The 63237-nt window shown below is 43.0% G+C and overlaps 1 protein-coding gene across 1 annotated transcript; it reads left to right on the forward strand.

Moving 5' to 3' along the window:
• Positions 1-10568: 10568 nt before the first annotated feature.
• Positions 10569-38292, forward strand: CYTIP (cytohesin 1 interacting protein). The gene is made up of 8 exons (XM_030580602.1): positions 10569-10776; positions 15584-15633; positions 16053-16107; positions 23182-23284; positions 23427-23520; positions 26009-26078; positions 32207-32273; positions 33007-38292. The coding sequence occupies exons 1-8, from the start codon at positions 10606-10608 to the stop codon at positions 33471-33473; spliced, it is 1077 nt and encodes a 358-aa protein (XP_030436462.1). The 5' UTR covers positions 10569-10605; the 3' UTR covers positions 33474-38292.
• Positions 38293-63237: the final 24945 nt, after the last annotated feature.

The following is a 63237-nucleotide window of genomic DNA, read 5'->3' on the forward strand; positions in this document are numbered from 1 at the left end:
CTGTTTAGTAAGGACTCAAGTTTGTGAGAAGAGAAGGCACAGCATATTTTTTTAAGTGCACAAATACTCAGCTCAGTCTGAGTCTGCTCATGCTTCTGGAATCATCTAGTTTACATTGAACTGAATCCAGCATATTAGCATAGTTACGCCCACATTAATATTACATCATCTTACTTGTATAATCCCATTCTGGTAACATTATCCACCCTGACATACATCAGTGGCAGCAACACAACTAAATGATCCTGAAAATCTTAATGTTTGTACGTTTGTGTTGCTTAGTTACTGGGCACTTTGTTGTCTCCTGTTAATACTCAGTTGCCAGAGTTGCAAGTTGACCAAATTTGTGTGTTTATTTTCTGGTGGGAGATCTTATTTTTTTTCTCCAGTGTGTCAGGAGATGAGTCACTTGATTTTAAAAAAGGTAAAATGAAACAAAATCACTTAAGGAACTGAAATGCACAGTTTGTTTGCAGAGATAATCAGCAAAATAATGGCAAATAGGAAAAATATAACAGGGATTGAGTCACAGAGGAACTGTACCTTACTCATCTGGTGTTAGCAAGTAAAGAGATGTCATTGATGAGATAACTATCTAGTTTGTATTAAGAGAAATAGGCTCTTTCTGGTCTATCATAATTTGTTTCCTTTTACTCTAGCTGCATTCATCTAATCAAGTGGTGTGGAGGAGGAAGACTGGAAGATGTGTAAACTGCTCTTAATAAATGTAAGTGGAATGAGTGCTGGTGAAAGGAGCTAGGATGAAGAATTTTATTTACCACAGAATAGGGCCAGCATGGACAGTGGCAATGAAAGCTGTTTCACCCCTTCTTCTCCAATTTTGATCCAGAGAAACTTCTTCCTGTCTCTGAAGTTATTTCAGCTTTTATGCGCACTCTAATACCTGTCACCTCCCTTTTCTGAGGTGAAGGGCCTGAACCTGATGTTTTTGTTTTGATTTTTATGTATAATGTGCACACTTGTCCACTAGAAAAAGGACAGAGACCACCGTGAGTCATTACACATCAGCCATCCAGTTGCATTTATACAGTGTTTTTCACTTGGAATGATCTCGAACACTTTATAGCCTATTGATATACAGTAAAATGCAGCAACCTCTAGGGTTGAACACAGCCACTACCTAATTGTAAATCTGTTTGAAAATATTCCATTGGCACTGCTTTGGGACAACAAATGGGTTTAGACTAAATTAATTTTTTGTATGTGGAAAGTGTCTGCTTTCCATAGAAAAAAAAATAGGTATTTTTGGCTGAAAAATTGAATACCTGAAAAACAAAATATTTAAATTTGGAAATGCAGATGAGGTGGCTCATGGGAGTTTCTTTGGCTGCCTTATGTCCCCCTTCTCTTTTTTGGGCTGGGCTGCATCTTCCACCATGCACCATGATCGGGGTCTCCAAGGTGCATCATTTCCGCTCTCCAAAGGGGAGCTCATAGTGCTTCATGGGAGATGTAGTTTGACCAGCAACCCTGGTATATAAAGGAGAACAGGAATTAAGGCATCTGAACTATAACTCCCACTAGGCCTTGCAACAGCACTTCCAAATTGAAATATTTTGGGTTTCGAAAAAAGTATTTAGGTTTTCAGTTGAATTTTTTGGTGTTTGAATTTCTGCCAAAATTCAAAATCTTCCATTGGAAACAAACCATATTTCTGGCCACCTCAACTTACTAATGTAGACTAATACTACACAAACCTTTAAGAAGAGACATGAAGAAAATGATATCCAATAGGAGCTGCAGGGGGATTTAGACAGGCAAAATTACCCAAACTAAGACTTGATCAGTAGACTAAGGCTAACTTCTCTGCTATTGGGAAAAGAATTTATGGGATGATTAATGCCCACAAGTGATCAGGACTTCAATTTTATTTCTCATTTGAGAGATGGCACTTCCTTCCACACACAGCCTCCATGCACCAATCTGGAATGTTATTTTGGTAATGACTTAGAGGGAAGAGTTCTGTTTCCATCTAGTGAATCAACAACACTGCTTTCTTTATAACCAGGGTTTTCCTTCGGCCCTGTCATTACTAGAATTTTGATCCTGTTTTATCTCCAGTTAACTGATTTCCAGTTAACTAGCTCTATTGTAGACAGTCTACAAACATTAGTTCCACGACATGCAGATTTGTTCTGGGTCCAGGGCCGGTGCAACCATTTAGGCGACCTAGGTGCTCACCTAGGGCGCTGGCATTTAGGGGGGGTGGCATTTTCTTCTGCAGCGACAGTGGCAGACTGATCTTTGGCTCCCCCAGTCACCGCCGGCATTTAGGCGGAGGGAGCTGGGGTAGGGGAGCGCGGGGAGGGCCGCCTGCATCAAGTAAGGGGAGGGCAGGGGAGCGTGGGGAGGGCCACTTGCATCAAGTAAGGGGGGGCAGCATGCAGGGGAACCCCCTGCCCCAGCTCACCCCTGCCTTGCCTCCTCTCCAAGCCACGGCGTCCTCAGGGAGGAGGCGGGACAGGGATGAGCTGCTTCACTTCTCCCACCTTCCAGACTTGCGGCACCAATCAGCTTAGGCGCCACAAGCCTGGAAAGCGGGAGAAGTGAAGCGGCCGCGGCAGGCTCGGGGTGCTTGTGCTCATGTGCGGAGCAGGGGTGAGCTGGGGCACGGGGGGGTGCCTAAGGGTGGAGGGGAGGGAGCTGCCATGGGGGGAGGGTCAGAGCATGGGGGGGCGCAAGGTGGAAGCTTTGCCTAGGGCGTGAAACATCCTTGCACTGTCCCTGTCTGGGTCCTTGGTTCATGTGGCCCTAGCCAAGCACGAGGATGATCCTCAACTAGAAACAAACCTTTGTGGAGTGTTACATTTGCATATAGAATCAAATTAGTTAATTTAATGGTCAAACAATTAATGCAATTAACTAATATAAAATCAAGGGGACTCGTGCAAGAAGAAGGGGATATTCAATAACATCGAAAGGCAGCAAATTCAAAACCAAAATGTAGAAATTCTTTTATGCACAATTAACAATTAGAATCTGGTACTCATTGCCATAGGATGTTGCTGAAGCTTGCGCTTAGCAAGATTCAAAGTGATATTGGACATTTATATGGATAATAAGAATATCCAGAGTTATGTTAGTAAATAAATAAAAAATAAAAGGAATAAAACCCCATATGCTTCAGGTTTTAAACCAATCTTTAACTGTTAGGGATTAAGTGGAGACTCTGCTGGAGGGCAGATTATTCCAAATCTGTCTATAGCATGTTATTTTGCACTTTCCTTTGAAGCATTTGGTGCTGGCCACTGTTAGTGTCAGGATACTGAACTGATACTAGCTGGATCTCAGATCTGAGTCAGTAAGGGAATTCTTATGTTCCTATGAGTTAGACATTAACACAAAATATAGGTTAGACAGGAACTTAGAAATTTCCCAAGTAATGAGTTGTTTTAACTCTGCTTCACTTGTGAAATCTGACTAGGTTGCATAGGAAAACTGTGGCAGAGCCAGGAACAGATCTCAGCTCCTTCTGCATTCAAGTGCTATATCTTAACTACAAAGGTATCCTTTGTCTCCATCTTGTTTTCAGAATCTAGTCAGGGAAAGTTCATGTCTGCGTTAGAATATTCCCAGCTAAATTATGGAATGGGTTTTAAACTGAATGAAATATTTATACTCTAATCAGGATTTGTTAGTTAGATCAGTTTGTTGCCATTCATGAACCTATAGTTCCACTAGTTTTTGCCTGGTTCTTTTTCGGTGTTTTTCCATTTACTGTTTGTATTAAGATAACATATAGGAGCCCTGTCACGGATAGGACCCTATTGTGTTAGGTGCTGTACAAACACAGAACAAAAAGAGAGTCCCTGCCCTAAAGATGTTAGTCCAGAGAACTGTAGAATCCAGCACTACTGAGAGAACAGCGTTCATTCAGATCCATCCTATCATTGATTTTTGTTGTTCCACGGGCAAGGACTGAGCACTAAAAGAACTGATTTGTTAGACTGCTAGAATCTCTTTAATCTGAAACTATTAATACCATGCTAAGACCTATAGAAGACACCTGGAATGCCAGCACCAGCATTTTCTTTGGAAGATCCTCAATATAAAGTAGCACTAATGTCAGTTTCCTCACAGAGGCCAACCTCTTCAGTGTTGAAGCCTTGATTATCCAGCACCAGCTGGGGTGTAGTGGGCACCGTGTGCGTATGCCTGATGTACGCCCAACTCACCAAAGGAGAAAAGAAACAGGGAGGCCAAAAGAAAAGCTTTAAAGACACCCTCAAGATAAACATCAAGAGATGTGGCATTGACACCACACACTGGGAGACAGCTGCCCAGGACAGAGATAACTGGCGAAGACTTGTCAGAGAAGAAATGTCTGCTTTTGTGGAAAATCGCCTCAAATGGTCTTGCTCTGGTCACAGAAAAATGTCAGAAAAGAAAGGACAGATTACTGTCATGCAACAATCATGGCCCAACCTGGCCTTCCAACACCACCTGCAATGTCTGCCAACAAGCTTGTGGCTCAAGGATCGGACTCCTCAGTCATCAAAGGACCCATGAAAAATAAAACTGTGAAAGAGATCATCCTCGACCTCGAGGGATCGCCGATGATGTGAAGAGCAGTTTTATCATATGTTGGGTATTCAGTCAGTCTACTTCTTGGGAACTCATATACTGGGCAGTTAAAATTGTAGTTCAGGTCGGTTCTTTTCTTTATCATCCCTACTGGTCTGATTTGCCAGAACGTTTACATTTTGGTCTTGCTAAGCAGACTACAGCATGCAATGGTTCTAATGTTCACCCTCTGGGGATATTGATGGAACTAGGCGACTGATTTGTAAATTCTCAGTTTTCTGCATTCCATGGGGCTTGTTTGCAGAGAAAATTTAGTGGCATGAAAAAAGCCTGATGGCAATGATTTGGACTACAAGAAATGAAAATACAAACTGTTGTTTTTTTTCTGGCATAGTTACATCCTTTAATTGCGGAGGGGATGTATTACATTCTTTAAGATTTGTCTGGATCTTCTGCAACTGGAAGATAATTTAGGTGGAATAAATTCTTTGTAGATGTGAAACATTGCCCCCAAGTTTGAGATGGCTGCACAATTTTTAGGGGCGTTTCTTCCAATTAAAATCCAGTGTTTGCTTTTCTTTTTATTCACCGTAGCATATTCAGATAGCTAACCCTAATCTGTAATCCCTGGCAATACTCCTGGGAAAGTGGAGAGATGGTCATGAAGGTTTCATTCCTACAAACACTTGCACACACATTTAACTTCACTATGATAGTAGTCCCATTGATTCAAGAGTTGCAAGGGTGGGGCCTAAGGTATACCAGGATGTAGTTATTGTGACTGATGGCTGAATCCCCTCTATTTAAATCTAGAAGGGAACAGCAATGGTCCTGAATGGAAAAATTGTAGCCTGGTTTTCTTCTGTATTGTTTGTAGCTGTAGTGTATCAAGGGTAAACCCAGGTAAGTGGAGTTTACCCACTTCTCATTTGGTGAATGTGGTGTTTAGGTTAGGTTAATTTACTGGCTGCTTCTTTTACCACAACACTACTGAGTAGTAGGTATTTTGGTAGAGCCTGGAAGCTCTAAACAAAATTAGGGTACCATTGTTCTAGTCACTGTGCAAGTAAGAAACAGTCCATGTCCCAAAGACCTGTCAATCTAAATATATGAGCCAGACAATGGATGGGAGAATGAAGTAGTTATTATCTGGGTCTGGTTCTTTTAGAGCCAGGAGTCAGTATGGCCCATTATGGAGATAAGGGTTAGCTACAAAGCTCAATCCAATCTGGATCCAGCTCGTAACTCCACCAAAGTTCTATGTTCTGCTCTGGGCTATGATTTGGGCCCATCTCTATCCACATTATACACAAAGGGAAAAGAATCCATCTGTGCCAAGTACAGGAAAATAACTGCATCAATGCCAAGGTTAGAACATCATGAAGAAACTTAAATCTGCCGGTAGGGTTTCTGTGACACATAGTCATCCTTTGGTAATGCTGCAAAAGCAGGAACTTGTAAAAGACAGGGAAGAAATGGCTGAAACAAATGAGCTGTATCGTGTACCTGGGGAATATCTAATTTGCTTTACAGATTTTTCTGAATTAAAACTGCAAACTTAGGCAAAATTTTGTGAAACTGGTTAAAAAACAAAACAACCTCCCACACGTAATTGGTGGGATTTCACCACTGTGCAGATCCAGCATCTGGGCTTGTGCAGGAAACGTAAGGCCTGGGAAAGTCTGTGGAAAAATTTAGTGACTGTAAAAGACATTGGATTTGGATGATGGAGTTCAACCCCCAATTCATGGGCAGTTCATGGTACTACAGTACCGTTATTCCATGGTCACTGTTTTCACCTAGGGGTTGGAACATCAGGGCCTGTGTGGAGAATCTGGGTCAAGAGCAAATTCATTATCATTATTTTTGTTTATTTTGGCAGTGCTAGAGACCAGCCAAGATCCAGACTTCGCTGTACTAGGCTCCATATAAACACAGAGTAGCAGATGGACACAGAACGGGGGAAGGGGTGTATAACACAAGCAGAGTGAACAATATGATGGCAGCAAATGTCACGATAATGCCACCATTTAAAAACAAATTTGGGATAGTGTTTGGAGCCAGCATAAAGACCTCTTCCATGGCACGTAAGCATCTGCTTTGCAGCTGCTATGCAGACCCTGCATTAGGACTTTATGTGGTGTGGAAAGTCTTGTGTAGGCTATCGGTGCTTAGGAAATTTCACCCTTTTGTGAGGATTCTGGCACCTTTCTCCGAAGCATCAAGAAGTGGTCACTTGTAGCCCATTGGTAATTTTGCCAGTCTGGAAATTCCTATCGGTCTTAAATCTGATTTTACATTTTTGTGACTTTTTTGATTTTGGTGATTTGACCACCTGCTTTTCAAAAACTTCTTGTGCTGAAACTTGTCTTCGCTGGTGTTTGTTTTGAACAGCACCAGTATACAAGCACCACAGGAAAGGATTTGTGAATGTGAAGGACTTTAGAATAATGTCTGGGAAATGGCTGGATGAGGCTTCAAATCTCTTCAGTATGTAAAATGAATGCTAGGTAGTTCAGGTCATACTTCAAGCCTTTCGAGGTTTCCTTCCTAGCACAAAAGATTGTGTGCTTTACATTGCTGCAAACTTTTAAAACAGTACAGTAATTGTCCAAAAGCATATAACACACTTGTAACCTGCCATGTTTTGTATTACTATTGCAGAACACTGTGGGTTTGTCCTGACGTCACTGGGAATTTTTCTTGAGAAGGAATACAAGATCAGGCCCTATATTATTTTTAAAAAAATAGAATAAGGGAATTCCCTAGCAACTCTAATGGTGATTATGTGAAGTAGATGTTTCCCTGGCTATCCAGTAGAGCAGTGGTTCTCACCTTTTTTCATTTGCAGACCCCTACAAAATTTCAAATGGAGGTGCGGACCCCTTTGAAAATCTATTGTCTGCAGAGTTGAATTCTGTTCAGTCAGTTTTCAGTCTGTCTTTCACGGACCCCTTAAATACAGTCCGTTGACTCCTGGGGGGTCCGCAGACCACAGGTTGGGAACCACTACGTTAGAGTAGCTTGCAGAATTCACATATGTGCTGCAGTGCAAAGAACATCTTGAAGGCGGCTTTACTGCTCTTCACACTCTGGTGCTTGTGGCCCATTGTCAGTTGATTCACAGTTGCACAGGAAACCAAAGCTAAGGCAAATCTCCTTTTGAGCTAGACACTGGAAACAACTGAGTTCAGATCAGATAGGGGGAAAATAGATTTACTACAGCTGGAAAGAGATTAACAGCAGCTAAGAAAATGAATCCTGCTAGCAATTACATTCTACTTGCTTTATATTTTTGAAAGGGGGCCCTCATTCACCGCTTCCCAAATATGTTATTACTGACTTAAAGCTTCTGTTTTGTCTTTCTAATTTTCAGGGTGATAAAGGGATCAGATCTCTGCTTTAAAATGAATATACGGCTGCTCTGTCCTCCACAATGCATCATTTAGAGCCAGTAATCTTTTTGAGAGAATCCACTCTCTCCCCCAGGGCATTTTACTAAAACTGAACAAGTAAAAGGGAACTACAAACCAGATCTAAATCAAATGTTGTATCATATTGTTGTATCACCCTGCATAATATGGATACTAAAAAGGATGCATTGAAAATCCATGTGGCTAGCAGAAGATGAGGAATTAGAATCTGTAACTTCTGCCCTAGTTTGAAGTTTTGGCAGAGTTCTCTAACCCTTCTTGTACTTAGCTCACCACTATCCATATTCTGTGTGATCCATGACCCCGTGATTTTATGTGCTGGAATTTTCTTTTGGTGGTTGAGAATTCAAGACGCATGTAATTTTTTAAAGGTACATAGGAAAGACGTGTTGAGAAAAAATAAGGTAACTTCTGAGATTCTGTGATAGTCTGAAGCCCTAGATCTTCTGTTCAAGATCTCAAGAACCTGGCAGCACTAACCACTATAGATGACAAATCCTGATGACTCTAATGTTCGTTTCACACTCATCCATGAGTCTCAAGTGTTCATCTTCATACATTGAACAAAAATGAAAGTTAATTTCAGAGAACTTCCATCAGACCATTCAGACTCCCCCAGAGGCTGGTTTTGGCCATCAGAAAATGGCATTCTTGGCAGAGCAGCAGTTCTGGGCTGGCAGGCTAGACAGGATTTCTTGCATTAATCAGCTTCAGAACTCTGGTGAAGCATAGGTAATTCCTTGTTTTCTCTCACACATGTTTTCGGCTGTTAGGTTCAAAGGAGGTAAGGCTGGTGGATCTGACAAGCATCTCAGGCTTGTATTATACTTGTATTGACATCTTCACACTCCATCTTTCTGCTTTGTTGATGTCTGAAAGTGGTAATGTCGACTTTTATACAGGAGCTATAAGAAACACAAAGAGCTGATTTTATGTGTGTGTGTGTGGTTTGGAAAGTTCCTTATTCTATCCCCTTTCTCTTCTTGAACTGTTTAACTGTAGCTAATTGGTAGCTGGGCTCTCTCAAATTTGGGTTTATGAAATGTTATTTGCCCCTTTTCTATTTGTGACGTACTTCTGAAATTGTGGTCTATGGACTTCTTTGTTTCCCCATAAATAAAATATTTTGAGAACCAAGCAGTGAAGAGGTTGCGCTAGAAAGTTTTAAAAAAAACCAACCAAACAAAAAACAGAGAGAATAAAAAAACCTAAAACAAAACAACTCCAATCAACTGTGACCCATTCATATGTCCCAGCAGCAAGTGGAAACAATACCAGCAAAAATGTGCAAGGAAAAGGAACCAGTTATAAAATTCCATCTTCAAGCTATGGATATTTACAAAATCAACTGTCTGTGTGGCGGCCTATGTAAAAGTGAATGGTGGTCCCAGTCCTGCTCTGACTTTACAGTAGGTGAGAGATCCTCTCTATCTGGCCACATACAACCTGTATCATGCCCTTTTGTATCACAAGAGAGGTATAAAGGAGTCCGATCAGGGGAGAGAGTCTGAGCCATTGTTTGCAATGTGGTGCTCAATATCTTGTGAGTATGCAGTGTGTGTCATGACAGACTGATGGGTGATATGTGTGGTAGAGCCTCCTCAGAGGTGCTGAAACTAGGGGAGTTGGGGTTGCTGTTACGCCCATGGCTTGAAGTGGTTTCCATAATATACAGGGTTTATGGATTGGTCCAGTGGCACTCAGCACCCCCACTATACAAATTGTTCCAGCACCCTTGCCTCTGGGACCTTGGGGTGCCTTTAGGTAGCACTGTAGCTGATACCCATTTGAGCCTACTTGATGGAGGACCAATTTGGAGGGGACAGTTTTCTGACTTCCTTGTCTGTCTGTGGCTTGCCTGGTGTCACCATCCTTCTCAGGCCCCACCTACCAGCAAACTGACCATCAGGTGTGAAATACCTAACTTTATCCTCATGCCATGGCCCTCTCTGACTGTGAACTGACTGGCATGCTCCTCTTCCCCTCATGGCTCTATCTATGGGTTGCCTGGTATCTCCTTCCTGCTTGCCTGGAATTACATACATTTTTCTTTTTGGAACAGAATTGAAAATTAACAGAAAAATGCAGTTTCTCTTTTAAGAGCACCACTGTGCAGGAATAGTGCTTTCTTGCAGTGAATACTTTATGAGAAGTCCTTTTAATTCTTTCTGATGTCCCTAACTCTTCACTGAAGTCATTATTTGCAAAAACATTAATTTTTTTATGTCAATGATAATTTGAGGGATATGAAGGGACATGGAGCAAATATAAGAATTAATATGGCAAATTCAGGGACATTTTTAAAGCAAGATGGTCTTTTAAACACAAACCATCATAGAACATAAAAACTACATGATGTGAGTTCTGCTTGTATGCAGGAGTGGAAAAACAAGCAGATTTCTTTAATTGCAAAACGCATCTCCTTGCTCTCCCATGAGCTTAAAAAAACCATTCAGTAATGTTGGTGATCTGCGAGAAGTGATTTATGTAACATGCACCTAAACCACAAGTCACATGGGCTCTTTCTGTTTGCTACTTTTGATTGCTTGCAGAGGAGGTTATAGTTTTAGTTTCCTCAGCCAAGCAATGTTTTTAGCAATGCCAGTCTAAGTGCCCTTCGTCCAACATGTCCTTAAGAAAGCTCATTCAGCAAAACCGCAATGCCAATTTTGTGGGCTACTGTGTTAGTCCAAGTTACACACCTTACTTAGAGCCGATGTGCAGTCCCCAGATGGATAATAGAAGAATTCAGAGTCTGGCAAACACAGTGGGGACGTTACCAAGGGGACGCAAACAGGTACGTTTTCAGTTTTTGACATTGTGGAAGGTCCAATTTTTGCAGGACAGATAACTGGTTTTTCTGTGTGGTTTCTTTTTTAATTTCTAAGTGTAAGCTACAAGGTTATCAACGTGATTTTTAATGCTTTGTTGTAGAATGTAGCAGGCCACATTCTACCTTGGTTTAACTTTAATACAGTCAGTGGAATTACACCAGAGGGAATTTGTTTTCTTGGATTGTGTTTAAAACCTTTAAAACAAAACACTAATATGGTAAGTTTCTAGGGCAACTCGGAACATAAAGTTCTTTTGCAGCTAAGTCACTAGCTGTGCTGCATTAGGGTTTGTTCTGTTTACAGCTGCGTTGAGAAAACTCTCTTGATTTCTGCATTTTTCTGATCATTTAATTTACTTTGCTCCGGTATTTGGGCTTTTGGTTCCCTCATGAACTGCCTTCTAAATCTATGATTGAAAGCACCTCTCATTAGTTGTGTCCATCTGGTTTGAAGTATTTTGCTAGAAGTGATTCTGATTTGAATTGTTTCTCAATACAGTATTCTTTTTCTTTCTTTTTCATTCAGAGCATGACAGATTTCTGTTTGCAATTGGCTTCTAAGAAAGCCCATTTCTATTTTTGCTAATGCTGTGAACTGGCAAATAAGCACTTATAGGATATATCTAACAATCTAATGTAAAGCAGTCTAAATTGAAAGTACATAAAACATATTAACACAAATTATCAAAGAATATCTACATACTGATTGCGCACTTAAGCATTCACTTTGTATAACAATATAAGTGCACTTAATCCTTCTCTTTGTACAATCCTGGAGAAGATAAAGCAGAGCCAGAACTAAACAGATTAATGTATTTCTGTGGAATGCCGTTGATGATTCTTTGTTATGTTACAACTGCTTGTGATAGGCAGTTTTCTATGGTTTTCTGTGGTAATCATGACTGATTTAGAGATAACATTTACAGTAATGGTTGTTACGTGCCCATGTTTGTTAAAAATAAATTGCAACACATGTATTTGCTATGAGAACCAACCTATGCAAAGAAGATGGATACTTTAGAGAAGTAGATCAGTTTAAAGTTATGTGCCTATTTAACTCTCACAAACAGCTTGCATGTAACACTTCTCCCCAACCTACCTCTAACACTCCTCCCCAAAAACAAATACATGTTTCTGAAATAAGATTTGGACAGAGATGGTTGTTTTATGATGAGGCACAGTTTTATCCCTCTGAAGTCTGTCATATGTTTTATTATGTTAGCTTGCAGTCCATAGACATTTTTGTGATACAAGCCAGTAGTTCCTCATTTGTAATTTATATTTTGGCAAGAATCTTTGCTTAAAATTAATGTTAGCTTTTTCAGAATCCTTCTGATTTCTTAAATACTTTTCTATTTGGCTGAAATATCAAGTTATGTTTTTCTGGCATCGTGAATGTGTGTATGCTGTTGGACTCCAATATGCATGGAGATAAGAGTATTCCTGTAACGATGATTCGTGTCACACAGACACTCTGATACCTGTTCACACATGGGGATTTAGTCACCTCAATAACTCCCGGTGAAACCTAGATCTGCTTTTAGAAATGCTGAAATTAGCATTAGCAAATCAGCATTTCCTTTGCTATCACAGCACTTCTGGAAGTACCACTGTGTGGATGCAATACTCCTATTGTGGGGTTTTCAAAAGTGCTCTGCATTGGCCTAATCCTACTCCAATTGAAGAAGATGGAAAATGGACTTCAATGGGAGCTGAGCTAGGCCAAAACTGTGGGCTTCTGAATCCCAACCCAGGCGGTTTGTTCTTTTGTTGTATCTCTATTTCTCATTGGTGTCAGCAGAGAAGGTAATAGGCCCATTTGGCTACTCGTGGATGAATGCTCGTAGAGATAAGAGTGGCTTTGTGGTAAAAGCACAAGAGTGGGAGTCAAAAAGATTTGAGTCCTACTGCTGGTTCTTGTGTGATCTTGGTCAATTAATTATCTTTGCCTCAGTTTCCCCATTTGTAAAACAGGGATCATTCTACTTGAGTTTCTCATGGGGTGAGATATGATGGGTGATGTAATATCTTTTACTGGACCAACTTGTGTTGATGAGAGAGGCACACTTTGAGCTTACAAAGAGCTCTTCTTCTTTTCACGGGGTGTCAAGTATTAATGTTTGTAAAATGCTTTCAAGTCCTCTGCTGGAAGGTGCCAGAGAGGTGTAAAAAGAATTTGTGCTATTAAAATACACTGTTGGCACGATAAAAATATTAACTCTGATTAGAACCACCTACACCGAGGAGCAGCCCTACCTATTTTGCTGAACAGGATGGAAAATATTTTTAGCACCTGCCCCCCTTCGAGGAAAAGGAAAATAAGAACTGAGCGGCATAGCAGTTCAGCATGCCCTTGAAGATGACTACCTTGCTCTCCTGCCCCTAGAACCAGCCTTGCCCATGCCCTTTACTGGCCTTGAAGCTCCACATATTTCAGACTGCATTTGGAAGGGTTCCCAAATGTTTTGAAAAACACACTGCATGATTCATGTACATTATATGCCTCCCAACATCACTCCAAATAATGCATTTGTGATACACCTACAGTCCCCTAGTAAGATAGCGTGTCTAGGGCCTGTGGATTCCAGCCATGTGTAGGCTAGGCTGCGCCTGATTGCAGAGAGCAGGTGTTCAGACCTGCACAGCTCAGACTTGGATCAGGTTGTACATTTTCCACAGTGCACAGTAGTGTAGTTTCCACAATATTAGTCTGGGCTTTGGAGCTGTGCTCTGGCTCCGCTTCAGCTCCAGGCAAAAACCTGCAGCTCCACTGCTCTGGAGCTGCTCCGGGCTCCACTCCAAAGCCCTGATATTGGTGAAACATTAAGTGTCATTCCTCCTATCTGAAAAGTTCCACAAAATACTGTCTCTTGGCATTCCTACGTTATGCCAAAATAGGTTCTAGAATCATAGGAAACATTCAGCTACTTGACCAGCACAGGGTTTCTCCTACAGAGTTCAGCCTATTGTCCTTTCCAGTTTAAAATGTCCCAAGCAATTAAACTCCCAGCACTTCAATTGTGGAGTGAAATCCACAGTCGAACCAGTCTCACTCTCAAAAAGATTTTCTTATTATTCAGCTTAAATTTTCCCTCTTCATAGTCTCAGCCCATTACTTCTAATTACAACTGCTTTCATTACCCTAAACAACTCCTTCCATTATATTTACAACCTTCAAACTCTTCAGCAGATATCCTAGTCATCGCTTAACCAAGTTACATACCCCTCCAGGGCTTTGGTTTTGAGGGGCACCTGTTCCTGAGCTTTTGAAAGCTGATCACAAAGGTCCTATGTGGCCATTCCTAGTACAAAAGTGTGCTGTGAGTTACTTCATGTTTCTGTTGGCCAGTGGCAACGCGATATATCAATGGATTTCATTTTTATCCTATTGGCAGCAGGATCATGCCTGACATTTGGCTATAGAGATATTGGAGAGTTTTTCAAATAAGGCTTAATTCATTGCAGTTTTCGAGTGGAGGACTATTGCAGATTTTACAGTGGCATAACACTGGAGTCACATAATGGTATATCATGTCCAAAATGTTTTCACATGGTGGATTCAGAAACTGCAGTATTTCCACTTTGTATTAGAGAGTCTGGAAAGATCATATTAAGTGACTTTCACACCCATTTGGAAATGTTGCTCCTACTTGTGATTTTCTGTATCATAACAATACTGAAACAATGTGTGATGAATGACCTGTAAAAGCACTGAGTGTTACACATGAAATGGTAAGTCAGCCCTAGAAAGCAGATAGGTTTATATACTGACGGTTATTAATTAGAATTAGCCAGCCAGCTTTAAAAAGATGGATATGAAGAGGAATGGAAATTTGTTTGCAATCTTTATATTTAGCTTCTAAAACTGAGGTTCTACAGTTGTCATTTTCATTAAGTTGATCAGATTTACTGTTTTACTTAAAACTTTTATTTCAAATTAAATCCCGTTTGTTTATAGTTTACCTTTCTGTTATTCAGCGTCATCGCTATGGACCTAGAGACAGCTTAACAAAATGAAATCTCTTTTCTCTCTTCTGTCTGACCTGCTCCTACTTACCACTGTGTGTTTATTACTGAGGGATGTAGCATCAGAAGTGCCTTTCTTATTGACTGGTACAGCACTATGCAATCTGCCAAACTTCCCAGAGACATGTCTCTTCCCTCATCATTCCATTTGGAAATGAAACAGAGACTGGGAATGGTATGGAAGATCAGAGAGATTTTGTTTATAGCAGATTTATGGAGAATACTGAACCTTGCTGTTCAATTCATGCATGATGAACAGACCACCTAAGTGCCAACCATTGGATGGTGGTACCAAGGCCTTGAATGGGACCTCTCTATTCTGGTCTTACCTTACCCAGTATAGTTTAGGACTAGACTCATCTCAGGCTTATATTGTTTTTTTTAGGCATTACCTAAGGAACAGCACCCACAAGATGAAAACTGCCGGGGAGAGGTTGCAAAGTGGCTACAAACTCTCCCCTCTACTGAGGGACTTGCATGCAGCCAATGCTATCCCTAAAGTGGCCAGGAATGACTGGAGAGAGTGGATGTGAGATGCCCTGATTCAGCACATCCCCTAAGCATTCTGCACCTGCTTCTACACCAGGGGGAACACCAAGGGAGGCTAGGCAGCAGTAACACCTTCTGTGCTCCTGTAGGGTACAGCGTGTAGTTTTTCTATTAACTTGTTGATTTTTATTCATTGTATACGTAAAGTTAAATGTATGGACATATTGACAATGGCAAACTTTATTTCTGTTTCCAGCTTGCTTTAACCAGATCAAGTTCCTTAGGTGACTCCTCTGGGCCACAAAGGTAAAGAGATTTGCTTTTTATTGTAATACTTGCTCTGATTTATATTGTGCTATAGATGTATGGATAGGAAAAATATAAAACAGAAAATGAAATAGAAGCCATTCCCTGAAGAGCTTACAATCTAACAGCAAGAGCAGGTTCAGCACAGATACCGGGCAGAGAATGGTGGTTCATTCATACACAGTAGCTAGCAAGCAGTGTAGAGCAGGTGGGTTTAAAAAGTAATTTGAATATTGAGAGGAAGGGCTCGTAAGATTTATGACTGTCTATAAACGTGCATGCCATGAATCCAGACTGTTGATAGGGCTGATATGTCACAGTTGGATAAATAGCAGCATTCTGCATTTCTGAGTAATAAATAAACCCTCCAAATGGGGTGCTGTGTTCTTTATATGCAGATTTATGTATTTTTCTTACAGACGGCTTCTTGCTATTGTCAAAGAAGATAATGAAACATTTGGATTTGAAATTGAGGTGAGACTTCAGCACTGTGAATATAGATTATCTATTTAACTGACTATGATAGGTCTGTGTCCATGCTGAATTAAAGTGATGGACCCGCAATGTGATGGATTTCAAAGGGTTTGCAAATAGAAGACACAGACCAAATCTTCTGATCACCAGCCATTACACCTGAACTTCAGAGAGATTCAGATCTGAATCCAGATCCCAAATTTGCAGGTGGCCCTATCTTTATTACGGGCCAAAACAAAACTCTAGATCCAGCTACCCTCAACTTCCATGGCTCTTCCTATTCCATGACATGGTTGTTTTAATCCTCCTTCTGAATCCACAATATGCTTCTTGTTGCCAAAAGCAGGGAGTGTCGTCAGCCGATTAGAATAGAGGGCTAGAAAGCAAGAGGACTCCTGATATCAATTCCCACCCCCATCACTAACTTCTTGAGTAATTTTAGACAAGTCATATAACTTATGTTGGCCTAAGTTTACTATCTGAAAAATAGGTAATGATGGTGCTTACCTGCCTCATAGAGGAGATGTGAGAATTAATAGTTTTAAAGTGCTTTAGATTAATGCTGCTATATAAGTATTCTAGACACTTATGTTACCCAACTCAGGGATCTCTTCTCTATAGCCTCAATGTGTGTATCTAACTTGTATGGGATTTCCTCATGGATATTGAGGGGAAACAGCAAAACATTCTTTATACAGAGCCCACTACAAACTTGGAAGGAGTAAAGAACAAGTATAGAATATAGATATTTGATCCATTATGGGAAAATAACACACACATGCTCTCTTCTGAAAACACTGTACTATCTTTTTAAAATCTCTTTTTAAACTTTAAGTAGATATATTTTTGGAAGTAAGTGTACAGAGGAACTACAGTAAGAATTTTTTAAATAATAATAATGAGCATACTAAGTTCAACTATTTTACTTTTCATGCAATTTACTTAAAAATAACTCTCTGTGTGTGTATTTATATTTGTAATGTATGCATGTGTGTATCTTTCTTTCTTTCTTTCTTTCTCTCTCTCTCTCTCTCTCTCTCTCTCTCTCTCTCTCTCTCTGTTTATATGTATAGAGGGAGACAAAGACACACATACAAGAGTCAATAAAACACATCAATAATAAAAAATAAAATAAATTACTTGTGGTTCAATATAGTTTGAGAGTTTGATCCTGTAGCCTTTAGTCACAGAGGTAATCTGAGATTTACAGGAGCAGGCCTTGCAGATTCTTATATATTTGGGAGATATAAATCTTTGCTAGTCCTCTTTCAGCTGACTACGTTAATACTTTGACCTGGATCACTAGAAAAACAAACTGATGCAGTTTTCAAAGCATTGTCTATACAATAGTATAGAACACCTCCTCATACTGTATTCTAATCTATACTGAACAAATGTGTGTGTGTATTTGTTTATATACTGGTAGTCTTTATCTGCATCCATTTATCATTTTGCATAATTACTGTGGGTGGAATGGTTGTAGCTTTAAAATAGATCACTGATGTTAATGATGTGAGATAAATAAGATAGATATTTAGCAGACTATATAAATAATAAATTAGAAATGTTCTCAAGGAAGCATCAGGCATTTAGGATCTGGTTCCCCATTTGCAATACGTAGGAATGAAACCATCCATTTATTTACAGTGTGTTGTTGTACATCTTTGAAGCATTTCCCATATTTATGCACAGAGAATAAATAATTTTTCAGCCAAATTAGTGTATTAGGAGAAGCATAACTTTTTTCTGAATTAGTTCTGTGACTAATGAGTGTGTAAGTATTCGGGTTAGGAATAGTGGAGAGCTTTTAGAAGTGAAGATAATTGAGTCAATTACTGTGCTTTTGTGTGAATTGACAGGGCAGATTTTCATTATCTGTGGCATTCAGATTAAAAATAACTATTCTTGGCATATCTTCCTGAATGTACATTGTCTGTGAGCCTCTCACTTGCTAGCCTGGTCTATAAAAAGCCAGTATCTGTTTGGTACTGAAATAGGTTGATTTTGCTCCAGATTTTGAAGGTATTTAGGTGTTACTCCACTTGCCATTGTACCACCTAAGTCCCATTTTCAGAATTGATTTAGGCTCTTAGGAAGCCTAAATCCTATTGACTTTCAGTAACACATAGGCTCTTAAAAGCCTAAATCACTTCTGCACACAAGACTTAGGCTCCTAAGCAGCGGCGGTGGAAGCTCCCTACAAGTGAGTGTGGGGGGACCACTAGCACCCAAGCTGTGGCCCTCCCCTATGCTGCCCCTTCCCCCGAGGCCCCACCCCACCCTCGCTCCTATCCATCCCCACACTGTCCCAGCACCCCTGCTCCTATGTTAGCTAGGGTATGTCTGAACTTGAGCTGGAGGTGTAACTTCCAGCTCAGGTAGACAAACCCTTGCTAGAACTAGCTCTGATTAAACTAGCATGCTAAAAATAGAAGTATAGCTGTGGTGGCATGAGCTGCAGGATAGACTAGGCGCACTGAGTACATAACCAGGGTGTCAGATGGGATTGTACTCAGGGTGGCTTGTCCATCCTGCCACCGCAGCTACACTTTCAGTGAGATAGCTTGATTAGAGCTAGCATGCGTTTTTCTTCCTGAACTGGAAATGACATCTCCAGCTACAGTGTGGACATACTCTTAGGCTTTGCAATGCTGACTGGAGCAACACCTAAGCATCTTTTTAAAAAAAAAAAATCTGGCCTGAAGGCTTTACATTGTGTAGATGTGATTATTTCATTATTACAGTATGAGTTTAGGCACCCCCGAATAGGACTGTATGAATCTCTATGCTACCATTTGCAGGTGGTTTATGAGAATTACAGTGAAAGTTTTGCATTTGAAAGTTTCTGCCCATTTGAACAATTCTACCAGTACTTCCCAGTGATGGCCTCAGTCTGTTGTAATCCGATTGTGGCAATCAGTACTGTTGTAATGGGACTATGCATGTGTCTAAAAAGTTACTAATGTACATACATGTGTGTGCAAGATTAAGGCCTAAATAGCTAGATAATATTACTCAGGCTGGTATAAACTTTCAGTCTGGAAGGACAATGTTAAATGGCATATACTGGTGTGATTCTGAATCCTCTGAATATGGGATTTAACTGAAAGCATTAAGTTGTGCCTAATGTTGAAATCACTGAATTGTGTAGTTTCTTTATGAATAATAACTCATGCCAGGTGTGCTCACCATTTGATCCATATTGTGATTAGAAAGATCTGTGAACCTGCTGAGGATTTTAGGGTTGTAACGAAACTCAGAATTGTGTGAGTTTAGGCTGTCTTAGTTTCACTATTAGAGAGACAAGGTGGGTGAGGTAATATCTTTTATTGGACCAACTTCTGTTGATGAGGGAGACAAGCTTTCAAGCCACACAGAGCTCCTCTTCAGGTCTGAGAAAGGTACTCTGAGACTGAGTGCAGTGCTTAATTTGTGCCAAGACTGAGCCCCAGAACCTCTAGACTTGGCAGTTCACAGCCCCAGAACCTCTGGGCTTGCTGCATCAGTTATGAATGTTAAAAAAAAAAAAAATTCTTAAGCCTTAGTACCTAATTTCATTACAAATTAAGCACTGTCTGTGACAGCTAAATGCAAAGTGAAACACATTGTTTAGCATATATGTTAGCACATATTGTAAGGGACCATTCGAGACAAAGTGGCCCGTTAACACCTCTAAGTCATAGGACAAAAAGAGGGGGTTAGTAGGTTACAGATTGTTGTAATAAGCCACAAATCTAGTGCCTCTGTTCAGTCCATGTTTGTTATTGTCTAGCAGGATATGAATTTAAGCTCCCAGACTCATCTTTTGAAAGTGTTGTGCAGGTTTCCTTTGAAAATGAGGACTGATCGCTTTGTTGGGTGTTACATGTTTGTTTTATCATTTTTTGGGTGAGTTCATTTGAGAGCGTATTGATTGTCTGGTTTAACCCACGTTGTTGTTAATGCATTTAGTGCACTGAATGAGGCACACCACATGTTGTGATAGGCATGTATAGGACCCAGGGGTCTTGAAAGTTGTGTTGTGGGGACTGTTGATCATCACAGCAGAGGAGATATGTCTGCAGGTTTTGCATTTGTTCTGGCAGGGTCTGATGCTGCTTTGAATTGGTGTGTCCTGGTCTGTGGGGAAATTGCTTCTGATGATGATCTTGGAGAGGTTGGGGGGCTGTTTGAAGGCCAGAAATAGAAGATCAGGAAATATTTCTTTCAGGATGAGGTCCGCATTGTGTATGGGTTGTAACTGTTTCATGATACCCCGATTGGGTTCCAGCATAGGGTGGCAGGTGACAACTAGGGGTATTTGGTCAGAAAGGGTTTTATTTCTGTAATGAAGCAGGTTCTCTTGCGACATTTGGGTGGCCTGTTCCATGATGTGATCTACTTGTCTGGTGGAGTGTCCTTGTTTGGTGAAGACAGTTTTAAATGTGTTAAGGTATATATCCTGGGCTTTCTCCTCAGAACACAGTTTGTTGTATCTGAGTTCTTGGCTGTAGATAAGATTTCTTGTGTGTTTGAGGTGGTTACTGGATCTACGAAGGTAGGTGTGGTGATCTGTGGGTTTCTTGCATATGGTTGTCTCTAGGATTCCGTTGTTGAGCTGGTTGTGATCCAGAAGTTGATGTTAGTGTGGGAGTGTTCCAGAGAGAGTTTAGTGGATGGATGGTGGTTGTTGAATTTGTGGTGGAAATCTATGAGGGAGTTTAAACAGTCTGTACAAAAGATGAAAATATCAGGTATATCATTGGTTTTGAGCTGTTTGTCCAAAAATTCTTCAAAGTGGCCCATGAAGAGGTTGGCATATTGGGGACCATCCTAGTACCCATGGCTGTTTCCATGTTTTGGACAAAGTGTTTGTTGTTGAATGTAAAATTGTTATGGGTGAGGATGAAATGGTTGAGTTTGCTGATGTCTTTGGGGGTGGATATCTGAGGGTAAATATTATCATGTAAATATTTTGAGGCAGACAATGATGCTGATGTTGTGAGGCATGTTGGTGTATACGGAAGTGACATCCATGGTGGTAAGGATGATGTTCTGAGGGAGGTTGTTAATGTTGCAGAGTTTGTGAAGGAAGTCAGTTGTGCCCTTTGTGTGGTGATTGGTTAGAAAATGGTTTCCTATGAGTCCCGATATTCCTTCAGTAAGAGTGCTGTGGCCAGAGAGGATGAGTCTGCCTGTGTTCCCTTGTTTGCGTATCTTAGGAAGCATGTAGGAGGCCTTTGGAATGAGTTTGTAGAGTTACTCTTGGAATTGTTTGGGGAAGGATTTGATGATATCCTGGGTAAATTGTGGTGTGGGATCTTCTTTGAGATCTTTATAGTAGGTGATGTTGGAGAGTTGTCAGTTGGCCTAATTAACATCTGCCTGCACCCTCTCCCCTGCAGCCACACTCCTGAGACCCCCTGCCCCTCCCCTGTGGCCAGGGCCATGAGACTCTGACCCGCTCAGAGGAATATCGAGCACGCCCCCATCCTTCCCACTCCCCTTGGCCAGAGGAGCCTCGCACAGGCCAGAAGCCGGAGCGCCCTCCCCCTTGGCTGGAGGAGTCCTGGGCCAGCCGAAGCCCTGAGCCTTCCTCCATCCCCACCTGCCTGGAGGTGCCCCAAGCCCCCTCCACCTGCCCAGAGGAGCCCCAGCTCAGCCACAGGGAAATGTCTCATTGTCATTTGAAGAAGCTTTTCAGATGCCCCGTGCAGGTTCTGGGGTGGCTGAGGATGCGGTATTTGCTGCTCAACTTCCTGGGTTCATCAGTTGAGGGAGTCCAGTAAGATTACTGATGAACCCAGGAAGCTGAATAGCACATACCACCTCCTCAGCTGCCTCAGAACCTGTATGGGGCATAATAAAGCAAAAACTTTCCCCCAAAACCCCGCAACTGGGCATCTGACACCCATGGCAGAGCCTCTCCTGGCCTATTATATTCGCCACTCATGACAATGGTGTCTCCTTGTCTACTAGTTTGATCACTCTCTGGTGGTTAGATTTCAGGGACTGTATGGTGGCGGAGAGATCATGGTAGATGTGATGTTTGTTATAGATTTCACAGTCAATTTTCTTCCTGAAGCGGACATGGTAGTTGTGAGTGGTGGTATCGTTGTTTCATTGTTAGTTTTGCACAGCTCCAGTCCTGTATTGTGGTAGGAAGAGGTGGTTAAATATTGATATTACCAGGCAACCAACAGGGCTGGTTATTTCTTAAGTCTTTGCAAGATAACAGAGATTTTGATTAGGTATTTATAGTTACATGACCTGACTGGCTATTTTTCAGAGTACATGTGATACAGATGATGGATTTTGCTTGATTTTTTAAAATAATTTAATAAATATTCATTTCAAAATAAAAAGAGGCAGCTATTTTTTTCTTGGAGCAGGTGTGGACACAATGTGCTCTTTGGGATGCAGAGCTTTTACAGCTTAAAAATGACTTAGGACAAGAGTAGGTTTAATTTTCCTTGCTTCTCAGTTATCTATAATAGCCTGTTGTCCCATCTAATATTACTGATGGTTAAAATGGCATTTGAAATATGGTAGCATAGAGGGGGACAACATTTTTTTAAATCATGTTCCCAGGCTGTGTCAGACTCTACACTGTTAAAACTGGATCCTACAAGATGGTAGCTTGTTGTAGCGTAAGCAAGAGAATAATCTATGTCCACGTTGTCTAGAACCAGAAAATTGTTCTCGCCTACATTTAAAGACAAGTTGTTCTTGTCTATAAATAGGCCTAAACTATTATTTTTACTGTTTAATAGCCATCTTGATTTAAAACTATGTTGTGTAGGAATGGTACATATTGTAAATAAAATAAACAAGGATAATTTATTATTTGTTTTTCTGTTTCCACGCATTTCTCTCCTAAGAAGGAAATATCCTATTCCTATTGTCCCAGGCTTCCTGACTTCTCATTTGTGATAACAACAAAAATAATAAAACATTATGCAATACAAAAAATAAGAAAACTAAAAATAAGATGAACACTTACAGTGCACTGATGGGGCTGTAAGACAATATTTAACTTTTTACATCGATTTTGAGGTTTTAATATTGGTAACACTGTCAATTTGATATTTATAGACACATAGATTACAACACCAAAATGCTTGCTCCCTGCAAATATGCACTTATGTCTGCAGAATACAAGAAGAAAGTCCTGCCCATCTTTCTGGTCTGCAAACAGGTAACTATTCGTGTTTTCCTATGGTTTGTGGCTCTGGTTCCTTTCCCATTTGTTTCTGTATCATTTAGTTTTTGTTTTAGAGACTGTGGAAAGAATGGTGAGTACCTGAGATGTTCATTTTACTTGTGTTTAAATTTACCAGGTGATATTCTAGCCAATATCAATGGAGTGAACACTGAAGGTTTTAGTCACAAGCAAATGGTGGACTTGATAAAATCTTCAGGGAATTATTTAAGGTAATTAAGTGTTTTTTCAAACATTTTTGTTTAATTCCTTCTCACATTGTGAGCCTAAGAAGAAAGGTTTACTTGTTTCCTGATGCTCCATGTGCTGTTTCTGATGCTAAGGCAAAAAGGATTAAATCAAATTCTGCTGATGAAATAAGATCCACAGTTCTGCCTGTAGACAGGAACACAGTAGCAAGTTCAAAATCATAAAGCCACACTACATGACAGTTTAGGACAAGAAATGCAGAGTTACCGTAGCCCATCAAATATGCAGAATGTAATTGCCCAAATTAGAATTGAACCCTGCTCTTCCATAGGGTGACCATATTTCCCTATGGTGAATATAGGACATCTGATAAAATTACTCGTATTCAAGCGAGTTCAGTGGCAGTCAATCAGAACTATGCAGAACAAACATTCAAATTAATATCAAGTTGACTGAGCCCCTATTAAAAAGAAATACTGAGCAGTTGGATTCTTCTTATCTTTAAGACTTTAGGGTTCACACAGGGAGGGGTCACACACACCCACACACACACCCACACACCCCTCTCCTCCCCTCCCCTCCCCTCCCCCCCACATGGGGAGAAGTGATGCACGCACACTCCCATACACCTCTCTTATATGAGGGGGTGACCAACTGACCTGACCCTCCCTGCCTGGCACACTCTGCCCTCCATGTCTGACTGGACCCCTGAGACAGACCTGCCTCTCTTGGTACCTGGCATCACATCTTCCTGAGGCAACACGGGTGGTGGTGGTGGTTTGGGCACTCAAGGTCACATGCCCCTCCCCACCCTTGTTCTGCCAGGGTTCATACCAGAATGTGGCCAGCAGCAGCCTTTTGGCACTGTGCAGGAGGGAAGGGACGAGAGCTGCCTTCTCCCCTGCTGCTGGGACGATCTGGCCTGTCTCTTTGCAGAGCTCATCTCAGTGGCTGGAAATAGCTTGTCCCTTCCTGCTCACACAGTGTAGAAAGGCAGCTAGTGCCTCCAGGCTGCTGCTGGCCACTGACATAACCCAGCAGCCTCCTGTCCCCTGGCTATAGTGTGGGCAGAAAGGGGTTAAGCCCTAGGATGCATTGTGCACCAGGGCCCAGGGAATCTGACTGCAGGGGTTTCAGCAGCTGCGGAGCCTGGCCAGAGAGGTGGGTCAGCAGGGGAAAGTGCCTAGGGGCCAGAGCAGCCCTGGCCCCCTGGGGACAGGACCCAAGGCAGGAGGGTTTTGGACTTTCCTGGGGTGCTGGCCCAACCAGAGACAGTGGGGGAAGGAAGGAGCCTGCCAGCCAGGCTGCTGGTGAGCTGAGCGCTCTGACCAGGGGCTGGTTCTCCTCACAGCGCTTGGAGTGGGACCCCCCCTGCCAGGGGGGATATGGAGGAGCAGAGAGGTTGGGGGGAGAGAGAAGGGGAAAAACAGGGAGAGAACAGTGGGAAGGGGAACATGTAAAGGGTCAATGGGTGGGCAGCACAGGTGAAACATAACCAGGCGCTGCCTGACGCCTACCAGCACCCGCTGGCTGCCACAGCTCACAGCCAGCGCCCGCCAGAAATTGAACAGGGGGCAGGGCCTTGCTGGCCAAGAGCCATCATGCAATGGGGGCTGTGCTGGCAGACCACTGGGGAGCAACCAGCCCCATGTAGTGCAATCACCTCCCCACCAGCCTTGCACACCCACTCCCATCGTCAGCCAAAGAACCCCTCCACTTACCACTGGTGGGCGGGTGGCTGGCAAGCAGGGCTCGGGCCAGCAGCAGGACCTGCCAGTACTGATGAGAGGAGGCATCAATTTGCCTGTTTTTAAGAAAAACTCAGGGCACCTGCAGGAGAGCTTAAATATGGGACAGACCCTTTTAAAAATGGGATATCGTCACTCTACTCTTGCAAGCACTATCGAGCATGAGGCAGGTTCTCGCAGTGGATCAGCACAAAGCTGTTTGTCACAGGCACTTATCGAATGATCCATTGGAAGAATTTCCAGGCCATTACAAGACCCCCTCAATCTCTCACTCACATACTTGGATCTTTGTGGTAAGTAGTGTTAGTTCTCTCACTGCTTGCTGACATAAAACATGTAGGAAGACTAACTGGTCAAGACTGTTGCACTTACCTCCTTGTCCTCATTGACCTTAGGATCCCCTTTTTTATATTTACCGTTCTTTGTCTTGGCCTAATACTCTCTCCTCACCCTCTCCTGCTTCTCCACACTCCTGTGTTTGGAATTTTCCAAAGTGGCTTGATTCCTCTGTAACACAGGAAACACATCACTCCTTAAAATAGCTGATTCAAGAGAGAGAACATATCCTAACTGCATCCCTCTCCCCAGCCCTCCATATTCCACTTGCTTTTTAGATTGTGAGCTCTTTAGGATATTTACTGTGCCTACTGCTCCTCTGTGTGCTATTGCAGTGTGAACATTAACTACTAGTAGTAATGTAATACCCATACATGCTTAAATGGTCTTTGTACATTTCAGTCATGAAAACAATTGTTCTTTACAGATTAGAGACTGTTAATGGAGCCAGGATTGTTAGGAGAATGGAACTTGAAACCAAGCTGCAGTTATTGAAGGTAATTTAATATGTGGTAAATATGTTATGTGTAAAAAGTGCCAGATTGATTACCTGAAGACCGAAGTCATCTATTTATCTGCAGACAAAGAAGGAACAGGCATTGGAAATCCAACCTCTCGCATTGCCCTGCCAATATGCATCAAATCCTCCTGCCTCAAGTGCTGAGAGGCTAGTTCATTTCCTATGTCTTTGACCTTGCTATTTCTACACCAGTGAGGATACCAGGTGTGTTGGCCATCTTTGTGAAGAGGATGCTTCTTCACAAGGGGAACCCCAAAATACCCAAGGCCCTCATTTCATCATCTACTTAATGTCATCTAGTTTGGGACATTGTTCATACGTAGCATGTGTGAGGAGTAGCGTTAAGGAATGTTTGCTGACTCAGGATAGCCCAAAGCTGCTGGATGATATTTTCAAGACTGATTGAGAGGAAGGATTGTACTGCGGTTAGGACACTAGCCTGCCACTTGGGGAATTGGGGTTCAATACTCTGCTTTGCCACAGACATCCTGTGTACCTTGAGCAAGTCACTTAGTCTCTCTGTCTCAGTTGCCTACCCAAAAAACGGGGATAATAGCACTTCCCTACATCACAGGCTTTTGTAAGACACTCAAATACTTCGGTGATAGGGGGCATATAAGCACCTAAAATATCTAAATGATAGAATTACTTCTACTTCTGTAAACCTATAATAATCTCTGCCATGTCAGTGTCAGTAACGGGCAAGAGCTAGGTATTATGACACAAACCTTGATTCATTCTTTATTAACAGAGTTGGTATGATTTTTAATTTGATTTGTATTTAGCAAATACCACCAGCAGTTTTGTACCATGCCATGGAATTCACAGAGTTTAAAACAAAACAAACCACCCCCCCCGCCCATCCTGAACATCTACACTGCCATTAAACAGCCCCACGGCCCATGCCCCGGAAGCCTGAGTCAGCTGACATGGGCCAGCTGCAGGTTTTTAATTTCAGTGTAGACGTACCCTATGTGTACAAGATAAGTCATCAAGTTGATCCAATTAACATACCTGTCTGATGTAGTCAAACCATTCACTAGTGTCCGCATATCTGGAGTTGGTGTCGAAAGCAGAATTTGACCCATCCTGACCCAAGCAGTTGAAAGCAGAATCTGACCCATCCTCTTTACTGTTTTACTTTTCTTTTAAATAATGCTGGGCCTGATTCACCTCTCACTAGTGACACTAATGATTTCAGTGGAGTGTAACTGAGACCACAGTGGTGCCCACTTACTCTCTCATTACAAATGAAGTACTCGGCCTTTAAAGTGTCTCCGTGCTCCAGTTTCTCCTTTATTGTCTTCATTTAGAATATAAAGGCAGGGATTCTCACTCTCCTTTGGGACCTGTGGGTGCTATGTAATGCAGCTACTCTAATAGTAATAGTAATTGGGCCCAGTAAAGTGCGGGGCCCAATTTGAACATTTCTGGCGGGGCGCCAGCAAGGATGAGGATGACTTAAAAAAAATAAAAGCCTTTCATTTCTTAGCAACCGGTTCCCCATAAAAAGTTCTGATTTAAGGGATGTGCCACAGTATGTATTTTTTTTGTACCAATAGGGTTACCATTCGTCTGTATTTTTAAAAATTTCTCCCGGCTGGCAATTTAAGAACCAAAAAGCTGGACATGTCTGGGAAAATACAGATGTATGTTAACTCTATCTAAAGTTCTTTTTTAAAAAGATTGGCCTGAACTAGAAATGAGCTCCGTTTCACGTGTGGGTCCCACCACTCCCTGTGGGTGTGCTAGGGTGACAGGATGTCCCGATTTTATAGGGACAGTCCCGATTTTTGGGTATTTTTCTTATATAGGATCCTATTACCTCCTACCCCTGTCCTAATTTTTCACACTTGCTGTCTGGTCACCCTAGGGTGTGCACATGTGTGGGTCCCAGCTGCTCCCTGCCTCTCTCATTGAAGCAGGTGACCAGGGCTGCTGCCCTGGGAACTGCAGGGCACCAGTGGACATGGGGCTGGCTGGAGATAGGGCAGGGGCTGACTGGAAGTAGGGTCTGGCTGCAGGCAGGGCAAGGGGTGCGGGGCTGGCTGGAGACAGGGGCTGTGGGGTGGGGTGGGCTGGCTTGCTTCAGGCAGGGCCACAGGGGGTTGCGGCATGGGTTGGCAGGGCTGGAGACAGAGAAGTGCGGGAATTGGCTGGCTTCAGGCAAGGGGGTGCGGCAGGGGTTGGCTGGAGACAGGGCAGGGTGTGCGGAGCTGGTGCAAGCAGGGCAGCGGGTGCAGGGCTGGTGCGGGAAGGGCAGGGGATGTGGCAGGGGCTGGCTGCAGGCAGGGACTTTGGGGCTGGCTGGAGATGGGCTCGCTGTGGGCAGGGGGTGCGGGGCTGGCTGCAGGTAGGGGCTGGTGCAGGCAGGGCAGGGGGTTTGGGACTGGTGCGGGCAAGGGTTGCAGCAGGAGCTGGCTGTGGGCAGGGGGTGCAGGTACACGGGATATAGCCCACACTGTAGGGTAAGTGCCCCCTCCTTCTCCCTCTCCCACCAGGGTACCAGCAGCAGCTTGGGGGTATTTAAAGGGCCCAGGACTTCTCTGCTTCCACCGCCCTGGCCCTTTAAATAGCTGTGGGAGCCCTGGGGAAGCGGCAAGGCTCTGGGGGCTATTTAAAGGACTGGGGCCGCAGAGGCAGCTGGAGCCCCCCCACTACTCCAGGGCTCTGGGAGCTATTTAAAGGGGCTGGGGCTCCCCTGCTTCTACCGCCCCAGCCCTTTAAATAGCTGCTGGAGCCCCACTTCTTCCCTCGGGCTCCCACAGATATTTAAAGGGCCGGGGCAGTAGAAGCAAGGGGAGCCCCGGACTTTTTAAATAGCCCCAGAGCTCCGCACCCTACCCTAGGGCTCCAGCACTGGGGCTCTGGTGGCAATTTAAAGGGCCTGAGGCTCCAGTCCCTGCTGGGAGCCCCAGGCCCTTTAAATTGCCCCCTGGGGAAGCTGGGACACCCTGGTACAGCGCACCGGCAGGGCTTGGGCGCGGGGCCCTCCTAGGCACGGGGCCCGATTCAGGGGAATTGGTTGAATTGACCTAAAGCTGGCCCTGTTACCAGGAGCGTCTTTGTATGTTGACTCTGAGGCAAAGCTCCTTCATACGCAGTGCTGCTTTTAAGCAATCTACCATGTTCTGCCCTGTCCCTCAGTGTTAAGAGATTTAGGGAGGTAGGGGAACTACACATGCCCAGCACGTTGCTTACATCACATCGGTCCACCACCTCAGTTTGACCTCCAAATGACCCTGGTGTTGGACTGGCAACTTTGATTAAATCACCTAAGTATGCAAGCAGCCACCACCACCTAATCCAGAAAGAACTAGAAATAAGCCAAGTCATAGAGCCAGACATTTCATTGCTGTGATTAATGAGACCACAACAGTTGATTATTATGTCGGCAGGGTCCGTTACAGAGTCCATTACTGTTAGTTGTACAGGCTGGGATAAACTGCCTGACAATTGATCTCTCTCTCCCTCTCAGATAAAAGCTTTGAAAAGCATCTGAGCCTAAGAAAAACATCATAAAGTTACTGTGCTTTGTGATATACCTATGTACATTTTGATTTGACAAACAGCAGGTGGGACAGAGCTACTTACTTTACAGTGATGGATTTAAAATATCCCCCACCTGTTTCTTAGCAGCTGAACTCTAGCCCTGTTAAGTGGAGTTGTTAAATATGAAATTCATCTCCTTCCTTTCCCCTTCCAGATTCAGAATCTAACCCTATCCCCCTCTTTCTGCCCTTGTTCAGGATTTAATTAAAACCGTTATCTGCTTCCAAAATGGCTAGTCCTCTTGCTGCCGTGCAGACCACACTGTAATGCTCCATGATGGTGCTAATAGGGCCGGTCATTTTGAACATCCTGTGACCTCACAACAGAGACCACAGCATCTCTAAGCTTAAGTCACTGATAAAGCAAAACTGCTGCATCTTTAACTATATGCCCTGTTATCAAGAAGGGGGTTAATTTGCCAACTATAGTTTCCCAGAAGTGCAAAACCACTACCTCACAAAATAGTATTGTGGGGCTGTGGGCCAGGGCCCACTGGTTTCATATTAGTGTGGTTACAATGGTAAGAAACCTATTTTTGTTTATAAAAGATCAGTTCCCAAAATGGCTTCTAAACTGAGACTCTACTAAAGTATGTGATAAATAACCACAAGTACAAAGAGTCATTATAAACCAAATTAGAGAGATAAAGTGGTTGAGGGAGTATCTTTTATTACCTCACCCATCTTGTATCTCTAATATCCTAGGACCAACACGGCTACAACTACACTGCAAACAGAATAAGCACATTTAGAGTTTAAGAATTGTTTTGGTTTTTGACATAACCTGCCAGATTGATACAAATAACCTTTTTACAGAACTAGGGACTGAACATGTAAGTGCGTTGTCATAGAGATGTGTTCTAAACTTTTGGGCCAACAAACTGAAAAGAAGTCTAGCTAGCATCTTGGCAGCAACAGATGGATGCATTTATTTGAGAGTCCAAGTGCTCCCAAATTTCAATTAGGTGCCAGAAACCATAATTAGAGGATAGCTGGGACTCTGATGTGATGATGATGAGAATAAGGAAAATCTTGGATATTCTGAATAATCAATAAAAGGTGTCTTGCTGTCCTCATGAGAATTCACCCAAATTTGGCCAAATTATAGGCCTCTGAAAAGTTCAGTAGTGCTTGTTAGAAGCTTGATGCTAACATTTCCAAACATTTTTTTCTCACAGTTTTTCACTGCAGCAAGAAAGAAAATTTTTAGTTTGTTTTATGTCGACTTGGAACTAATTTTATTTGTTTTGTTTTTTTTTTTGGTTCCAAACCAAACCAAAAATCAGTTATCCACTTACTTCTAGTCATTAAGAAGGGAGGCGGTAGTCTAATGTAACTGCACTTGAAACAACAGTCCACACAAATGTCTGCACACACATGGTATTAGCAAAAATTTGCATTTGTATCCAACATCAAGCTTTTGCCTATGTAAATCAGGAAACGGTGTGTCTAGCTGTCTATTTATAGGTGCACTTTGTTCATTTACATCATTGCAGATGGCCCTATTGCGTCCATCTTAAAGCAAAATGTTACAGGTTTTATAGTTTTAATTAAAATCTGTAACTGCATTTGAGATGTCTAGATAAGCATGCAGCAGGGAGGAAGCAAAAATGTTCAGCAACATCAGGCTAGATCATCCTTTATAGGCATCAGACTGAAAGTGCTGTTGCTAACCATGACATCAGAACATTGCTCATGGCAAAACAAGCAAGAGAAGCACATGTGCCTTTTTTTCAAGAGCTTAGCACCCACGGCTGGGGATAGATTTCCAGAAGAGATCAATTCCCACTTGCATACTTAACAAGGCAACATTTTCAAAAGTGTTGGGCTCCTGATGTGCTGAGCTTTTTTGAAAAATCTGGTCATTCAGTTTGGTTACTAAATGGTAGCTGAGCATTTTTCAATATCCAGACCACAGTGCCCTAACAGTCCATGATGCTGGCATCACAATGGGATGACTGGCAATTTTAATTCAGCAACCAATGCTGGAAATTCTGGAGATCTTCTTATTCCAAATAACTAGATAATCTCTCTCCCAGCCTTTCTTTTGGCAAATGAGTTTCACTAGATACTGTCCTTGCTGGTGATTATTATATAATTATTGTACTACAGTTATGGCTTTTGCTTCAAAGATGCTATGTGCTTCTATTATGGGATGTGCAGATAGTATTAAAATGCTGTTGGTACAGGTAGTTATAGTATCATGCCTCTGAACTTTTGCATTCTCTTCTTTTAGGAGCTGAACCTGGCTTCAAATAGCTAGTGTTATCATATCTATGGGTAATAAGAGAACCCAGAGAATACTCCATAATTGCATGTGTTAGGTGCATCACCAAAAGTCAAACAAAAATTAACAGAATAATTTGTTTCTGGGAGAAACTTACTAATTTTCAAGCAGGCTCTCTTAATACGACTGTTAAGAGAACATACGCTTTATTGAAAGTACCCGCTTCCTAGAACTAAGCTGCAGTTTTTCTGAATACACCATTTCTCTAAACAAGCTTGACATTGTGAAAGTTAGTGCTAATCATCATTTGCAATTTACCTTTCACAGCAAACTTTGCAGGAAAAATGGGTGGAGTTCCGGTCTCTGCAATTACAGGAACAACGCTTGCTGCATGGTAAGTTTTGATTTCCTGTTAGGAAACCACAGTACGTTTCATGACCATCACAGCTTCTTCGGCAGAAATTCTGTGTGCTCAGTCGAAAGCAAGTGTTTGCTGGGTCTGATTTTCATTTGGCTTATTTTTCCCTGTTAATGAGGGTACTGGGTGGAAAAACTGTTTCAGGGATTAATGAATGGGGATGTCTGTCTCCTTGGCTGGTGCAGAACAAAAGGTCATTTGTATGAATTCTAGAAAACAGAAGTTGGCATTGATTACACACTTTTCTCCTCCTTTCCCTTACTGACTGACTCAGGGAATGACCTTCATTCTGTTTATCTAGGGGGAAGCAATAGGTGTATTAGCTGTGTACCTTCCTCTAAAGTATTAGTTATTGGTCACTGCCTAAGGCAGGAGGCTGGACTTGATAGATCAATGTTCTAAACTGGCATGATAAATCCATGGGGCTCTTCCCCATCTCCCTGGCTAGAAAAAAGCTGATACCATGACAGTAAGGAGGAACAGAGAAATCTAGGGGAGACAAAATAAAACTGTTGACATGCCTTGTGCAGCTCTCTTCAACCAGCCAAACATGTAGGCGTGAATTGCCAATAACATATCTCTCTAATGACACTTTGGGAAATTCAGATTGCAATGTTGTAGATTATCCTTGATACACAAACTTCCTGTGCTCTGGTCTTTACCGTAATTTACGTTGTATAATGTCGCTACTTTTATACCTTTTTCCTAGGGGAGGTGACTGACAACAACTTTGACACCCTGGAACTGGAGTCCAATTTATTTGGTAGTTGTGCTTCACCAAGGCCTGCCTTCCCAATTAAACCCCGATTCTCCAGCGAAAGCAGCTGTAAAAGTCGGCTGAGCTCAATGACAGTGGACAGTGAGGATAGCTTCTACCAGACCTGTGTTTTTGAGGATTCTGCTCATGAGACTCTGAGCCAGCAATCGAGCACAGATGACGATTGCTTCTTTTCGAGGGACAATGACACTGAAGTAGGGAAATATTCACTGAGGAGGAACAGAAGCATCAGTCTGGCTAGCAGTGGATCAATGTCGCCCTCATGGGAGGGAGGCAGTTTTTCAAATATTTTTGGAACACTCCCACGGAAAAATAGGAGAGGGAGTGTCCGAAAGCAGCTTTTAAAATTCATTCCAGGTCTTCACCGAGCAGTTGAAGAGGAGGAAAGTCGTGTCTGACATCTTAGGTATCGTCTTCAGTAGCCAGGATGGTGTTAGTATCCATAGGCAGAAACTGCAGCAGTAAAACCACATGGCGTCCAGGATTCATACTGACTCACCCAGCCACACATTTTGCCCCGACATAACCTTATGACAGGACTGACATTATTTAAAGTGCTGATTTTTTTTTGTTATTCTTGAATGCAGCTAGCACACTGTGGACCCAGCTTTGTTAGTATAGAACAGATTTTCAGGGACTAACTTTGGTTTGTGGAAAAGCTTTGCAGCACTCCCCATCAACCCTTGTGTTACCAATGTTGTCCTCTCTGTGTGAGAGTTACAGCTATTTATTTCCTATGTTAGTGAGCCAAATATTATATTCTTCAAAGAACTTTATTAAAGGGCCTGCTGCTGCTGAAATCATTGGCAGAAGTCCCATCGTGAGCAGGATCAGGCCCCACGTATACAAGTGTGCACACCACAGAAGAACAAAACTGTGAAAAGAAGTGCAGTAACTAGAAGTCTGAAGGATTTACTTGTATGTTTGTTAACCTTGTGGCCTGTGCTGTGGCTCAGACTAGGGTATATTTGAGTTTCTGAAGCAGAGACTAGGGACTTTTATTTAAATGCAATTGTCATTCCAGTCAGTAAGCTAGAGACCACATTTCTCCAGTCAGTCACACCCATAGGACAGCATGCATGTGCTGCAGGGCCCTTAGCAGTAACTCCTAGGATATCACTGGGATTTTTCTTGTCTCTCCATACTAATATTTTAACACAAATCATAACCTATGGCCCACACTTCCAGACCTGTCTGGTCCTCATGGTTGAAATCACTGATATATCATGCTAAGTCTTTACCATCACAGGAAATCTGAAATCTAGGGTCACTCACAAACTTACATGATTCCTCAGATAATAACCCAAAGCTTTTGTCATATGGCAGCTCATTCAGTACCATTGTCTGTTTTTACACTAGACTGGCCACAATAGCTGAGTTACTGAGCTTTTTAAACATGGTGTGTGTGTGTGTGTGTGTGTGTGGGTGTGTGTGTGTTTCATTCATCTGGGTGTGGGGGACAAACTGGGACCATTGAACGTAAATGAACTTGGGAGTCAAAACATTTCAGTTTTCTAAAAACTGGTGGAGAAAAGCATAAAGGGTTATTGGCTTAAAAAATGGCTAGGGTATCTGAAATATGAGACAACTGCAGAGCCACACTCCTTGGACTATGATTGAGTATGTTTGGGGGAGGTATTCAACTGAGGTATGTTGTTTGATCTGCAGCTGCAGGGTAGTATAGAAAGAGAGAGGAAGTGGCTTTCTGGTGTTGCTGGTATCGGACTGACATTAGGTTCAGTAACATGAATTGACCTTGTACTTAGCAGCAGTGATGACAAAGATCATTGAAGTGGTGAACACCGAAGAAATACTAGACAGATGTGTACAGATCAAAATAACATCCATTGCAGTAGTTTGGTAACAAACGGTTTGGAATAGATTTCAGTGATTTGGAATGAGATGCCAGAAAAGGAGTCTTCCAGGGTGAACTGATTGAAAACAGAAAGAAAAGGAAAACCGAATGACAGCGCAAGGTTCTGGAAAACTAGTGATATAGTCTGACTGCTTTTGTGTTTTCTCTGCTTCAAGACCCTGCTATGACAGCTCAGGTGGGCCCATTATCCCTGCTTATAGTGACATGTCTCTAACTCCTGTCACTTGTTTCTGAAATTCTAATCAGGCTTATTGAAAACATATTTCCCTGTACTGTGCATATGTCAGGCTCAGTAACAAGTAATGTAAAGGTCATGCTTCTTCACTGTCACCAGTTGAGATTGTTGCAGTCAAAGAAGCATATCAGAATTTCAGCAGTCTTGAGAAAATATTGATCAGCGAACAATGACCTAAATACAGTACATCAAATGAATTCTCCTTCTTCAAGTTTCCATAGAAATAAGTACATCCCTTCCTACGCCATTCTCCTGGGATGTTCTGTAGTTACCAATGGGATTTTGTTTTGTTTCTGAATGGAATGTGAGATTTCAGTCTCACCTTCAAAAACTCCTTACAAATCAGTGTCAGGGAAGTGTGCCTTTTGGGATTCAAACCCCATAAACAAGCTTGCACTCTTAAGGACTTCATGGAACTCTCTATACAGTATTTTGGTATTTTACTGCTGCTGAAACAAAAGGGTCAGCAATTGTCTAGGTTTTTTTAGGACTAAAGATTTCTGTAGTGTATGGATTGAAGATGGAAGGGATAGTTTACCCAAGATTATAGGAAATTATTTAATAAGTTTGGATATAGAATGGGAAGGAAAGGAGACACTTTATGTATATATCAGGCATTATGTGTGCATAACACTTATAATAGATTAAGCACAAATTAAGTCCTCTAAACTGTGGCAAAACTTTTCAAAACATAGCCTAGATGGAAGAAGTGTTAATGTAATTATCTATAAGAATATCTTTTGTTTAATGACTCACTTGGTTTTAACTGACGACAAAAAAAAATAGAGCATTAAGAGGTAGTTTATGCTTCAGACATTTCTCTAACAAGATGTCAGTTGTGTTTAAAACATCAAAGTCAAACCAGCAAGTTTCACCACCACAAACAAACAAAAAGTCAAAGATATATCCTCCATTGTACCCAATATTCCTTTAGTTGATAAATTTGTTTCGAAGGCACATCTTCCAAGGTGATTTAGCCACCTAACGCTTGTTAAACCAACAAGAGCTGTGAACTAACATTTTAAATAGTTTTTATATTTTTTTTCTAAGAGGATTAAAAAGATTGTAGTACAGCAATTCTCCATGTGAAGTTGAGGGAAGGGAAACATTACATGAACATGGGGGAAGCTTCATTGCTCTGTTTATTACGGGAACCACATTTGTTTGTTTATTCAGTTTAACATATATGTTTATTATTATGCTAAAAATTGAACTTGTGCTTTAACCCCCTAAATTCCCATGTCTCTGGTGGTTCAAAGTCTAACTCTTGGTCCAGCTGAGCTCTGAATTTCCTGGCTGGCCCTTAACCTGAGCAAAACCAAAAGCCCTTGATTCAAATAACCCCACACGTGGATCCAATCTAATTTTTGCATCTGAGTCAACACATTTCTGAGTCAACACAGTAAATCCCAGGCAAAAAGTTAAGATACATCACATGTATTTTCAGAAATTGCTTTCTTGTTTTGTTTTTGTTTTTCACCCACAGCTATTTTTAGATGCAATGTCACTAGGTAAAAAATTAGATGCTTAGGTGTCCAAGTGAAAGTGACTACAGGCACAGTGATGCTCTAGTGAAGGCTGGATTGAAAATTATGCCCATAATACCACTCTGAGAACATATAGGGCCTAACACTTCAACCTCAATCCCAAATATTCAGGCAAATGCAAATACTTGGGCCCACATCTTGCACATGCAAATAACTGCAGTTGCACATGGTAGCGCCTTGACATGTAACAATCCGACATATAGGTACAAATAATGAGGCAGAGTTATTTGTGCATGCAAAATTGCACCTGCTAAGTTAGAAGCCATCTCTGAAAATCAGGCCTTTTAAATATAGGACGTTTCTTATTGAAAATCCTGCATTAAAGTAAATATTTTCTTTCTTAGCATGTCTACCGTACATGCTAGGTTAGAATCCTGGCCCTACTGAGGTACATTGATTTCAACAGGGCCAGGATTTCACCCTATTTAGGAACAGGAATTCCATAGCTGTGTTAAAATTTTACTCACAAGTAAAAAATCCATTTCATATTAAAACTGTAGAATATTGTTGCAGGAAAAGGGTCTCTGGTTTGTGCTGAAGTACACACAAATTGGGAGGTAATGAATATGCAACTGATACGTGCAAAGGTGGGCTTTGCATAAAATGGTTTGCATATACATGGATCAGGGGCCCCTTGAACATATCCCATGTAGCTAAATCCTTTCTCCCCTTTAAGGGATTTACCTACATCCTTGGTGGTTATATACCAGAGCAATGAAAATGGCTGGAGTCAGTCTTTTAATTTGGGCTTGATCAGTTTAACAGAACATATGGATCTGAATTTTGTGCTGCACTTTAACAGCAATGAGGAACTAGAGATAGGCCAGAACCACAAATTTCAGATCCAAATATGGATTTCAAGTCCTTTAGTGTTTGAGAGGTTGTTCCACATGGAGCAACCCAACCTTCATCAGACCTCCTTCTCCCCAAGGTATGAGGGTGTTTGGAACTAGGGTTTTGGTCTGAGACCATCTCCACAAGCAACAGATGTTCTCAGACTTTCCTGTTGGACCTGAAGGTGAAAGTTTGTACCCTTGCACCGTCAATAATGTGAGTAGCTAAAGGCTGACTCTGTGCACTTGGTAAGAACCCCCTCATAAGTCAATGTGATGAGATATTGGTTAAGTACCAAGTTATTAATCAACCGGCCAGGGAATTTAGCTGGTCAGGTGAGGATGGTTAAAAGAGAGACAGGAGGGAGAGGGGCAGGCAGGGCAAAGGAGACAATTATCTTAGAGAGGTGAGATGTCTCCCTCTCTTCTGCACTTTGCCTTGGGATTAGGTAAAGACCTGAGGAAAAGTCGTATGCTGTAGGGAACAAATGTTTATAAAGCACTTGGCGTTGAACTTGCTACTAGTGTGTATGAGGACTATTTGCATTAAGGATCCAGGATAAGGGAACCCTGCCCTGTGACAATAAACAGACATTTTATTTGTGTTGAGTCAAATGCAACGTCAAAGTCTAAACTGTAGCTCTTTGTATTGAAAGAACATAGACTAGATAGTAAACTCATGGAAATTGTTTAAAATAAATATATTTTTGTTTCTCTTCTTCAGAATTCTTTTATAAATAATATTTTGAATGAAAATATATCTCTGACTGTATTTACAAAGACCAGAATGGTTTGGACTTGGGGGGAGAGGCAAAGGAGAGGCTTGGTGTTTTGCTTAAACATTATGTCAGCATGATGTTAAACTTTTTAAAAATATTCTATAGACATAAACATTAAAGTCCAGATCCTCAGCTGCTGTAAACTGGCATATCTCCATGGCCCCATAGTATTTATGTGCATTTGAATGTCAACTAAGCAAGGTTAATTGCACATGTCTTTTAGATGCAACAGAGGAGATATTATTGTGCAGGCTTAACTATTGTCTACCTTTTATGTAGCCAACCCAAGCCTTATTGAGGAAATCCAATATGCTGAAGAAAGAGAAAATTCTGTTACAAACACCCAAGCATATAGTGAGCAAACTTTGGTCATTATTTTCACCACAATCTGACACTTACACCAAGCTCTTCAGGGCCACAAGATGTGCAGCTGATCAAAAACAGGATGTGGGTGATAGAGATTCATGTGAGGCTGCCTACATGTGTTTGCTGGAGCTCAAAGATGGCTTGACAATTATGAGAAAAAAGAGTCTCTATGTAACCTAAATATCATCTAAAACAAAGAAACTAAGAATGTTTTCTAACTACATTTCTCCATGTAGAATGTGTTTTAGACCATGTCTTGCACCTGCAAAGGTTTACAAACTGAAATGGCTCTTTGCACTGAATAGCAGGGGTTAGGTGCATGAAGATGATGACCTGGGAACATGGCCAGGGGTGCGCACACTCATGAACAAAGAAAGGAGCAGCCCATGATCACTACTGCCTTGTACTCTGCAGTACTTGCCACACAGCAACTGGCTATTGCTCAGTTGCTCAGGATTCAGCCCCATACATGTATAAGTGCAGCCTCCATACATGGGCTGTGAGCTCTTTATGAGGCTGTCCCTATTTATGGGAAACCCTGTATTGCTATTTATTGTTTATTCCCACACAAACATAAATGTACATGGCATCTGGAAGGAGTTTGTAGCCTATATTATGTAAGTGATGTGCCAGTAGAATACATTATTGAAATTATGATAAGCAGAACACGTCTGTAATGGACTATTCCCCAGGACACTGGGAAAGGCAATCTCCTGTTGAGCCACTTGGGATTCCCCAGCAATCTGAGTTAGATTGGGCATCGTTCTGTGGGGAGCGTGTACAATGTACCTTCCTCTCTCCTGCACAGTGCCAGTCCTTGCACTCCAGGCTTGTACCTCCTGTAGCACCAGTTTTCCCACAGGGACAGGACAGGGAGGAGTCAGGGCAGAGCTATGGCCTGCTCCCCTTTGCAGCAGCTAGCAGAGTTGTCCTTGTACAGTGTGGCCTCCCAGAAAACCTCATGTCCTGTACAATCCCCACATCTCATCTATTGAAAATATGGCTGTTAAAATTGCTCTCCTACCCCACTGACGTGGCCACATCACCCCACACTTTGAATCGCTACTTGGAATCCCACCCCATCCCTCTTGACCCTCTACTTCAAGGGCTTGCATAGTTCCTCCTCTCTACCTCTCTGGTCTTTCTCCTTGACTCCCCCCACTCCTTTTGCTCCACTAGCGATGCTATCCTTAACATCCAAATCATCTGTTCCCCCTGCAAGTCTCTCCATGCTGACCCCTATGCATGGAATTCCCTTCTTGACCTAGCTCGCAATGGTACCATCCTTTCCTCACTGACCGTTAGAAACAAACATGGTTTTATTTGTAAACTGAGCTCATTTTATAAGAAGTCACTCAGAGACAATAAGCAGAGAGCCTCTCAGTGTCATCACTTTTCAGAGTGCAACCATACTTTAAGCTGAGGTCACTCCAGAGATAGAAGTTAAAGATCCTGTGGTGTGTGTTTTAAAAGAGGAGGGGATTACACAAGTAAATTTACAAACATTCCCTTCTTCCTAATGTGTCTGACTAATCTGTAAATAAATGATTGCTGAGAGAGCAATGGTTGCTTTGTTGACCTACAAGGTAACTATATTACCAGAGTGAGTTTAAGTGATCTGACATATCTTGAATATGAAAGAATCTATATGGGCATTCTGTTCTCTACTCTGGGTGGTGTCACATCAGTGTGGGTAAGGTCCAGTCCAGGGAATTTTTCAAGGTTAATTAGTGTTCTGCAAGAAATGTTGCAACTTCTACATGTGCAGCTCTGTTACTTGGTAATGACAATCGCTGATGACTTGCATTTATAGTATACACAGCAGTGACTTTCATTCACTAGGATCCTAAAGCATTTAAGAATATGATCGATATACCATACATCATATAGGAAGCACATCAGCCACGACTGAAGTACAGTCACCTCGGGGTGCGATACAGACATTGTCAACAGCACCTAGCAACATCAGAGTAGGATAGGAAGTGAAACCTGCCTGATTTATTCTATTTAAACTGAGGAGAAAAAGGTAGAAAGTATAATAATCACCCAAACTGGTATTAGCTTGGGGCACTAGAGCTAACTGGCAAAAAGTATCATGAGATCATTGTGGTGAAACTCTTGGGTTTAAGTTTTATTTGGAAAAAAACCAAAACCCTCCAGCAGCACTGTGCCCCCTAATACTATTCATATGGACTCGCAGAACAGAATGCCACTGTACCCTTACTACTTGCAACATGTTGGATGTTCCTTGAAGCTCTCCTGCCCAAGTCCTAAGCAGGCATAACCCTCCTCAGTTATATGAGATTTCGCATAATCACTGTCCAAGGCTGTATGGCCACACATTCACATGGGGTACAGTAACATAGCATACTAACTTTAGTTTAGGAAGCTGTAATTTGGGTAACTTGGTTCTGAGTTTATTTGTAATGCATTTTAGACAATTCCTGTTTAGCATTTCAGTATCATTTGCCCTAGTGTTTGAAAAGAACAGCTTGTTAGAAAACATAGTGGAGAAATAGCACATTTGAATTTGCCAGAACACACAAAAAACAGCGGTTATCCATCTGTTCAAAACCAGCTTTCACCTATGGCTGTAGTTTGGACAAACTAGCTTAGCAGATACCATGTAAGAATTACGGCATATGAAAGACAAAATGCTATAGAGCACTAAAAATAGTGTTAGTAGTTTCAAAGTAGAGAGCTAGGTAGGAGAAGTCCAGCAATGATTTATGAAAACTTCTTAAAACAGCTTGTAATAATGACAACACCTCAAAAGCAGTTTTCCAGTTTAGAAACACAAAGCGGTAGGGACATCAACCAAAAACTACACTGTTCCATTGTTTTCTCCCACCAGTAAGACTTTCTCACCATGGACTCTATATTCTGTCCCAGCACTGCTACTAAGGGTACGTCTATACTACCCGCCAGATCGGCAGGTAGTGTTTGATGTATTGGGGATCGATTTATCGCTTTTTGTCTGGATGCGATAAATTGATCCGCTAATCGATGCCCGTACTCCACCTTGGCAGGAGGAGTAAGTGAAGTTGACGGGGGAGCCGCGGCAGTCGACTCGCTGCCGTGAGGATGGCCAGATAAGTTGAACTAAGATACTTCGACTTCAGCTACATGAATAGTGTAGCTGAAGTTGTGTATCTTAGTTCGAAACCCCTCCCGCTAGTGTATCACAGGCCTAAATGCTCCATCACAAATGCAAAAAAGGGATAAGCATGCCAGTGTGTCAGGGATGTGAATACCGAGCTGAAGTGGTTGATGCTGTAAAAAGGGGATATTCATCCAGCAAATGAACCCCCAGACTGAAAACTTTCTTCATGTTAAGCATTAAAGGCTAGGGTGAAGCTTTTAACTTCTTGAATCACAAGAGAAAACCATTGAGCATGCCATAGAAACAGCTTGTATGAACTGCCCTATAATTCACTGCCAGGGATTTAAGCTGGTTGGTTAATGTTTTGTGGCAAGCGGGTTGGCTATAGATTTGTAGAACACATAGCCCTGAGTGATTCTTTACTTGGCTTTTGGGGTAAGAATTAAGACCATGCAATTCAGAGGGTCAGCAGGAGGCTGTCATTGTATGAAAGGCACACTGTGTCTCTTCAGAAAAGGAGACATTAACTGGTTATAGGTTTTAATAGCTCGCTTGATTTCCTAAGAGTTAAGGGATTACTTTATACTCTGCTTATCCTCTGCAGATAAAGAGGGCAACTTGAGGTTCCTAAAGAAGGAAATAACAGCTGCTGTTCTGAAAGAATGAAATTCCCTATAAAACAGAAAACTTGTTTGTTTTATTTGCTCGTTGTTACTATGCCTGACCCTATAAGAGGCCCTCAGCTAAGCCATCATTTACTTTACTTTGTGAACCTGGTGTAAAACTGATACAGAATCATAGGCTATGGCCTCTGATTTCAGTTATTTGGTGGCAACTAGGCTGAAGAAGGCTGACTTACCAGAGGTGTCAGGAATAGACAGTTCTTAAAGCTTTTGGGCTTGATTGTAGAGCAAAACATTAGGCTTTGCCTTTTTCTCAGACTAGAATAGGATCAGCACCTATATTTAAAGGACACAGAGGGCAAAGTTTATTTTTTAGGAACAGTATCCCACAATGTTTCCTTCTTGGTGCAAAAGCAAACATTTTGTATGGGTATCACAGTGGCAGGGCTTTGCTGAAGTGCATTCTGTAGTGACAAGAGAAGCAGGATGTTAGCTTCTGCTAACATCCAAAACCCATTGAAGTCAATGGGAGTCTTTAAATTGTGTGTAATGGACATCAATCGATTTACAGGACAAAGCCTAGAGTAAGAGCACCTTCTGATGCCTTCCAAGCCCATGTGATCCATTATAAGATTGGTCCCCAGGTTTTTTTCCACTCAGCAATAGCCTCTTTCTCTCCAGCTAGCATGGATGTTCCTCATGACCCTCATAGTCCCCTCAGATCCTGTTGGGCTCTTTCAATCTTCTGTCTCCATCACTGAAGTTTGTCCAAAGCTCTCTAATGGACTCAGGCTTCTGATGGGGACATTTGAGGATGCAAACAGAAAATGATTCTGGCTCCATGTACATGATGATCTAAAAAAAAATGTATTTCTCTTCCCACAATTAGGACCCAATCCTATGAGGTGCTGAAGAATTTGAGTATATTTCTTTCTAGATTTCTTGTTGCTACTTCATATCATTTTTCCACTGGTTGTGCTGCTGTTATTTTACAGTGAACATTTAAATGCATCCCTCTCATGGATTGCTGTATCTTTTCTACCTTAATGCTTTCACTTCTGTTTTTTTATTTTTGGCTTTAATAACAGACATTTCCTTCCTCGTATTGATGTTTTACAAGTACCACACCCAGTCATCTACCACTTGGCAGGGGACTGTCTTCAGTCAATGGGGGGTGTGTGTGTGTCTATGTATGTATGTAGGTATATATCTATATATACAAATTCACAAGCATTAGATATAGTAATTCTCATGTAGAGATTATTTTGGAATTCACCATAATCACCGCTCACAAATTAGTGGATTACAGTGCTTTAATATGCCTGCAACACTTACTCTAATTCTGCATTTTCTAGGAATAAAACCAGTTATTGCTGCAACATAAAATGTTGCAACCACACTGGCCAGCAACCTGCTTGAATTGTATCTTCACAATAATAGTCGGAAAAGAAGAGAAATTGTTTCCAGTGTAGTTGTGCGATGAATCATTCATTCAAAATGTTCACCCACCATCAAGGAGAATGCAGAAAACATTCTGGTGTGCACTTTGAAAGAATTTGGGGTAAGTATAATTTGAAATGGCCCAAGAAACCACCTCAAAATGACACAGTAATGAATCACATGGAGCAGTGACCATTCTAACGTGCACATGTCCTTTCACTTCTGATAGGCGCTTTAGTCTTTCTGTGATCATGCTGTGTGCATAGCAGGGAGCAGCCAGCATGGTCCACCTAAGCCCACAAAATGGAGCTGAAGAAATCCCAAGGTGCACATGGCACATTAACAAAATTCAGACCCATAGTTCACCATCAATGAAGTGGCATGGTGAAATTCCAATGCAGAATGGGCTCATACACTTATACCACCATGTCTTCTAGCCCCGAGTAAAATGACCAGAACCCCACTCAAACAAGCTCTCAGATTCACAGAGATAATCAGCAGGTCTTTTGACAAAGAACAAGATGTGATCTATGCTTTGGAAAGGAATATATCTATCTGGTAAGAAATGACTAGTTTTCCAGCTTTGTAGCAAGTGTTTTTCCCACTAGTCAACAAGTGATAGAAAAGTTAAGGACATCCTTTCCCATGTTGGCATTCCAGAAGAAATAGTCACTGACGATGGGCCACTAATTTGCCAGCTCTGAATTCTAAGCATTTGGGATACACTAAAATTTCATGTCTATTACTTTCAGCCCCCACCGTCTGTCACAGGATGGACTACATGGATTGCTAAGCATTATCAGTAACCGAATGCTACCATTCCAGCTCTGCTTGTTAGAAAGCACCCACCATGTGTGTCACCACAGTATGCCCATTTCTGCTGATTGTGGGTTGTAAGTTCAGAACAACCATACCAGTAAATCTTTGCCCTAAGTGACCCTGCCTAAAAAAGGCTGAGATATGCCAAACCTACGAAGTCTCAGGTGTCCTTCTTAGACCATCAGGCTGAAGCTGGGGGCTTACTCTAGGTGAAACCAGGTGACCCAGTCTTGATAAACATATAGAGTCAGACTTACAAAGGTGTGTAGGTGTCTAAAGATGTAGACAGGCACCTCGTGGTGCTCACAGAAGTGCCTAAGCAGGTTAGGTGCCCAGCTCCCACTGACTTTCAATGGGTGTTAGGTGCCTAGCCTGCTTAGGTGCTTTTGTGAATCCCATCAGGTGACTATGTGTATCTTAGGGCACCTACACACCTATGTAATTCTGGCCCATAAAGTACTTGCAATGCTATGCTATTTATAGAGCTGATATACTGCCTTTAACATTATAAATCAATACTTTTGGTGGAAGACCTTAATATACTTCTTCTGTGAGTTTAATAATGCTATGAATATTTAGGGGCTAACATAACTTTCTTACTGCTTGTCACCATGACAACTAAAACCCAGCTGATGGACAGTTAATCAGTTCCTGTGCAAAGTTACTTTGAAAGGCTGAAGAACATAAACCACAAAGACAAATAGCTCAAAATAAACAACTACTGTACTTTTCACATTAGCAGTCACATGGAAACCTACAACAATGATTTCCAGGAGGAATGTTGTGTTTTTCTGGTTCCATTTGTTGTCAAAGATTTATCTACCCAGCATATTTAGGCATTGTAGCCTAATGTATCCCTGAATTTATCATCCTAAACTGATTTTTTTTTTTAATTTTCAGAGAAAGAAAATACTTCTCCATGCTATGACTGAAGTTGCCAGCCAGTAAGTACTAACCGCCAGCTGTTTCATAGGCAGTTCTTCTTTCAAAGACATGATTTACCTACACTGGATGGAATGACAGTGTAAATGGTGGTTGTGCCTCTCTCTCAGGCTGGAACCAGAAGTACTATCCTATGGAGCTCTTTAACAGTGGCTCTGATCTTTTTTTGCCTTTTTCCATTATTTTTAATAGTTTAAAAGGAAAATTGTTCTGCCCAGCAATCTGAAAGGAATTGTTAGCCCTATAGCATAGCCAGTGCTATTGCTATCATGAATTTCCTGTTTCTGCAAAGTAAATGGCAGATAAATCAGGCAAAAGGTGGACAAAACCCTATGTAGAACAAGCGCAGACATCAGGCCCAAAATTTGCATAAAAGTTTATTCAAACTAAATCCAAACAAAGGGTAGGAATAAATGGTCAGTTTTCAGACTGGAGAGAGGTAAATATTGGTGTCTCCCAAGGGTCTGTACTGAGACTAGTCCTATTCAGCATTCATAAATCATCTGGAAAAGGGGGTAAACAGTGAGGTGGCAGAGTTTGCAGATGATACAAAACTACTCAAGATAGTTAAGTCCCAGGCAGACTGTAAAAAGCTACAAAAGGATCTCATAAAACTGGGTGACTGGGCAACAAAATGGCAGATGAAATTAAATGTTGATAAATGCAAAGTAATGCACATTAAAATATAATTCCAACTACACATATCAAACGGTGGGGTCTAAATTAGCTGTTACCACTCAAGAAAGAGATCTTGGAGTCATTGTGGATAGTTCTCTGAAAACATCCACTCAATGTGCAACAGCACTTAAAAAGTGAACAGAATGTTGGAAATCATTAAGAAAGGGATAGATAATAAGACAGAAAATATCATATTTCTTCTATATAAATCTATAGTATACCCACATCTTGAATACTGCATGCAGAAGTGATCGTCTCAACTCAAAAAAGATATATTGGAATTGGAAAAGGTTCAGAAAAGGGCAACAAAAATGACTAGGGGTGTGGAATAGCTCCTGTATGAGGAGAGATTAATAAGACTGGGACTTTTCATCTTGGAAAAGAGATGACTAAGGGGGGGATATGATAGAGGTCTATAAAATCATGACTCGTGGAAAAAGTAAATAAGTGTTATTTACTTCTCATAACACAAGAAGTAGAGGTTACCAAATGAAATGAATAGGTAGAAGGTTTAAAACAAACAAAAGGGAGTGTTTTCTCACACAATGCACAATCAACCTGTGGAACTCCTCGCCAGAGGATGTTGTGAAGATCAAGACTATAACAGGAGTCAAAAAAGAATTAGATAAGTTCATGGAGGATACGTCCATCAATGGCTATTAGCCTCTGTTTGCCAGAAGATGGGAATGGGTGACAGGGTGGATCACTTGATGATTACCTGTTCTGTTCATTCTCTCTGGGGCACCTGGCACTGGCCACAGTCGGAAGGATACTGGGATAGATGGACCTTTGGTCTGACCCAGCATGGCTGTTCTTATGTTCTTAAATCTCATGACTTTTTAAATGGTACATCTGCATTTCAAAATGGAGGTGTAGATACCAGCTCGAGGAGATGCCCTTGCACTAGCTCAATAAGATCTGGGGTATTAAAAATAGTATGTAGCATCAGGAGTGCAAGCAGCAGGGGGGATAACCACCCTGAGTATGTACTTATCTGAGACACTCGTCGCATCCTTGGGGTGGCTAGCACCTCCTGCTGCTTGTGCCCCCACGGGTATCAATCATTGGTGTGCTAGCTCGATCAGAGGTAGTGCAGGTATGTCTACTTGGGCTGGAATTTACAGATCAAAGTGTAGCTGAGCCCACGGACTATCCAGTATTACTGCTCCACCAGCTCACTCCTCCCGCCTTGGACTTTCTCTGCTTACAGGGGATAGATTCACAAAGGGGATTTAGTCAGGGCCAGTGCAACCATTTAGAAGGACTAGGCGGTTGCCTGGGGCACCAAAAAGCGGCGCCCCCAATTTTTTTTTAAATGGTTGAGCAACCACTGCTGCTGGGACAGAGAGGGAGTCTGAGCTGCTGGCGCAGCGGCCGCCGGCAGCCCAGGGGGTCCCCTGGGTCAGCGTGCCACCATGGCAGCCGGCAGCCCAGGGCGTCCCCTGGGTCGGTGCGCCACCGCAGCAGCCAGCAGCCTAGGCCCCCCTGCTTCAGGGTGCCGCCGGGGCAGCCCAGAGGTTCGGGCTGCCCACGGCGCGCTGACCCAGGGGAATCCCTGGGCTGCAGGCAGAGGCTCAGAATCCCTCTCCCTCCCAGAGCAGGGGCTCCAGCCTGTGCCATTTTTCTCTTTGCTGGTGGGAGCGCTGGCAGCTGGGCAGAGCTGCGCAGCTCTGCTTAGGGCACGTGGCAGGAGCCCTGCGAGGGCATCATGACACCAGGGCTTCTTGAGGAAAGCGGGGGCTGCCCCCTGGCTCAGCCTCCACGTCAGCCCCAGCGAGGGGCATGGAGAAGAAAAGAGCCTCAGCGGTGGTCTGGTGGAGTGGAGGAAGAAAGAGGACCCCGATGCTCATGCGTTGGGCAAGGTAAGCAAGTGCTTCCCCACAGCTTGGCCTCAGGTGCCTGTGCTCCTGCCCCCTTGGTCCTTAGCTGGTCCCTGCTGCTGCTCCCCTTGTGCCTGGATGGCTGGAGAGAACAGCAGCCTGCAAAGCTGAGCTGCCCCAGTGCCCCCAGGCACCCCCCTGACCCCATCCCCCCCACAGCCCTGACCCCCAGCTCCGAGCCCAGTCTCTCTGAGCTGGAAACCCCCACAGCCCTGACTCCCAGCTCCGAGCCCAGTCCCTCTGAGCTGGAAACCCCCTTGACCCCATCCCCCCCACAGCCCTGATCCCCAGCTCCGAGCCCAGTCTCTCTGAGCTGGAAACCCCCTACCCCATCCTCCCCACAGCCCTGACCCCCAGCTCCGAGCCTAGTCTCTCTGAGCTGGAAACCCCCTGACCCCATCCTCCCCACAGCCCTGACCCCCAGCTGACAGATAGTGTCCCTAACACAGTTATTGCTCTTCACATCCTCTTGACTCTCCCAGTTTCTGTGGCCAGTGGTGAGCGAAGCTTCTCGAAGCTCAAATTGATAAAAACATACATGTGAACATCAATGTTGCAACAAAGACTTGTTGGGCTATCTACCTTATCACTAGAACATGACATTGCTCACAGCATTGACTTGGAGGAACTTGTTTCTAAATTTGCTAAACTTAAAGCGCAGAAACATAAATTCTAAATTATAACATGTTACTCTGTCTATAATGTATGTGATTTTTTTTTTGGGGTGGGGGGCGCAAGATGGAAGTTTCACCTAGGGCACAAAATATGCTTGCACCGGCCCTGGATTTAGTTAATGATATGCTTAACTCCTAGCCAGGAATGAAATGCAGAGGACAGGGTTGGGGCTTAGGAGCCAGATCCACAAAGGTGTTAGGTGGCTAGCTTCAATTGATCACGGATTTAGGTGAGAATCGCCACTCCTGAAGTTAGGTACCTAACCCAGGTCAGCCCTGTGACATTGCACCCCATAAGGCTTTATGGAAATATGCTTATGAATGTACATATGACGTAACTGGAATATGTTTTATGCTACATATGCCATGTAACATATCTCTATAGAGGTTATGATCTACTGAATCTATGCCTGCTATTTGTATGCATGTCTCATTTTTGTGTTCAAAGTTATGAATATTGGCTGTGTACTTGCTTGATTTCTAAGTAGCCTTAGTAAAGCATTTGGTCAGTTTCTTGAAAAAGGAATGTGCAAGTTAAGTGCCCAATCAAGAAACACTTAATGGACAATGGATCTTGGAAGTCTCCAATCCACATAAGAAGTGTACTTGAGGATGTTCAAGGTAGCATGTGGGCAATGACTGCTACCTGTAAGTTCTGTGTCATGCATGGACATGTGACTTGCCCATGTGACTCCAAAACTCCAGCTTGTAGATGGGATTCTAGCTAGGGGGAGGGAGCGGTGTCCACCCACAAGAGAGAGTCTGTTTAAACCCCTGTGAAACCCCTCCATTTTGTTTCCGGCTGGCTCAAGAGGTAGCCTTTCCACTCCAAAGGATACCTGAAAGAAACTGGAACAAAGGACAGTAACTACAGGGGTGTGAGTGATTGCTGGACCCAGACTAGAAGGAGACTAGTCTGTAAAAGGAAGCTTACTGGAACACCTCTGAGGGTGAGATTTTATCTGTATTCAGTTTTCTTACTGTAGTAAGCATAGACTTGCATGTTTTATTTTATTTTGCTTGGTAATTCACTTTGTTCTATCTGCTATTACTTGGAACCACTTAAATCCTATTTTCTGTGTTTAATAAAATCACTTTTTACTTATTATTTAACCCAGAGAATGTATTAATATTGCGTCCTTGCTTAAATAGTACTCACAAGCTGCAGAAGGCTTTGTTCAGAGCCAGCCCTAAACCAAATGAGGTCCCAGGTGAGGAGTGTCTTCGGTGCCTCCCTCCATTTGTTAAGCGTTTGACTAGTTATTTTTTATTGCATTTGTAGCCTATTCCATGACTTTGATGTGCAATTTGCATTCATGATTTATCCCTGTCATATAAGACTATAAATTTGCATGATGGGATCTGTAAATCTGTGTATTCATGCCATATATAAACAAACAAAAAATTCATTTCCTTAAGCTTATAGAAACTTTTTACTTTTAAGAATAACTGAAATGTACTAACATCAAGAATTGGTACTGCACATCAACATTGGGTGGACCAGTATTAAATAGTATTATAGTCTGTGATGGCCTTAGAATGTTAACCCTTGTCCTTTCATTCAAAAGGTTGCTTTTCTTTCCTTTGCCCTTGTGAACTGAAGCTGTGTCAGAAAAATCCAAAGATTGGCCAATGGCATTTTCAAGTGATAAAATAGCAAGTGTTGTCACTCTCTGATCAGCCATTGTTGATGGAAGATATGTTTTAATGAATCTGAGCTTTGAAGAGCTGCACTCCCCACTCATGGCTGTGACCAGCAGCGTGAGCAGAATCCTCAAAGCTATCCCCATATTAGGAATAGCGTCCTTCAGCTCTGCATCATGAATCATCAATGGCTATTTGTCAGGATGTGCAGGGATGGTGTCCCTAGTGGGCAGGGCTGGTGTCCCTACCCTCTGTTTGCCAAAAGCTAGGAATGAGTGACAGGGTGGATCACTTGATGATGGCCTGTTCTGTTCATTCCCTCTGGGGCACCTGGTGTTGGTCACCGTCAGAAGACAGGATACTGGGCTAGATGGACCTTTGGTCTGACTCAGTATGGCCATTCTTATGGCACTAAATAGATCTCATTGATTGCTATTAATGCATAAGAATTATTTCAGAGCAATCAATTATGCCTCAAATGGAGGATTATGAAGCCTTTTAAGTAGGTACCAGGAACAGCTAAACAGTATGCCCCAAGTCAGTCTATGCCATTATGGTGGGAAATCTGTTTTAACCAGCATCCTAAGGATTACACCAGTGTGGAGGAATCCCTGGGTGACACAGGGCTGATGCAGTGGCAATGTGCCACCACTTCTCTTGGCCTTTGGCCTAATCAGCAAAGCTAGAGAAAAGGGCAGGGCATCACTGCACTCTGGCAATCTCTGCCTGAATTACATTTTAAAGCATGTTGCAGCAGATGAAAAAGAAGTGTGGTGAACAGGTGGCACTGGAGAAGGAAGGCTTTAAAATCTGAAACAAAGCAAGAAAGAAAAGTAATAACCAAAATGGAGAAAACGGGGGTGAAAAGGGAGTGGAAGATTTTCAAAACTGAGGGAGGATGGAAAGAGTGAGGAGAGGACATTAAACACAGGTCAGATATCCCCTGAATGGTCATGGCCTCCTGCAGAAACTGTGAGGGACGATGGAATTTCCAGCCCATAATTCTGAAGAAGGCATCTTGAGGTAAGGGAAAGCCTGGGCCTATTGTGACCCAGTGGAGAGACTTAGCCCAGTCTTCATCACCTGGGACTCTTTGAGCATAAGGGAGCAGAGCTGGTTAAGGTCTCTCTGCCCTTCTGAGGCTAGAGCAGGGACATGCTACTTGATATCAGTGAAACTCACCAGTGAAACTTTGTTTTGAGTTTCTGAATTCACCCAAACTGAAACTCAAAGTAAAACTTCATGGGTGCATATCTGCAGAACTGCCCAGAGGATTTGAGGGGCCCAGGGTCTTCGGTGGCAGGGAGACCCCGCTGCCGAATTGCCACCAAAGACCCACCCTGGGACCCACTGCCGAAGTGCCAGAAGGACCAGTGGTGAGCTGGAGCCGGTTCCCACCGGTTCACTGGAACCGGTTGTTAAATTTAGAAGCCCTTTTAGAACCAAGGGCAGGAAACAGGGGGATTGAATGGGGGCAAGAGTCCCGGGGGGTGTCATAAACAGATAGCTAAGGGTTAATGTCTCTTTCACCTGAAACACCTGACCAGAAAACCAATCAGGAAACCGGATTTTTTCAACTTTGGGTGGAGGGAAGTGTGTCTCTGAGTCTTTTGTCTGCCTGCCTGCTTCTCTGAGCTTTGGAGAAGTACTTTCTACTTTCTAGTCTTCTGTTTCTAAGAGTAAGGACAAAGAGATCAGATAGTAAGTTATATGGTTTCTTTTCTTTGGTATTTGCATGAATATAAGTGCTGGAATGCTTTGATTTGTATTCTTTTTGAATAAGGCTGTTTATTCAATATTCTTTTAAGCAATTGACCCTGTGTTGTATCATCTTAATACAGAGAGAACATTTGTATTTTTTCTTTCTTTTTTATATAAAGTTTTCTTTTAAGACCTGTTGGAGTTTTTCTTTACTTCAGGGAAATTAAGTCTGTACTCACCAGGGAATTGGTGGGAGGAAGAAATCAGGGGAAAGCTGTGTGTTGAATTGCTAGCCTGATTTTGCATTTCCTCTGGGTGAAGAGGAAAGTGCTTTTGTTCCAGGATTGGGAACGGAGAGGGGGACTTACTCTGCGTAGTTTCACAGAGCTTGTGTCTGTGTATCTCTCCAGGAGCACCTGGAGGGGGGAAGGGAATCAGGATTATCTCCCTTTGTTGTGAGACTCAAGGGATTTGGGTCTTGTGGTCCCCAGGGAAGGTTTTTCAGGGGGACCAGAGTGCCCCAAAACACTCTAATTTTTTGGGTGGTGGCAGCAGTACCAGGTCCAAGCTGGTAACTAAGCTTGGAGGTTTTCATGCTAACCCCTAAATTTTGGACGCTAAGGTCCAGAATCTGGTTTTTCTGGTTTCCCTTCATTGAACATTAGCTAGAGAGAGAAAGGGAAAAAAGCACTGTTGCTAGGCAGACTCCAGGAGGGAACAGAGCCTGCAGTTCAAAAGAGAAACACCGGAGGGCACCCCAACACAAGAAAACAGGAACCATGTCTACCAGGACAAAAATGGAGGCCGAAGACCAATTCAAAGAAGCTGAACACAGGCGAGAGATGGAAAAACACAAACAGGAACTAGAAATAAAACAAAAAGAGATGGAGATAAAAGAAAAGGAAGAAAGCCTCAAACTGGCAGCCTTCCAAAGAGAACAGGCAGCCCAAGAGGCAGCACACAAAAGAAAACTAGAAGAAGAAGAGGTGGCCCACCGCCGAGAAATGGAAAAGCACCAAAAAGAAATGGAAAAACAACAAAAAGAAATGGAAAAACAACAAAAAGAGAATGAAGAGAAGGAAAAACAGAGAAAACATGAACTGGAGATGGCAAAAGCTGGGCTGCATGTGCCAGCCAACCCTAACAACCCGGCGCCAATTATTGCTCCACAGCACAGGAAATTTCCCACCTACAAGGCAGGTGATGACACCGAGGCCTTCTTGGAAAATTTTGAAAGAGCCTGTCTTGGGTACAGCATCCCCGAAGACCAGTACATGGTAGAATTAAGGCCACACCTCAGTGGACCTTTAGCAGAGGTGGCAGCTGAAATGCCCAAGCCGCAAATGAATGACTATAAACTTTTTCAAACCAAGGCCAGATACAGGATGGGGATAACCCCAGATCATGCCCGTCGGCGCTTCAGAACCCAAAAATGGAAACCAGAGGTGTCATTTCCCAAACACGCCTACTACATTGCAAAAAACTATGAGGCCTGGTTAACAGGAAACAACATTCAAACCTTGGAAGAAGTGAACCTCCTCATACAAATGGAGCAGTTCTTGGATGGTGTTCCTGAAGACATCACACGGTACATACAAGATAGAAATCCCAAAACTATCGCTGAGGCGGGGGAAATTGGAGCCAAATGGATGGAACTGGCAGAAAGCAAAAAAGCTACTGTCAAGGGGAACGATTACCCCAGGGGGCACACAGACCATAAACCCTACAACCGAGGACAGCCAAAGACCCTACATACCACCCAAGTAAAGCCACAAATACCCTACTCTTCAACCTCACCAGTCTCCAGTAACTCACCTCGGCCCAGTGACCCATCAGATGGAAGATGCTTTAAGTGTAATGAACTGGGACATATCAAGGCCAACTGTCCCAAGAACACCATGCGAGTGCAATTCATTACACCACCATCACCCCAAAGATCCCCAGGCCCAGATGCCTCTCAAATACCCTTGGAGCGAAGGGAAAATTTGAGAGTGGGCGGAAAGAAGGTTACTGCGTGGAGAGACACGGGGGCACAAGTGTCAGCTATCCACCAATCCTTTGTTGACCCCAAATTCATCAACCCAAAGGCCAAAGTTACAATTTACCCCTTCATGTCACAAGCTGTAGACTTGCCTACAGCTCAACTGCCTGTCCAGTACAAAGGCTGGTCAGGAAGGTGGACTTTTGCAGTCTATGACAATTATCCTATCCCCATGCTACTGGGGGAAGACTTGGCCAACCAGGTGAGGCGGGCCAAGAGAGTGGGAATGGTTACCCGTAGCCAAACCAGGCAAGCTTCCAGACCCATTCCTGTTCCTGAGCCGTCCACAGAAGCCCCGTCTGTGTTACCAGAGACCCAGACAGAGGCAGTGGACCCGGATTCCATGCCTACCACTGAAACAGCCACAGCATCTCCAGTCCCAGGCCCGGAACTGGAACAGCAACCAGCACCAGCAAGTGCAACCACATCTTCAAACTCAACGCCAGAGGGCGCCAGCAAGCCAGAACTGGCAGAAGCAAAAGACAGCCATACCCAAAAGGCTCAGCCAGAGCCTGAAATACCCTCAGGTGCACCAGCGGAGAGCGGTTCACCAGCAACGAAAACAACCCCATCACCTACATCGCTTCCAGAGGGACCAAGCCCAAGTCCACAGTCTGAGGAAGAACTGGTGACCCCAGCCTCAAGGGAACAGTTCCAGGCTGAGCAGGAAGCAGATGACAGCCTTCAAAAAGCTTGGGCGGCGGCACGGAGCACCCCACCGCCTCTCAGCTCTTCTAATCGATCCCGGTTTGTTATAGACCAAGGACTTTTATACAAGGAAATTCTTTCTGGTGGACACCGGGAAGAATGGCAGCCGCAAAAACAGTTGGTGGTTCCAACTAAGTACCGGGGGAAGCTCTTAAGCTTAGCCCATGATCATCCCAGTGGCCATGCTGGGGTGAACAGAACCAAGGACCGGTTGGGGAAGTCCTTCCACTGGGAGGGGATGGGCAAGGACGTTGCCAAGTATGTCCGGTCTTGTGAGGTATGCCAAAGAGTGGGAAAGCCTCAAGACCAGGTCAAGGCCCCTCTCCAGCCACTCCCCATAATTGAGGTCCCATTTCAGCGAGTAGCTGTGGATATTCTGGGCCCTTTCCCAAAAAAGACGCCCAGAGGAAAGCAGTACGTACTGACTTTAGTGGACTTTGCTACCCGATGGCCAGAAGCAGTAGCTCTAGGCAACACCAGGGCTAACACTGTGTGCCTGGCCCTAACAGACATCTTTGCCAGGGTAGGTTGGCCCTCTGACATCCTTACAGATTCAGGGTCTAATTTCCTGGCAGGGACCATGGAAAAACTGTGGGAAACTCATGGGGTGAATCACTTGGTTGCCACCCCGTACCACCATCAAACCAATGGCCTGGTGGAAAGGTTCAATGGAACTTTGGGGGCCATGATAAGAAAATTCATCAACGAATTCTCCAATAATTGGGACCTAGTGTTGCAGCAGTTGCTGTTTGCCTACAGGGCTGTACCACATCCCAGTTTAGGGTTTTCACCATTTGAACTTGTGTATGGTCACGAGGTTAAGGGGCCATTACAGTTGGTGAAGCAGCAATGGGAGGGGTTTACGCCTTCTCCAGGAACTAACATTCTGGACTTTGTAAGCAACCTACAAAGCACCCTCCGACACTCTTTAGCCCTTGCTAGAGAGAACCTAAAGGATGCTCAAGAAGAGCAAAAGGCCTGGTATGACAGACATGCCAGAGAACGTTCCTTCAAGGTAGGAGACCAGGTTATGGTCTTGAAGGCGCAACAGGCCCATAAGATGGAAGCATCATGGGAAGGGCCATTCACGGTCCAAGAGCACCTGGGAGCTGTGAACTACCTCATAGCATTTCCCAATTCCTCACTAAAGCCTAAAGTGTACCATGTTAATTCTCTCAAGCCTTTCTATTCCAGAGACTTACAGGTTTGTCAGTTTACAGTCCAGGGAGATGATGCTGAGTGGCCTGACGGTGTCTACTACGACGGGAAAAAAGACGGTGGCGTGGAAGAGGTGAACCTCTCAACCACCCTGGAACGTCTGCAGCGGCAACAAATCAAGGAGCTGTGCACTAGCTTCGCCCCATTGTTCTCAGCCACCCCAGGACGGACTGAACGGGCATACCACTCCATTGATACAGGTAATGCTCACCCAATCAGAACCCCACCCTACCGGGTGTCTCCTCATGCCCAAGCTGCTATAGAACGGGAGATCCAGAACATGCTACAGATGGGTATAATCCGCTCATCTACCAGTGCATGGGCATCTCCAGTGGTTCTGGTACCCAAACCAGATGGGGAAATACGCTTTTGCGTGGACTACCGTAAGCTAAATGCGGTAACTCGTCCGGACAACTATCCAATGCCACGCACTGATGAGCTATTGGAAAAGTTGGGACGTGCCCAGTTCATCTCTACAATAGACTTAACCAAGGGGTACTGGCAAGTACCGCTAGATGAACCCGCCAAGGAGAGGTCAGCATTCGTCACCCATGCGGGGGTGTATGAATTCAATGTCCTTCCTTTCGGCCTTCGAAATGCACCCGCCACCTTCCAGAGGCTGGTAGACGGTCTACTAGCTGGACTGGGAGAATTTGCAGTTGCCTACCTCGATGATGTGGCCATTTTTTCAGACTCCTGGCCCGAACACCTACTACACCTGGAAAAGGTCTTTGAGCGCATCAGGCAGGCAGGACTAACTGTTAAGGCCAAAAAGTGTCAAATAGGCCAAAACAGAGTGACTTACCTGGGGCACCAGGTGGGTCGAGGAACCATAAACCCCTTACAGGCCAAAGTGGATGCTATCCAAAAGTGGCCTGTCCCACGGTCCAAAAAGCAAGTCCAATCCTTCTTAGGCTTGGCCGGATACTACAGGCGATTTGTACCACACTACAGCCAAATCGCTGCCCCATTGACCGACCTGACCAAAAAGACCCAGCCAAATGCCGTTAAGTGGACTGATGAGTGTCAAAAAGCCTTTACCCAGCTTAAGGCAACGCTCATGTCGGACCCTGTGCTCAGGGCCCCGGACTTTGACAAGCCATTCCTAGTAACCACGGATGCATCTGAGCGTGGTATAGGAGCAGTACTCATGCAGGAAGCAACAGATCACAACTTCCATCCTGTCGTGTTTCTCAGCAAGAAACTGTCTGACAGGGAAAGTCACTGGTCAGTCAGTGAAAAGGAATGCTATGCCATTGTGTACGCCCTGGAAAAGCTACGCCCATATGTTTGGGGACGGCGGTTCCAACTACAAACTGACCATGCTGCACTAAAGTGGCTTCATACTGCCAAGGGGAACAACAAGAAACTTCTTCGTTGGAGTTTAGCTCTCCAAGATTTTGATTTTGAAATTCAACACATCACAGGAGCTTCTAACAAAGTTGCTGATGCACTCTCCCGTGAGAGTTTCCCAGAATCCAGTAGTTAAAAAGTGTTCTTAAAATGTAAAAGTCTGTTAGTTATATACTTAGTAGTATATGTAAAGGTGCATGTGTTGTATTAATCTGTTTATTTTCAAGTTCTAGAAGGAAATTGCCGCCAGTGAGCTTCCCCACTGTCTGCAATTTGGGGGGCGTGTCATAAACAGATAGCTAAGGGTTAATGTCTCTTTCACCTGAAACACCTGACCAGAAAACCAATCAGGAAACCGGATTTTTTCAACTTTGGGTGGAGGGAAGTGTGTCTCTGAGTCTTTTGTCTGCCTGCCTGCTTCTCTGAGCTTTGGAGAAGTACTTTCTACTTTCTAGTCTTCTGTTTCTAAGAGTAAGGACAAAGAGATCAGATAGTAAGTTATATGGTTTCTTTTCTTTGGTATTTGCATGAATATAAGTGCTGGAATGCTTTGATTTGTATTCTTTTTGAATAAGGCTGTTTATTCAATATTCTTTTAAGCAATTGACCCTGTGTTGTATCATCTTAATACAGAGAGAACATTTGTATTTTTTCTTTTTTATATAAAGTTTTCTTTTAAGACCTGTTGGAGTTTTTCTTTACTTCAGGGAAATTAAGTCTGTACTCACCAGGGAATTGGTGGGAGGAAGAAATCAGGGGAAAGCTGTGTGTTGAATTGCTAGCCTGATTTTGCATTTCCTCTGGGTGAAGAGGAAAGTGCTTTTGTTCCAGGATTGGGAACGGAGAGGGGGACTTACTCTGCGTAGTTTCACAGAGCTTGTGTCTGTGTATCTCTCCAGGAGCACCTGGAGGGGGGAAGGGAATCAGGATTATCTCCCTTTGTTGTGAGACTCAAGGGATTTGGGTCTTGTGGTCCCCAGGGAAGGTTTTTCAGGGGGACCAGAGTGCCCCAAAACACTCTAATTTTTTGGGTGGTGGCAGCAGTACCAGGTCCAAGCTGGTAACTAAGCTTGGAGGTTTTCATGCTAACCCCCAAATTTTGGACGCTAAGGTCCAGAATCTGGGAATAAGGTTATGATAGGGGGGCAGTCAGGAAGAAGCAGGATTTGGATGGGGTGGTGGAGGGCAGTCAGGGGTAGGGATTCCAGGGACAATCAGAGGACAGAGAGAAGGGGTGGTTGGATGGGGCAGGGGTCCCGGGGTGCCTTCAGGAATGAGAGGAGGGGTTGGTTGAGGTGGCAGGAGGCAGTCGGGACAGGTTAGGGGGATGGATGGGCAAGGGTCCCGTGGGGGCTGTTAAGGAACTTGGGGGGTTGGATGGGGAAGGAGTCCCGGGGGGTGGGAGGGCACGACTCCCTTGTGAGTTGAGGAGGAGGGAACCGGTTGTTAATATTTTGGCAGCTCGTCACTGGGAAGGACCCCTGCCATGGGTCTTCGGAGCATTTTGGCAGCAGGTCCTGGAGCGGAAGGAGCCCCCACCACCGAATTACCGATGATGACCCAGAGTGGAAGAAGTTCCTGGGGCCTGGGCCCTGCCAGAGTTTTCTGGGGCTCCCAGAGTGAGTGAAGGACCCTGCTCCAGGGCCCCCAAAAAAACTCTTGTGAGGGTCCCTGCGGGGCCCGGGACAAATTGCCCCTCTTGCCCCACCCCAGGGGGCCCTGCATATCTGTGAAAACCCAAAATCACCCTTACTTTTGCTATAGATGTCTGCAGAAATGCACTAATAGTTCATTTCAAAAGCCTACTGTATATCTGTAGGAATTGTAAAAAAGTTAATATGAGGAGGCTGGGATAACTTATTAATCCTTTGAGTAAACTAAGATGCAGGAACATTTTATATTTTAGAGGAAACAATCAGCTTTTCACAGCCGAATTTATTAACTGCTCAGTGCCATGGTGACAGCACATTAGTGACACAGAGTGAGATGTCCCACTTAGAGGAGTTGCAATGAAATATTGATTCTCCTCTACTTTTATTATTGTGATATTCTCCAGAACACACAGTTTAGAGGAATTAAATAAAGCAGCTGAATCCAGAGAACTCAAAGGCAGTCTGTGATTTCATGTAGAGACAGGCTGGATGAAGGTGAATGTGGATCAGCAATCTAAATATAATCTTTTCTGCTCTAATACAGCTGGAGATTTATTTTTCCATTGAGTATGAGTGAATTTTCCTTCCTTCACTTTGATGAATTGCATCTTAGTTACATTATTACAGATAGGCTAAAAGAAGCTACATCTCTTTCCCACCATACAAAAGCCAGGGGTCACCCAATGAAATTAATAGACACCAGGTTTAAAACAAACAAGAGGAAGAATTTCTTCACATAACGCACAGTAACCTGTGGAACTCATTGCCAGGGGATGTTGTGATGGCCAAAAGTATAACTACATTCAAAAAAGAATTTGATAAGTTCATGGAGGACAAGTCCATCAATGACTATTAGCTAAGATGGTCAGAGATGCAATCCCATGCTCAGGAGACCCTAAACTTCTGACTGCCACAAGCTGGGATGGGGAGATGGGGTGGATCACTTCTACTGCCTTATTCTGTACACTCATCTCCCTGAAGCTCTGTTACTAGCTGCTGTTGGAGACAGGCTACTGGGCTAGATAGACCATTGGTCTGACCCGGTATGGCAGTTCTTATATTTTTACATCAACATTATAGTCTCTCAGAGGGGAAGACTCCAAGTGCAGGGTTTCCGTAGACAAATATCTTAACACTTGGAAAACTGAGTAGTTTGCAGGGATATGATATGTAGAAAGTTGCTGTTTTCCAAATGTATGGCCTGATCCAACCTCCATTAAAATTAACAGAAAACTTTCCATTGACACCTATGAGTTGGGTCATTAGGAGACAAGTCTTGGAGCACCAATCTAGATCCTGGGGTGAAGCCAGGTATGGCGAGTTCTAACAGCTGAGAGATGGGGTAGGACTTTTGCCTGGTGTTAGTTCATTTCAGCAGTCCCTGCCTCCCGGCTGCTCGAAACTCTTCCCAATTCTCTGGCCATTCACTCCCACTGCCAGTTCCCAGCCACACTCTCAGCTTCTGACCAGAAGTTGCAGGCCAGTGTCATGGTGGGAAGTGGGGGAATGAAGTACTCATCAGACCCCAGAAAATGACCAACGGTTGGAGCTGGTGAGGCTGTAGAATCAGCACTTCTGATGGGAGGTGAGCAGATACAAGTAGATCTCTTCTGGATTAGTGAGTGAATTGGCAAGGGATGGGCTGCAGGGCAGGTTGGGGAGTTGAAAGAAAATAAGGATTAACCTGGGAGACTGGTGGGTCTCTTGTTGAGGGACAGATGAAGAGCTAAGGATGACTATCTGATGTACACTGTCCATTGTTATTTCCTAATATTTGGGCTTTGTGGAGCCAAGATTAGGGATCAGTGAACCAAGATAGGAAAATAGCCAGAATCCTCTGAACACAAACTAAACACATGGACATGCAGATAGAGATAATACAATAGATGTCCCTGATACACTTAAAAAGTGGTGCTGTTTCTCTTTGCCTCATTTTCCCAGGGTATATTCAGCAAACACAGATGAGGCTTGTGTGATAACATGCAGGATCTTTAAAACCTAGAGAGATTCACAGAAGAGCTGTTTTTAAGAACCTATAATTAAAAAGAGAAATTGGGCTGAGGGGGAATTAATCATAATCAGGTATCAAAGAATTAGTTAAAATTTCCTTCTGCTTAGTTTGAATATTCCTGAAAGGAGTTTGGATTAATACCACTCTAAGGTTTGGCTTTATGTTAGTACCTGAAGGAGTATCACTTTCAGGTTCCATAGGGTTCCTAAAAATAGAACAAGAGTACTTGTGGCACATTAGAGACTAACAAATTTATTTCAGCATGAGCTTTCGTGAGCTACAGCTCACTTCTTCGGATGCATAGAATGGAACACACAGACAGGAGATATTTATACATACAGAGAACATGAAAAGGTGGAAGTATGCATACCAACAGGAAGAGCCTAATCAATTGAGATGAGCTATCATCAGCAGGAGAAAAAAAAAAACTTTGAAGTGATAATAGAAGGTGTGAGGAGAACTTAACATCGGGAAATAGATTCAAATAGTGTAATGACCCAACCATTCCCAGTCTCTGTTTAGGCCTGAGTTAATTGTATCTAATTTGCATATTAATTCGAGTTCAGCAGTCTCTCTTTGGAGTCTGTTTTTGAAGTTTTTTTGTTGCAAAATTGCCACCTTGAAGTTTGTCACTGAGTGGTTAGAGAGGTTGAAGTGTTCTCCCACTGGTTTTTGAATGTTATGATTCCTGATGTCAGATTTGTGTCCATTTATTCTTTTGCGTAGAGACTGTCTGGTTTGGCCAATGTACATGGCAGAGGGGCGTGTGGGGACTATTTCTGAAGTAAACAAATAGATTCAAAATACACCTATGGTAAAAACTCTCAGGAGAAAATGATGGGTGTAAAAAGATTTAGATGTAAACAGAGATCATCCAAGCAGGGTTTTCCTACACTACGCTAATTTGGGGAAATGTGAATAAGAAGGAATTAATTTAGCCACCAACAGGTGGCACTAGTAAATATCTAAATTTGCTGCAATATCCTTTTCAAAAACACAAAGGGAAAATGGGATCCCTATTGCTTGGGACCTTTAAACCCAGGCTGAACTAACCACTAGGGAACGTACTGTAGGGAACAATCCTGCATAAGCTCGGAGAAAGGAGGGTCTTTTCTATTTCAAATGTCATTGACTGGAAAAGAAATATTTCTGAGCAAAGAAAGCAGATTGGTTTAAAGGTGGAGAATGGATTCCTCATTAAGTAAAATTTCCAGCATAAGTACTGGATCTGAGGCAAGCTTACCACAGACCCTGCTAGCTCAGCCAGAGGCCAGCTTCTTTAGGCTCACTTTGATAGATGAAAGGAAACTGAAGAGACACAAAGTCTGTAAGGTGAGGTAATATCTTTTATTGGACTGACTTCTTTTGGGGGACGTACTAATTTTTGAGCTACACAGAGCTCTTCAAGAGTTTTGAAGAGCTTGTACTGTCCACCAACAGAAGTTTGTTCAATAAAAGATAATCCCTCATCCACCTTGTGTGTCTCATATCCTGGGACCAACATGGCTACAATAACACTGCAAAGGAAAGTAAAGAGCTCTTAGCTTACCTTGGTGTTCACCTTGTACACACTCCTTTTGTACCAGTATAACTGTCAGTTTGAGGTGTGATTTCTTACCAAAATAGTTATACTAGTACAACCCCTAGTGTGGCTACAGCTATGCCAGAATAAAGGTGCCTCATGCCAGTGTGACTTGTTCCCCTTTCCATACAAGAATAAACAACCAGTATAAGGCACCTTTATACCAGTATGACTGGCTATCCTCGTGTGTGTGTAAGAGAGAAGGAGTGCATTGTGCGGCTTTAACTATACAGGAAAACTTTGGGATGTAGGTAAGCTCTTGGGGACTATCCCTTTTAAGTTCTGAGAGCTTCCTGGATTGTGCTGCGTTCCCTTCAGTCTCCACTGATGTCCATAGGACCAGAGAGGGACGAGCACCTTGTCAGAATGGGCCCTCAATGCTGCAATAAATGCTTTAGCTGGGAAGGTTAAAATATGATCTTGTCATTGCTTTGCCTGGGAGGACAGGAAAGAGGAA

This window comes from Gopherus evgoodei, chromosome 11 (genome assembly GCF_007399415.2).
Source record: "Gopherus evgoodei ecotype Sinaloan lineage chromosome 11, rGopEvg1_v1.p, whole genome shotgun sequence".
In the NCBI taxonomy this organism is placed as follows: Eukaryota; Metazoa; Chordata; order Testudines; family Testudinidae; genus Gopherus; species Gopherus evgoodei.

Excerpts from the sequence above, each read along its gene's own strand:
- CYTIP (XM_030580602.1), top strand. The coding sequence starts at position 10,606 with ATGTCCTTAAGAAAGCTCATTCAGCAAAACCGCAATGCCAATTTTGTG. Across the intron at positions 23,521-26,008 it reads TCTTCAGGGAATTATTTAAG|ATTAGAGACTGTTAATGGAG; the intron begins GTAATTAAGTGT and ends TGTTCTTTACAG. Across the intron at positions 26,079-32,206 it reads CCAAGCTGCAGTTATTGAAG|CAAACTTTGCAGGAAAAATG; the intron begins GTAATTTAATAT and ends TACCTTTCACAG.